This window comes from Protopterus annectens, chromosome 6.part0 (genome assembly GCF_019279795.1).
Source record: "Protopterus annectens isolate FY-2018-M chromosome 6.part0, PAN1.0, whole genome shotgun sequence".
In the NCBI taxonomy this organism is placed as follows: Eukaryota; Metazoa; Chordata; order Ceratodontiformes; family Protopteridae; genus Protopterus; species Protopterus annectens.
In genome coordinates this window covers 310,946,315-311,018,403 of record NC_056737.1, presented here as the reverse complement: position 1 = coordinate 311,018,403, position 72,089 = coordinate 310,946,315, and positions in this window count along the sequence as shown.

Genomic DNA, 72,089 nt, shown 5'->3' with positions numbered 1-72,089 from the left:
TCAGGATTTTAATTCACTCAATAATGACAGACATTTGAATTTCATACTTCATTTTCTTCAGAAGGTAGACGGTAACACAAAACCTTTTATTCTAGCAATTTTCTAAGTTTATAAGATCAATATTTGAAATGTATCCCTATTTTGGGGCTGTGTTCCCCCATTATTCGCTTTGTCCAGGTGTTTTGTGTTAAGAGGTTGAAAGCTATGGTGAGAATTGATTTCACTAAATGATATCCATTTAGGTTTCAGTCTTCCTGTCTTTGCAGAAATGGCTAATTTGTCATACTGATATGTTGCTCTGACTGTAGTGCACAGGATCCTAGGTTCAAGACTTGGCAGTGAAATGCATGGTGGTAACACAGCATTTTATTCTAGCAACTTTCTAAGATTATACAAGCAATGTTTAAAATGTGTCCCTGGTTTTTGGGCTTTTGTCCCCTGCCAACAATAAACTTTGGCTTTTTCCAGATTTCTTGTGCTGCAAAGTTGTGATACAATTGAGTGTCGAGTGGATTTTTCAAGGAGCTGAGAGCTTCAGGGGAAGAGAAGTTTAGTGCTGCTTATGCTGTGTCTGTTTGCTTTGTTAATAGCACAACAGGTAGTGTACTTGTTTTTGATGCAGAAGGCAATGGGTGCTACTCCCACAGTATGTAGATGCTTTGCTGATACTGTACTGTGTTGTACTTTTAAAGGGGGTGGACGCTGCAGTCCTGAAAATGTTGTCTTTGGCATATATACCCAGTAACTATGAACCTGTTATTAGTTTGCTATCCAGTCCTTATTGCAATATTACTAGCTTATCATATTTTTGGTGTAACATAGGCAATGTATTCATCAAGGGCAACAGGCACTTTATTTATAGATGAAACAATGAAATATAAAGTTGTTTGCTAGCAGCAACCTCTTCATTAGTTGCAGATCTCTTTAATGTGGAATTATTTAAATGACTGCTGGATTGTAGAAGTTTGAGTAGACTTTTATGATGGAAATGTTCTGAATTGGGCAGTTTTGTCATTGTTGGTGCATGCCTTTTGTTTCACTGTTTACTGGAAAAAATGTTCAAAACAATAAATTTAAAATGCCCTCTAACAACTGTACTGTATTATACAATATAATTTAATACAATCGGGAAGGTGTATCAAAGAATACATGTATGTTTTGTATGCAAGAGGCCTATGATTTGAAAACAGAACAAAGTTTATCTTTACCTGTCACTGGCCAGATGTATTTTCTTAGAATGTGGGTTTCAATGCTGTTTCAATGAATGTGAGTTTCAAGGGCAGAGAAGTTTTAATGTTGTCTATTTTCATTGTGAGACTGCATTGCTTTGGTTAGCAGATGTCTATCAGTGTTTGTGCTGTAAAATATAAACTAAAACTTTTAAATTAACCAAATCATTGTACAAGTAAAGCAATATGCACATTACAGTATTTATGGTAAATGGGGTGAAATAGGCAAGTAATGGGACACTGGAATGGCTGCAGGGGGGAGGCCCCATTCGACCATGATTTTGTGAGGGGGGAAGGGTGGTAAACTCAAAAACAGCCCCAGCTTAACTATACTTCTCAACTGTCCAGATTTTCACAGAATGAATAGATGTTTGCTTATGTTTGGTTTGTTCATCATAAAATTTGTGGTTTTCTGGAAAATCATTTAGGAATGAAGTCACTAAATAATGACAGGTATTGAGTTTCAGACCTCATACCCTTCAGAAAAATGATTGCTAAAGCAAGACCTGTTATTATATCAACTAAGTTTATACAAGAGCATTCTTTAGTACTGTTTGTATGTTCCCCCAATATATTTGGCCTTGTCCAGATTTCCTGCATTAAGAGGTTGAGAGGTACATGCAAATAAATTGCTTTATAGAATTAGGTATATCCAAACCTCTCAGCTGTCCCTGATTTGGGCTCAAAATGTAGCTCTCCCCCTACTGATCCCTCAGCAAAATGGCAATTTTGGAAGAAAACCTGGAGGGTTTACAACAATTAATAAATAATTGTAATGATAAGCATTATAGATTACTTTTATTTCAGAAATGCATGTAGATTCTCTTATTTTGTCAGCTGATCAACTTAGTACTAATATATTAAAAAAAGTCCCTTCTTTGACAGGTTCCCATCTGTATTGTGTGGCTGTTTTATATTTTTGCATCACATTTTTGGTCTGTTTTTCATAAAATTGTGGTTTTCTGGCAAATTAGTGGCAAATCATTAAAGACTGAAGTTAGAAAATAATGACAGTCATTTGAGTTTCAGATTTCATACCCTTCAAAAAATTCATACTAATGCATGACCTACTATTCTATTATCTTTCTCAGTTTATAAGAGCAATATTTAAAAACTGTTCTTATTTTGGGCTTCTGTACCACTTCTATTTATGGCTTTATCCAGATGTCTTGCTCTGAAGTTGAAAGGTATGACAAATGTGTCAGGGCCATTACTGTCAACCAGAGACATTTCAAATTGTGACATACCTGTTGCACCCCACTCCCCCATGTAGTGACTCTGGATGTGTCCAAGCAAGGCAAGGAGCAGTTATGCAGTGTAAGTGTGCAGAGTATCCCCCCATCCAAGGTAGATGCAAGTACTACAGTGGCTTTTCATCTGTCCTTGATTTTGCAGAGTGTTCTGGTTTTCTGTCATATTTTATACTGTTGATTTATGTTTCTTATTATACAGAAAATGCAAGTTGTTGCAGTGCCTGTTGCCCTGTGTTTAAGTAGCAATGCTTTAATGGACATTAGGTAAGATTGTCTGAGATTGTAAAATGCAAGTAAGCTTTAATAAGCATGCTGTTAAAGAATTACCAACACTGAAGCCTTTTTATTTTTGCCATGCAGAGAATATTTACATAAATAGATACAGTATAAGCCTTACGTATTGAAATGCATATGACAGTATTTGTAATAAAGGACAGGATTACAGTATTTTCAGAAGCTCATTACATTTGTTGGAGACTTGCAGTCATCTTTGCAAGCTTTACCCATAAACTAAACAGAATGCCAATCTATCATGCGTGGTCCATAACCTGTGCAATAATCCTTTAAGCAATGTATCTTGAGCTTGTTTCTTGTTTGCTATTCATTTTTTACTTTGATCATGTTTTCCCCATGAAACAAGTAGATAGTTGTCAGGCAGCAGGTCTTTTTGGGATAAGAAACATTTTTACAAGTGGGGATATCACAGAGATGGCTACTTTCAGAATGTTACTTGGTACTTTTATAAAGCCAAATATAAATTATAATTAGAACTGCAGTGCAAGGAGAAGTGGTTTGAGCTGAGTGCTGCTTGTTTTTACACTTGATTTTGACTGGCATTCCAATAATGTATTTAAAAAGTATTTTTTTTTTCATGCCTCACAACCTTTTTGTTACCATCTAGATATTAAGTAAGCTGTCATGTAGCCAATGCATTAAAATACTTTTTTCTTCTTCTACACTTCATGTTGTCTTGATTGGACTCTCATAATGACAGTTTTGCACCCAGGGCAGCATATTTAATTAAAGTTCCAGTTTTTGTGGTTTTGAGCATAGCTCCACCCTTTTCTAGTTGGTCACACCCCTTCCTCTTGGCCGCACCCATTCTGCTGTCTCCTGCAGCCCCCATTTGATTTGAAGTCACCAGCTGCCACTGGTCACTTGAAACATCACTGATAGTAGTTGCATATATATGTGTGTGTGTGTGTGTGTGTGTGTGTGTGTGTGTGTGTGTGTGTGTGTGTGTGTGTGTGTGTGTGTGTGTGTGTGTGTGTGTGTGTGTATATATATATATATATATATATATATATATATATATATATACACACATATATATAAAAGTAAAACGTAAATTGCTTACTGAAAGATATTAAAAAAATCCAAATCAGTGGGAAAATAACTATCTGATATTGCATGTTGCATGTTGCATGTTTAAAGTCTTATTTGTTTCAGGCTGCAGACTAGGAGATGTTCAGCATCATATTTTTATTTTCTTGTTAACCAGTTAAGTGAACTGGCCCTCCTCAAACCATTTTCAACCATGACCTGGGCCACAAGAGATAAATACAACATATGTATGGACAATTTATAGCAGTCAGTCAACTAGAATGTTTGTGGAAGCAGGGAGAGAACTGGAGTACCCAGAGAAAACCCACAAACATGGGGAGGACATACAAACACAAAACAGAAAGTGACAAGAAATCAAGACTGAACTCTGGACTGCCAGCTCCATGGCATACACAGATAAAGCCTAGACTATGTCGCAGGTTACTGGAGTTCAGATAGCAGCTCAGGAGTCTATAAAGGCTGGCGGTGAGGATGTGTATGAGCAGTTGTTGCCAGCTCACCCATCCTAGAGGTAGGGAGGCTTCTGTGGTTCCCAACATGGTTGACACCTAGCAGGAGCACTAGGTGTTTGAACCCTGGATTGTGAAGCTGCACATATGAATTCTGGTTCATGTGCTCATAGGTAAGACCTAGACTAATTGCCCTTGTTGGCCATTTGATTCCTAGCCAATTTCCCTTTCTTTGCTTGAATTAACCTACCCCTTTGGTTAGAGACTGGCCTTACCCATTCCATAGTTGATGATTATATATTAACCCTAATGAGAATAACTGGGATCATACCATAGGAAATTTGAGGGGACCCATACATGGGATAAAATATTTAGGAGCTGCCTCTGTCCATTAGCAGTACAGGGGCAGTCCTGGGGTATATTTTCGGTTTCCCATCCATAGATCCAAGTTGCGCTTGGATATGTACATGGATGAACTTTGTTTTATGTGGCTGGGGAGTCTGTTCCAGAGCAGAGGTGTCCTCTGTGAGATATACCTGTCCCTCTAAATTGTTCTGTTGATGTTGTAGAAGAGGTTTAGATCCCTAACCAAGTATTTCTGATGCTATTTGACTTGTTGATGTGCAGTAACTCTATCAATACTGGATCAGGGGATGGTTTTTATGTCAATCACATGTCATCTCTTAGCAGTCTGTAGGATACTGAGTATAGTGACAGGGTTTTAGTCAGTCCATGGACAGATATATGCCAAAGGTGGGATTATATTCAGTGTTTGGCCTAATGAGGGCTAAAAGGAGGAAAATGACATCCCTAGATGTAGATAAAATCCCTGTGTTTATAAGCAGTGCACTATAGAAGGACTTCCTTACAACAATGGACACATGTTGGTCAAAGGTTTTGGCTCTGTCCACATTAGTTCCCAAATACTGAACAACTGGGTCAACCCTTAGGGGCATATTTTTGATGTGGTAGTTCCCTGGGGTAGATGACTTCCCAAAGCAAACGGTTATGCATTTTTTTGGCATTTAGTTTCAGTCCATGATTTTGTCACAAGTTCTTTATTTGGAAAAAAAAACTTCCTGTAAGATGTCCAAGTCATTTGGGGATTCAATGACTGCTCCTAGCTTGCAGTCATCTGCAAACTGAGTCAGCCAGAGACCTTTGGTACTGATTTTCACTTCAGAAAAGTATATGCCAAATAGGAGAGCTCCCAGCACAGAACCCTAGGGGACTCCACTGGTGACTGGTCTCTTTGTAGAGGTAACTTCCCCTGCTTTGATTTCTTGTATCCTATCTGTGAGACAGTTAGCAATCCAAAGGGTAACACAGGGGCTTATCCCCAGTTTATTTAGCTTCTCTACTATGTCTGAAGTGTCAAAAGCTTTGGCCAGGTTGAGGTATGCATTGTGTAGCATTTTGCCTTCAACCATTGTTTTGGTGACCTTTTCAAAAAATCCAACAGGCTGAGTAAGCATGACCTGCACTTGGCGAATCCAAACTGAGACAAGTCCAGTGTTTGTGAGCTGCCTATGCCATGATTGATTGGTTCCATGATAAGTATTTCCATGGCTTTGCATATGAGGCTGGTCAAACTTATGGGTCTGTAATTGCCTGGGTTTGTGGAAGGTCTTTCATTATGCAGGAGAATAAACTGTATCTGTTCTCCATTCACTTGGTACAAAAAATATAACCATGGGGGGTTAAAGAGAGTGGCGAAGAAGATGATATGTTATAGTTGTTGATTTTTTTGGGTTATATGTTGCATTTAGCAGTTTGTGAAATACTTAATAAAAAAGTACAATAAAGTACAATTACCTAGCTTTAATGAAAAAATCTGAGTTTAATAACTGACTTAGGCAGTGGACTAGGAAGGTGGAGGTAGAACATTTAGGAGGATGGGAAGATGCTTGGCAAAAAGAACAGCTGTATGTCAGTGAAAGGATTTATATTAGTCCTGAAGGAATGACAGTATAAAAAGATGTTTTGGAAAATTATGTTTCTAGTCATGACAATGGATAGAATCATTAGATAGGAGCTACATCCATACAATAGAAATGAGAAAACAAACAAACTCAGACTTGTGATGACAAAATCGGCAGAGCAATCCAAGATAATTAGGAAAGCTACTGGTGGGTTAAAAGCAGCACTGTAGCTGGAAAATGTTGACACTACTGGTGGTAAAGAAACAAGGGTAAGTGCAACAGAATATGGAGCATGGAATGCCTGGTAGAGCATGGAATGCCTGGTATTATTTATTAAGAAATTACAACAGGTGGGAAAGCTACTGCGGTGTTGGTGCTGCGGTAGCATTGTCCCCTCACAGTAAGATGTCTCGTTCGATTCTCAGCTAGAGCATCTTCTGTGTGGAGACATGCGTGAATGGGCGTACCTTCATTGAAGGCTGTGCATCAGGGCCAGCAACTCGGCATGTAAAAATCTACTGCCAATCATTAGCGGACTGGAGTTCTGCTGTGGCGACCCCTAACCGGGAAAAGCCGAAAGATACAACAACAGGTGGGAAGGCTGCAAGAAGAGAAGTTGTCTACATATTAGAACATATTAAATGAAAGTTAAGAGAGGATGACTATCCGGAAATGAAAAAGGCTACAATTCTGAGTCCTATTATAAAGTAAGGGCTTCAGGAATTTATTGAAAAGGAGGAATAGAAATTACTGGCAGTGACGTGAACAGTATACAGGTTACCAAATACATCCATGATGGAAGATGTAAGGGAGAAGACAGACTACTGTGGTGAGAGAAAGGCTAGATGTATACATCTAGGGTATCCAAATCTTCCAGGAGCAAAAGGATAGCTTCCATGTACCAGAGCTGAAAGAGACAGAGAGAAGAAGAAGAGGGAGGGAGAGAGAGAGAGAGAGAGAGAGAGAGAGAGATAAAAAGAAAGAGTTGGGGGGGGTACTGAAAATGTAAGCAATCATTGGTTTAGTCAGTTGGTGCAGGGTTAGATTAGAAGTCATAGCACACTGCACTCTGCTCACTAGAAGTGGCCTTAACTAACACTGGCGGGGTCAGGGATGATAAGGTTAAAGCACTATTAATCAGCTTGTAATGATCATGTCATTTTGTGATTGAAAGTGTTAATAATTTAAGAAACAACTAACAAAGACTTCAGTGTGGGATTTTACAGGACTGCACTATATGGTCCAAGGGAGATAGAGTCACTACTGACTTAGGAGATTAGAAGCAAACTGAAGGAGTGGGTCTATATTACAACGTCGAACTCACAGGAGTCTGAACGTTGTAATATCAAACCCAAATGTCTGAAATACAAAAATAGTGAAGCAATGACACACCGATTTTTTTCCCCTGGGAAAAAAATCGGTGGGCCATTTTTGGGGCTTTGCTATTTCCTCCACTGTGGTGCGATCTCGGAGTTGTTATATTTAAGTAGGAGGGTGTGGGGAGCACAGCCCCCCACATTGGGGGGTGTGGGGGCAAAGCCCCACTTTAGTTTAAGGTTAAAGTGTAAGTGTTTTTTTTTTTGTAACAGAACAGCAATTTTTTTCCCTGGGGAAAAAAATCACTGTTCTGTGTTTTCGTATTTATTGGGTTTCGAACTTCATGGTTCGATATTACAACGTTCGAACTCCTGTGAGTTTGATATTGTAATATAGACCCGAAGGAGTGAACAAATTATGGTAATAGTATAAGGATGGAATGCTTTAAAGTACCAAACAAGGTGTTACAGAACAGGCAACAGGAGAAACAGGGAAACAGTGAATATGGCTTTACAAGAAATTATAACTGGCAATTGTGGCTAAATGATAAGCATAAAAGAGGCGGAAGGGAAGAGGTGGACAGACAGAAAGGCAATAGTACAAAAATCTTACAGAAAGTAAGTAAAGGAGGTGAGAGGAGCAAAGTTTGCATATTGAAAGGAAATTGACAGAGGTAGCCAAGAATGAGTAACATTTGTTAATATACTGCAGAAAAGAGGAAGAAAGGGATTTATTTCTTGTGAAGGAGATCAAGGAGTACAAAGAGCAAAGGGATAGCCAGCACCATGGTACAGAGGGATAAAGCCACCATATCCCAGGCAAGTTAGGTCAAATTAGCAGCTTAGACATCTCAGGTACTGGCAGGGAGAGAATAGGCTAGGATGATGAAGAGAACAGTTACATGTTTGTTCCAAATGTATGTTCCCTGGTGGAACCTGTAAATATAGAGGGGATTTTTGTTTTACAAGTGTTCACAAAACAGAAGGAGGATAGATTGCCTTATTCTGAGAGTTTACAGCTTGGTGGAAAAGCAGTGGATGGATATTAGGCTCCACATGGAAAAAGCAGAGAATTGTCTGCTTCCTCTCACAGACAATGAGGCACAGAGGTCACAGTACAGCATAGCCAGTGTGAGGCAAAGGGGAATAACCACCCTGGGTATAAATCATGATAAGCATACACTAATTGTTCTTCAGATTATGCTAGCAAAATGACAGTATTACATTTGTAGTCAAAATTGAAGACTGTAGCACTCCTTGTGTAGCATAGACTGTAGTTTGCTACAGTTTAAAATAAAGAAAAATATATTTTTTCTTCTTCTTGAAACTGCAGCATGTGTGCAGCATAAAATCTAGCAAGCAGCAGTTTGCTACAGTTTAAAGAGAGATAAGAGTTTTTTTCTCCTCAAATCCAAGGGGAGGAGATTTTTCAGGGGGGTTGTCACATTGTGGGACAGTCTCAGGTGCGAAAGTAACTACCTACACTTCTGACAGTGCTTCTAAAGAACTTGCCCGAAAGTGCTGTCAGAGAAAAAAAAGTATGGGAGGTGTGAAGAAAATGAAATGAAAACACTGTCATCTGTGTTAGCATGTCTGGCAGGAGATTTGTGTATATTCGCAGATTAACTTGTATTGTATGCCAGCATGTCTAATTGTGAATATGTAACTACATTTTAAAAGTTGAGTATTTCCTGTATAAACAGTAAACAGAATATTTAAAGAATCTTCCAGTGTTTGATACATTTCTAATTGCACATGTGTGTGAGGGACATTCTAAAGTACTGTGGAGAATCAGCTGAACAGTGAGTGATGTCATTAGAATGTTCCTGGTTACTAAGTGATTATTTAAACAGCTGACTGACAGAAAAATAACTTTTTCAAACAGTTAACTGTTATTTTTAAAATAAGACAGTTGAGACTGCAGGTTTGGCAAGTGTTGAGCAGTTGGTGAATTACAGTCAGTTACAGTGCTGTGCAGTCAGTGGACACCCATGAAAGAGAACTCACCAAAAACTGTAAGCCTGCCTTTTGCCTTGTTGTTATGTGTTAGATTAGATCAGGGACAGTATTCTTTAGTTATATAAAGAAAGCTTAGTTATTAAGGTAGAGTTTTTCTAGAATAATGGACTCCTACACTGCAGTTTAATTTTACATTTCCGGTGATTGAGTTCTGATGTTTATTGAAAGCTATTGATTTACATTCCTGTAATCATTTTACTTATTATTAAATGTTTTTGTTACTTTACTTTGTGGCTGGAAATCAGAGTTTCTCTTTAGACTTTAGAGAGTGCTTCTACCCGTTTGATACTCCCCAGGTCACCTCAAAGGCCTGGTTGCTTATGGTTATGGCTATCATTTATTTTGATATTTAATTTTCATAATTGGACACCCCTTTAGAAAGGCATTATGACACTCTGATTGGTGGTAGCATTACTGCATTATTTTGGGGAAGGGACACAGCTGGAAATCTGCATCAGGCTTTCCCAGAAGTATTTGAATGTGTGAGATTTAAATTTACTTTGGGTATGAGTGTATCAGAGGTCTTAAACTGGGACACATTGTTATGAAGTGTACAATAAGAAAATACATTTGGGGTGGACAGTGGTATATAGTCCAGTCCCAGGAAAATAGAGCATATTCCTGTTGTATTCTTAGGGGGAAATTGTGAAATATTACTTCTGTTTAAGTAACAGTCTCATATTGGAGTCAGTAATGAGGACTGAAGCTCCTTGGTTGCTAACTCAGGATAGTAAGTGATGTCATTTAATTGTTGTCAGTCTGATGAGATATAGCCGAACATCACAGGAGGTTTGAAGAGGAGTGGTAAAGTAAGAAAAGTCCAGGGAATTACAGATATGCATTTAATACTGGCATCAGGAATAGTTATGGAGAAACATCTTAAAAGAAAACAGTTTCTTCCTTATAAGACATTAATATCTAAGCAGACCCTTAACTAGGGAGGCAAGATTGGAATGGCTGCCCCTGGTGTAAGCTGTCAAGGGGGGGGGGGGTGCAATCAGTCAGCAAGTGCTGATGCATGATGGTGCTGGGGTCTAAGCAAGGTATTATGGAAAAGGCAACAGAAGAAACAGGTAAAAATGTGAATATGTCTGTAAAAGAATGCATGACTAGCAATTATGAATTTATTTAGGAATTCTGATACTGCATTTACAGCTTAGCTGAAGCACTGAAGAGTTTACTGAATGTGTGTGCCATAGTAAATGTAGCAAGATGCTTGTTACAGTTGCAGCAAGCATAGAAGAGCCTTTTTTCTTTTCCCTTTTGAACTTTGAGAAAAGCTTTTTCTTTTTGTTCTTCAAATTGGATTTGAGGGGGATGCCAGTTTGAGGATCTGCACAGGACACCAGATAAACCAACTATGCTTCAGAAGTTCTGACAATGAGTATGCATTTGTAGCAAAGAAGAGTTGCCAGTACTGGTGGTACAGAGGGACAAAATCCTGCCTACCTTCCATGTAACTTGAGTTTGACAACCTCCTTGAGTACTTTAAGGTTCAGGCAGGGAGGATTGGAGTGCCCAGCCTACTGAAAGGGAGGGGTGGAGCTAGTGACAGTACCTCTCAAAATCTCAGTGCAAGAAAAATAGACAAACCTAAAAATAATGGGAGGACAAAGGCCCAAAATAAGAACAATTTTTAAATTGCTCCTATAAACTTAGAAAGCTGATAGAATGACAGATTTTGCACCATTATATAGTTTCTGAAGGATAGAAAGTTGGAAACTCATGTGACTATCATTATTTACTATTATTTAGTGACTTCAGACCTCAATGATTTGCCAGAAACCAGACATTTTTATGAGGAACAGATCAAAATAAAAGGCAAAAATCTGGACGTTCTGTGAAAATCTGGACAGTTGAGAGGTACTGCCATCCCTTAGAAGAGAGGCAGCAATACTTAGGCTCACCCAGCCTCTAAGCTAGTGTAACCTTCAAAGCAAATATGCAGAAGTATGTACTTGCAGGAGATGGTCATTGTGAGCCACTGTAGTGATGTGATTCACTCATTACTCATTCAGGGGATAGGGTTAGATTGTTCAAAATGCTCTTATTACTAGAGTGCTGACAAGACCATAAAGCACCCTCATGGTTGCAAGAATGATGGTCACCTCCAGTCCCCACAAAAAACTCTTGTTTTGTCTAGGTTTTGAGTGAAATCACCAGAACAGAGGATCAAATAAGGACTGTCTGACTGAGTTGGGATTTGATGGTCAGCAGGCACAGAAGAAAAATAACAGAAGAAAAAAATAGGAGTTCCCAATTAAATATAATTCAGTTTTATGACTGTGGTACTAGGGCATTCAATAATGGTGTGCACGTGCTTATAGTCTGTTTTGGGTTGCAGTAAAGCCTTTGGTTTTGTACCACAGTGGAAATTAGAAACAATCTACAAGAATTAGCTGTGGGATTAAGGGACTGGACTGTAGTGTCACTGGAAGGTAAAATATACAGCATTATGATTAGAGGGATGCAGTCAACAATGAGAAATGTCATGTCTGGTATACCACAGAGCTCTGATGTAGGTTCAGTAATTTAAATGTGCACATCTCAAACATATCAGTCTGGCAGTAAGAGCAGAGGATAAAGGCTTTTAACTGTTAATGATCAACTTCCTGTAATAAAAAGGTAAAAGGTTTGATTCTTTACAACTCCATTGGCCTGCTGTATTTTTTCACTTACTATCAGACACTCTTCATATGCAGTTTCCTTCTGTTGCTGACATGAACAATTTTTATACAGTAGTTTCAAAAATATAGTTTTATTAGCAGTAAAAACATTCCTACATCTTGATGGAACAAAAATACAATCTATGATGTAAATAATCTTCAGTTATACAGTCTCTGTCTTTACGTTTATTTTTCACATTCCCCCAATCTCTTGTACATATTATCATATATTTTACTAAAATCTTGCAATACTTTATTTTCATCATGTATTGTATTATAATTCTTACTGCGGTGGTGGTGCTGCGGTAGCGTTGTCGCCTCATAGCAAGATGTTGTCCCGTTCGATTCTCAGCTAGAGCGTCTTCTGTGTGGAGGCATACGTGAATGGAGCGTGCCTTCGTTGAAGGTTGTGCATCAGGGCTGGTAACCCGGTACGTAAAAATCCACTACCAATCATTAGCAGACCGGAGTTCCGTTGTGGCGACCCCTAACCTGGAAAAGCTGAAAGACACAAATTGTATTATAATTCTTATAATTTGTGATCAGTGATAGTGATTCAGCTTTATGCATTTGCAATGTAAGATTTCTTCTGGATTTAAATAACTTTAAAGGGCAAACTTTTACTATGAAGTGAATAAGGCCCAACATAAGATTAGAATAACTGTTAAGTATGAAAAACTTGAAAATGCATTCTTCCCATCAGAAGAAAAGATTAGTTAACCATGCACAGTGGGAACTATCAGCTTCTTTAACATGTTTAAGTTCAGCAATTTTCTGAATTATTTCTAGGTGACTATAAAAGGCACCAGTATTATCAGAAATAAAGGAGCAGCACTATGTTTTGATGAGGGGGCCATACCCCTTTTAAAGGCAAGGGTGAAATCAAGTACCAAGCGATTCTGTAACACCACACTGCACACTGCAGTCAGTTCTTGAGTAATCAAATCAATAGACTTGGAGGTGGAATTACTCAAAATTTATAAAAGCTTGGGTAACTTTATAAGCTTCCATATCAACTTCACTACTCCATAAGTAGGTATAATTCCTGCTCCAGAAATGACCATATCACCAAGAAACATTTGAGCAAGCCCTTTAAAAGCAGTCTTTTAAACAGTATTATGATATACCCAGGGTTTGGATTGTATTTAGTGTCTCTCCAGTGATGGGCATTATGAATCTTTCCTTCAGGTAAAGCCACTATATGTCATATAGCTGGAATAACAACCTATATAACAACAATCATACCAGTTTGTAGGTAACCACGGAGAAGCTTGATTTTTGAAAATTTGGAGGGACTAGGCATTCATCCAGGTGATGCCATAAAAGGTCCAGAGACTGACTGCAGCAATCGCTTATCCACCTCATTCTTTCAGAGTCCTCTGTCTGATTCTGAAAGGATAAATGACTCCTATAAAGAAAAATTGTTGTTAGTTTCATTCAGTTCCTGCAAAAATATAGCCCGAACAGGATAAGACAATGCAACTTGTCTTGCCACCATATCTGCTGAAGTATTACCCTTAGTAACAAAGGAATTGCCTGTTTTATGTATGGTATACTTTAGCACTGCAAATTCCCTTGTTAATAATAAAGCATCTAACAAATCATGAAAAAAGCAGCATTTTTAATAACAGTACCTGGTGACGTTAAATAACCTTACTCTTTCCAAAGTGTCACTAAATCATGGTCTACTCCATAAACATAATGAGAATCTGTGAAAACTGCTACTGACTGATCTTTGCTACTCTTACAGGCTTCAGTAATAGCTACAAGCTTGGCTACTTGAGCAAACACATTTCAATGTAACTGCTCAATTAACAAAATTCTGTCATGTGTACAAACGGAAAAGGCTGTTTGAGTTCACTTTTGTCTCTTTAAACACAGGAGCCATCCACAAAAAGAACAGATATGGATTAGATATGGATTCTGCAAAGGAATGTCTTTTAAATCTACCCTAGGAAGAAGCATAGTACTAATAACAACTACACAATTATAAGGTTCACCTTCATCCATGTAGGAATTAAAGAAGCAGGGTTAAGTGGTGGACATTGAACAATGTGAAAAGAAGGGTTATTAATTAAAGGTAATTTATATTTAGACAACTGTGGGGCAGACATACCTCTCAACCTCTTAAAGCAAGAAATAAGGACAAAGCCATAAATAATGGTGGGACAAAGGCCCAAAAATAGGGATAATTTTTAAATACTGCCCTTACAAACTTAGAAAGTTGATAGAATAACTGGTTTTGAATTAACATGATTTTCTGAGGGGTATAAAGTCTGAAACTCAAATATCTGCCATTATTTTTTCACTTCAGCCATCAATGATTTGCCTGAAAACTGCAGTTTTAAGAGAAACAGACCAAAATATGAGACAAAAATCTGGACAGTTGAAAGGTATGGCTGCAGATAAGTATTACGTTTTAGTCTTCAATAACAATACATCTACAGAATATGGAGCTGACACATATGTCTTGTGTCTGAGAGTTAAAGCAGCCTACATTTCTACAACGTGTGCAGTCATGACCACAGACCTAAGGCAGAGATGGAGGGCTTCAGCAACAGGATCAAGACTCGCCCTAAAATAAGCAAAAGGTCTAAAACCATATGCTGTATTGATAATACCATTTATTCTTTATTTCTTTCACTACAAAACAAGAAAAATCTCTTAAAATAATCTGACAACCCAAGTGCAGGATGACTTAAAAGCAGTATTTTCAGTTGTACCAAAGCTTGTTTATGACAATCCTACCAGGGTAAAGCTTCAGGGGCATCTTTCTTTAACAATTCTAATTGAGATTTCACTATTTCTGCATAATTAAAAATTCCATTGTCGACAGTAACCTGTTAGTCCCAAGGAAGCTCACAGCTGTTTTAATGTAGTAGGGCTTGGTACAGTTTTTATCACAGCAAAATGCAAAGGCAAAATCTGCAGTTTGTTTCTATGAACTGAGTCAAATTCTGCTAAATGAGTAAAAAAAAAATAGCATCCTGATTACAGTCATTCAACGCTTTTTGACTCTAGAAGCAAATCATCTACATAATGATTTAGGGCAGACCACAAGGAGATTTATTCTTATCTAGCTGTCTTTTTTTTCATTTCCCCAGAGAAAAGGGTGGGAGATTCTAAATAGCTTTGTGGTAGTCTTGTCCAGGGTTACTGTTGCACCCTATATGTAAATGCAAACAGATATTAGCTATCTAGGTGTATAGAGATAGAAAAGAAAGCAGATAAAGTATCTATCAATGAGAAATTGTAGAATCAGACAGCATAGAACTCAGTACTGTTGCAGGATTTGGGAAGACTGGATATATTGGTACTACTGTTGTATTCACTGCACATAAATCTTGTTCAAAGCTATGGGACTGCAGGTTGGGACAATGATACCCCACTATAATAAGGCAGAAATAACAGGTTCAATTCCTTTATCCACTTCTACAAACAGAGGATGCTGAACTACCATAGGCAGGTGCTCACAACGTTTTAATAATTATATGCACAGGTTCTGCATCTCTTATGAGCCCTACTTCATTCTCATATGCACAGGTTCTGCATCTCTTATGAGCCCTACTTCATTCTCATATGCACATCTTCTGCATCTCTTATGAGCCCTCCTTCATTCTCATATGCACAGGTTCTGCATCTCTTATGAGCCCCACTTCATTCTCATATGCACAGGTTCTGCATCTCTTATGAGCCCTCCTTCATTCTCATATGCACAGGTTCTGCATCTCTTATGAGCCCTACTTCATTCTCATATGCACAGGTTCTGCATCTCTTATGAGCCCTACTTCATTCTCATATGCACAGGTTCTGCATCTCTTATGAGCCCTACTTCTTTCTCATATGCACAGGTTCTGCATCTCTTATGAGCCCTACTTCATTCTCATATGCACAGGTTCTGCATCTCTTATGAGCCCTACTTCATTCTCATATGCACAGGTTCTGCATCTCTTATGAGCCCTACTTCATTCTCATGGGTACTCCAGAGCTGAGGAGGGACTGTTTTTAATTCCCTCAAATCATCATTTTATACCAGTTGTTCTGATGTTAAAATAGCAAAAAGGGCATCTTCATCTGTACAAATGATATTTGAATATAATCTTAAGGGCACATTGGAAATGTTAAGAAATACACCATCTCTCGTTCAGTAAACAGTACATCTCCATTTACACAAAACATATCTATCTAACAGATTTAAAGAGAAGAATTTCATACAATTAAAGCATGCTGTTTTTTTAGCAGACAAATTTTATTAGGAAAAGGTTTTGTTTCTGTAAAGTCTAAATAAACTCCATTCATACCGACACTCCGAACTGTGTGTTCAGAAAGTGAAATGTGTTCAGTATTTGCTGAAGTAATCATAGATCTACTAGATCCTGTATCAACAAGGAATGGGATGGATGAATATTGCACTGTAATATTGACAAAAGGACCACCCTGGTCAATTTCTACCATGGGAAATAACTGTGGTTCCTGCTCATGGCTGTCCTAATGGTTTTGTTGCCATGCTGGTGGCTACCAAACGGTATTCCACACAAGAGGGCTTTTTTCAGTCTGGTGTGGTACTTGAACAATTGGAGAACTCAGTTGCTGTCCAGACAATGGGCATTCATTTCACCAGTGCCCAGTCTGACCACAATTAAAACAAGCATATCTAAGCTGTTGGCTGGCTAAGATTAACCTGCACTCAACTGGACATATAAGCTAAATTAAGTACACTTTTATCTGCACTTTTTTCATACAGTACTGCATTTTATTGATTTTCTTCACTGAATATTAATTGAATTGAATATTGTGGTCTCTCTGTGTCTGTACAGTTGGTTCCCTGCCCTCCCTGTTCTTGTTATGGTGTTATTCTTGGTGTCTTTGAAATTGCATGACCCTCTTGTAAATTTGTGTTTGGACACTCTTCTAGGCCCGTCTTATTTGCTCAGTCAACTGAATACAGTGAGATCATATTTTGATTTCAGACACTCCTACTAGTCCCATCTCTTCAGCTTTATCTACTGTGTACAGAGAGAGCATTTGGGAAGGACAACCCCTGTAGCCTCTTAATCCTGCTCTGTTCCCCCCTCGAAAAAGAAAATTATACTTTATTCAACTGTTCTTATTGTAACTGTCTTAGTTTGCTGTTCTGTGTGCTCTTATCTGTTCAGTTGCTCTTACTCTGCACTTATTACTGCTTGTTAGCAGCATCCTAATTTACTGCCTTATGCGCTTGTTTTTAGTCCCTTTTTAATTTAATTGCAAAAAAAAAAATTCTAAGCTTGTTTCCTGCCTTTCCTGTAACTAGTCTAGTCCAGATACAGATTTACTGTACCCAGGACTGTTTGTAAGCTTCTGAGCCCCCTAAGCCTGTGTTGGAGGGAAGCCTCCTAGCTTATCAGTGAGAGTGGTAAGCACTAGGTAGCCTATCTACCACAAGAGTGGTTTCTGGACCAGACATTGTAGTTTATTGGCCGTATGGGCAGTTTTTCCATCTTTTTCAACTTTCTGGTTTAAAAGCCTATGTTTGCACCTATTTCCCACCTTTCCTGTAACTAGTTTCATCCAGACACAGATTTGCTGTATCCAGGACTGTTTGTAAGCTTCTGAGCTCCCGAGGCCTTTCTGTGTTGGAGGGAAGCATTCTAGCTTATCAGTGGGAGTGGTAAGGATTAGATAGCCTATCTACATCAAGAAGAGTGGTTTCTGGCCCAGAAATTGTAGTTTATTGGCCGTTTGAGCAGTTTTCCATCTCTTTCAACTTTCTTGTTTAAAAGCCTGCATTTGCACTAATTTCCCACCTTTCGTGTAACTAGTATAGTCCAGATACATATCTGCTGTATCCAGGTCAGTTTGTAAGTTTCTGAGTGGTGCCAAAGTCTGCTCTTCAATTTTCTCCTTAGATCTGCTAGTTCTCTTCGTTCCTCTCCTGCACATTTACTAGCTTAGTAGTCTAGCACTTTACCAGACTTCTTGTAGCAATTATTGTAGCACACAAAAGTGCTGTCACAGCTAAACATTCTACAAGGAAACAGTTCCAGTACTTATTATTAATACCCACCCCTCCAGGCATGTCTAAATGTCAGTTCCCTGTGCTTTCTCCTATTAAACTGGCAAACTTGGGCATCCTGAGGCAATGTAGCAACTGCCTCATGTACACCGACAACTCTCTCCTCTTACCTCCCAACACTCAGACTTGTGAGAGATGCACTTATATATCCAAATTGGAAGCCACACACTCTCCAGCCAGGACCAGAACAGCTGGTCAAGAGGAGAAGGTCAACACTTGCACCATACCATATGGAACACATAGCCCTCTAGAACACACACCAGCACTGCCTTCACATAATAACACAAACCACACACCCACTTTCTTGGAGGCTCTCAATAAAAATCTACCCAAAGAGCAGAGAACTCCAAGGCAGAAATGCACTCAATCACCACAACACAACACTAACCACGAGACACATAACTCTGCTAAACAGTGTGCCACTCAACGAAAGCCCCTAAGGTAAAACAGCATACCCAACACACTAGTCATAGGTGACTCGATAGTGACGCACACTGATGTCCCAGTCACTAGGTTGAATAAGGAGAAAGTAACAGTCAGCTGCCTCTCAGGTGTCAGGATTGCCACACAATGCATGCACTCAGGTCCCTCAACAACAGGTACAAATATGACTCAGTCATTATACATGTGGGTGTGAATGACCTGAGACGTACCTCCCTGGACTACATGAAAAGAGACATGGAGGAGCTCTTGGATTATGTAGCCAGGCAGGTATGACCTTAGCCCTGAACAGCATCCTACCATTATCCAGAATGATACTACAGTACAAGCAGAAAATGACTTATTTTAACAATTGGCTAAGTTTCTGGAGTCACTCTAAGGGGGATCCAGTATCTGTCTGCCTGGGATGACATGATTGACAGACCTAGATGCTTTGCCAGAGATGGCCTGCATCTGTCACACCTGGGCTTCTGGATACTGGCCAAGGCTCTTGCCACCCCTATAGTGCCTTTTTTAGGCAGTTTTCCAAAGACAAAATCATCACCGCAACAGCTACAAACAAATGCAATCTGAGGGTTATGCTGCTCAATGCTAGAAGTCTAAATCTCAAAATGCACTTGCTCAAAGCACTTCTTAAAATGGAGAACATCAACATTTTCGCTGTAACAGAGACCTGGTTCAAGGCAGCAGAAAGCACCCCTACACTACCAGGCTATAACTCTTTCCACACCTTTCGGCCCCAGAACTTGGACCAAAGCTCCAAAGGTGGTGGTGTTTCTATATTCATAAAGGATGCACACACCTCCAGACTGGTAGCCCAACATAACGCATTAGAGATACTTCAGGTGCAGCTAACACTGGGTAAGACAGTGATTCAGGTTGTAGCCTGCTATTGGTCTCCAACCATGTTGCAAGACTCACACTCCACGTTCCTAAGCACCCTGGAGAATATCAGGGTCCAACCTAACAATCTCATACTAGGCAACTTCAACTACCCCTCCATTAACTGGGAAAACTTCTCATGCACCAATGCACTTGCCCAATGTTTCCTGGAGTTCATTAATTCTAATGCCCTGGACCAGCTTGTTCTTACCCCCACTAGAGGTAGCAACATCCTTGACCTGGTCATTACTAACATGGGCGACCATTGCTCTACACCAATAGTCAGCTCCTCCCTGGTGAGATCTGACCACAAACTAATCACCTTGGAAATCCACATCCCTCACCCCTCACCCCTGCAAAGGTAAACACCATGAAAACCTTTTCCAAAGCTAACCTTTGGGCTCCTAAAAACAGAGGTGGCTAACTTCACAGCATCCATGCAAATTGGGGAATATTTGCATGACTGCCGAGTCATACAGCAATGCACTATATGAACACATACACAAATGCATGGATCTCGCCATACCCAATAGAACCGACACTCTCCTCCAAAAAAAGGAAGCCAATCTGGTGGTCCCCTGCCATAAACAAACTCTACAACAGAAGGAGGAAACTGATGCGGAATAAGGTGAAGTCCCAAGACTGGAAAAACTCCCTTATCAGCCTCAACAAAAAGTTGAGACCCCCATCAAATCCTCTGAAGCTAGCTATGAAAAAATGCAGCAAACAGTAAAGACAACCACAAGGCCTTCTATAGTTATGTAAAGAATCTCCATGGCAATACCCAGATTTGGTCTGAGCTACCGCACAATGGTACCTCCTATACTGAGCCAACAGATATTGCCAATATACTGGCCAACAGGTTCAGTGCCAACTTTACCCCTCCCTCCCCCCCAAAGGACTGATCACAATACCAGTAGATTGCCAGGCACCCAGTATTACTGCTGCACAGGTTAAAACAGCATTGTCCAAGGCGAAGTATACAGCTTCTATGGGACCTGACAATATCCCTGGCTGTGTTCTACATGAACTACAGAGTGAACTGGCACCTCACCTATTTCCCTGTTCAATCACAGCCTCACCTCAGGCTTTGCCCCTACCAAATGGCGCAGTGCTACAGTCATCCCTCTGCACAAGGGAGGTGTGACTACAGACCCTGGGAACTATTGCCCCATTAGCCTGATGAGTGATATGCAAAGCTATGGAATGCATCATCATAGACCTAATAAACAAGGATATAAGGAATCTCCAAACTCTGGATCCCACACAGTTTGGTTTTCTGAAGGGTAGATCATGCCTGCTCAACTTGGTTGACTTCTTTGAGTCAGTCACCAGAGCTGTGGATGAAGGCAAGGTGGTTCATATAGCCTACCTTGATCTGGCCAAGGCCTTTGATACCATTCCTCACTCAGGAGTTATAGAAAAACTCATTAAGCTAGGCATCAACCCCTATATTACTAGGTGGGTTGCAAACTGTCTCACAGATAGAACCCACAGTGTGAAAGTATCTGACTCCAAGTCAGACTGCCGACTAGTCACGAGTGGCATCCCACAGGGTTCAGTCCCGGGTCCTCTCCTGTTTGGTATCTACTTCTCTAAAGTCCAGGCCAACATGAAGGGACTCTGGCTGACAAAGTTCGTAGATGATTGCAAGTTGGGAGCTATTATTAACTTCCCAAGTGATGTTGATATCCTACAGAATGGCCTCACTGAGACCAACGACTGGGGTCAGAACCATGGCCTTAACTCAATGCCAAAAAAATGTGTTATCCCCTTTGGAAAAACTCACTTCCCATGAATTATCACATTGATGCTAGTCCACTGAACGCAGAAGGCGTTATAAGAGATCTGGGAGCACAGGTTGACAGCAACCTCTCTTTTGATCGCCACATTGCCATTGTGGTCAGAAAGTATTACTATGTGGCACACCTCATTACTAAAGGTTTTGCATCCAGGAAGAAAGAGGTCATTGCCTCCCTCTACTCTTCCCTCATTAGGCCAGTCATTGAGTACAATGCCCCATTTGGCATGTACCTCACTAGACACCTGCAACAACTGGAGAGGCCACAAAAGTACCTCACAAAGAGGATCCTAGGCCTTAAACACTTGTCCTATATGGACAGACTAAAAAAACTCCAACTATTCTCTGTCTCATATCGCCTACTTAGAGGCGATCTCTGCTTGACTTACAAAACCATGTCTGACTCAGCTCTGTTAGAAATGCTACATCTAAAGAAATCCCAATCCCTCCACACCACACACTCCAGAGACCTCAACCTCATTACTACAATCAACAGAACATACTGGAGGGACAGGTTTATAACCCAGAGACTCCCATTGCCTTGGAATAGACTTCCCATACATGTCCAGCAGAGCACCTCACTGACCCTCTACAAAAGAAATATTGATGAGTGGATGGGAAATAGAAAATTTACCCCGGGGATAACTCCAGTGTCTCTATTCGACAGAGGCAATGGAAACTAAGGTCAAGTGGCACAATGCCAGGGTAATCCTATGGCTAGGCTTGTAAAGGCCCCAGGGCCATTAGCCTACTACACACCTATGAACCTATGAACGTATGATACATCTTGCGGTGACTGTGGTGAAGCAGGGGGATAATAATTTTGCTGATATTGTCCTAGGGTTTGCTGTTGCAAAAATTGGAATCTACATCTTCACTTGCAATTCTTCTTCCCCTTCTCTGCCCTCATGAGTCAGTACGGAATCATTTGAGGTGGATATCTACCAACTTTTTCTTTTGCTCCCTTTCTCCCTAAGTGTGTTGTCCTCTACATATTGCACTTCATTCACAATTTCATGAATACTCAAACTTGGTCAATTCAAGCAAACCTTTTTAATGTGTTCTTGTATGGGTGATAATAAGCCCTCTGCAAAAGCTGCTGATAACCCGCTGGTTGCTGCACCTTTTTTAGACCCCAGATGTCCAACGAAGCCTCAAACACAGCTTTCATGCTTTACAAATATGCATCAATAGATTGATTTTCATTCTCTACAATAGATTTAATTCTTGCCCAGTTAGGAGTTGAGAATCATGCTATAGTAATGGCTTTTAATAATTTATTTCTAGCAGTTAGATATACATCATCTGTGTGCTTTGGGATGTGATTACCTATGTTTGATTTTTTTTTCCATATCTTTCTAAAAATATCAGGGGGTGTGAAGGCTTTTAATACTGCTCTTAGATCTTCAATAAGTAGTGAGGTTTTACAGTTATACTTATCCTTCTATGACTTTTGCACATTTTGCTGGGTGTGTTCAAATGAAAGGGAGAGAATCTGCAATGGTTTTAAAACCCACAGCCGTCCTTGTGTGTAGGTTTAGCATCACTATCTCTAGCTGTTGCTAGATTTGGCACTTCTCTCAATGGGAGCATTTGTGTAGGAGGTATATCAAAATCAGTGGAAGAATCAGAATCTGTTCTTTCCTCTGCATATTGTTTGACAGGAGGTGTCCACTGATATTCCTCCCTATGTATAATAATCAGAAACCGGTTAATAATTTGCTTTATCTGTTTAACTTTTCCATCAGCTTAGCATTGGCTCTGTATTTGTGTTTATGATACATTTGTTTTCCTTTATTAGCATTAACATTTCATTTGATGGTCTTACAGTAGATGATCTGTGTCGCTGTGAACCCTAGTATTATAAACTGACCCAGAGCAATGTTAGAAGTGCTAGAAGGGAATTAGTCTATATCTAGGGAAGTGGTAGTTGTTTCTGAAGCATTAACCTCAACCTGCCTTCTCAAGGAGGGAGAACGGTGAGCCTCTTGACACATGGAAGGGTTATGAGGTGGATGGGGTGCAGAAGGTAACTCAGGACAGTCATCATCCAGTGATTCTAACTACGTGACTAATAACTTTCCTAATTCTCTTAATATATACATACCACAGGAATGGGATTTTTCATCCACACACTTTTGTAATGAAATTACTATACTATTAGTCACTTGTAGCTGTGACTTTAATCTAGCTGAATTATATTTTACATTTCTAACTACAAATTCCTTTCCCTTATTTTTGGCTTCTTGTCAGTCATTAAAAGCTGACTAACAAGAGGCTGGCATCTTATTGCCTTTCTGTTTCAGTTTATTTTTTAAGTTTTCTAAAATGTCTGAATTTAGGGTATATAACAATTGGTTGATTTGTGATTTAAATGTGAAGACTGATGTTATTACTTTAGTTCTGATCAAATCTTATTCTTAGGGATGAAAGTGCTTAATTAATTTTTTAAATATTTCATATAAACACTGATTGCGTTTTTTATGAGTTTTGGTTACCATATGTTTTTGGAACAGATTTTCTTTGTTGGTTATTATTTTTTAGTTTTTCTAAAAATTTTCTTATCAAACATACCTTTTCCTTGAAACTGTAAAGTGCTAACATTTTTAGTGAGCTCAGACCATTTTACCAAATAACTACAGCTGTCTCTTCCATATATATTAAACAGGTCTATTTTTTTCATTGAATCTCATTTCACCCAGTGGCAGCTCATGATATCGGACTCAAGACTGCAGCCCCCCCATCTGTGAACCATAATAATACAATCCGATAAATCCTCCTAACCTCACATGGAAAGTGAATCCGGACTTCTACCTGATTCAGGAAGAAGGCAGCAGACTGCTGATGCCCCAAAGGTCTATGCAGTGCTAACTACATAGACTGGAAGGGGATCAGACTGCAAGGTCAGCAATTTTGGAATGTTTGCAAACAGGAACCTACTCAGAATGGAACAGCTTTGGATTATTTTATCATCAGGATGGAACAGCTTTGGATTAATGCAGGTACAGAATGAAGCAAAGGGTGTGTGTGTGTAATGCCCCAGTTGATTTACACTGGTGGCTATAGAAAGAACTCAGGATACCTGCTGGTGGTGGTTAGAGAATACCTCAGGCTTGAACCCTGTACCCTCAGTGCAGGTAACAAGTGTCTGAATTCCCTATCCACCACAATTTGTGAAACCTTTGCAGATTTTTTGCCTCATATTTTGTTCTGTTCTGTTCCTCATAAAATCTGTGGTTTCTGAATTTTTAATTCCTTAAATAGTTGATGGTGCAGTGGTAGCTTTGTTTCTGTACAGCAAGAGGTTCTCTGGTTTGATTCTTGGCTGGGGTGCTTTTTGTGTGGAGTCTGCATCTCCTCCCTGTGTGTGTGTGTGTGTGGGGGTTTGCTCTGGTGTCCTCCCATGTTACAAAGACATATGTCTGCAGTATTTTTCCCTGGGCCTCTGCTGAAAATTGCCTTTTGTTCCAAGTCAGACTTTCCTGGTTAACAAATGTTAAATAAAATTGACAGGCATTTGAATTTCAGACTTCATACTCTTCAGGAAGTACATAGTAACACAAAATCTTTTAGGCTAGCAATTTTCTAAGTTTATAAGATGAATAGTCTAAATGTGTCCCTCTTTTTGGGACTGTATTCCCCCATTATTGGCTTCATCCAGGTTTTTTGTGCTAAGCTTGAGAACTATGGTGAGAACTGAATTCACTGAATATGTTTGAGGGCTGTATTCCCCCATTACTGTCTTTGTCCAGTTGTTTTGTGCTAAGAGATTGACAGCTATGGTGATAACTTAATTCACTAAATGGTAGCCATTTAAGTTTCAGCATTCCTCTCTTTCATAAAACAGCTGATTTGGCATAGTGGTATGTTGCTTTGACTGTTTTGCACAGAGTCCTGGGTTCAAGACTTGGCAGTGAAATGTATGGTGGTAACACAGCATTTTATATTATCCACTTTCCAAGATTATACAAGCAATGTTTAAAATGTGTCCCTGGTTTTTGGCTTTTGCCCCCCCCCAATAAATTTTGGCTTTTCCCAGATTTCGCGTGCTGTAAAGTTGAGAGATACAGTTGAGTGTCGAGTAGATTTTTACAAGAAATGAGAGCTGCAGAGGAAGAGAGGTTTAGTGCTGCTTATGTTGAGTCTACTTGCATTGTCAATAGCACAACAGGTAGTGTACTTGCTTTTGATGCAGAAGGCTGTGGGTTCTACTCCCACAGGAGGTGGATGCTGGCGTACTGAGAATGTCCTCTTTGGCGAAGATATATACAGTTGTTTGCTAGCAGCAACCTCTTCATTAGTTACAGGTCTCTTTAATGTGGAATTATTTAGATGACTTTTACTTCTGCAGAGATTGTGCATATTTACTGATACTGGTGGATTGTAGAAGTTTGAGTAGACTTTTATGATGGAAATGTTCTCAACTGGGCAGTTTTGTCATTATTGGTGCATGCATTTTGTTTCATTGTTTACTGGAAAAATGTTCAAAACAATAAATTTAAAAGGGTCTATTTTAAATGTTCGAACATCCAAAATGTCGAACATTACATGGTCGAGACCAAATGTTCGACATTTGGATGCTCGAACGTAAAAAAAAAAAAAAGAAAACACAGAAAAAAACACTTTAACAGTATAGGCAGGGGGGGCAAGCCCCACTGCACCCCCCCACACCCCCCTACTTAAATATACCAACTCCGAGACCGCACTTCAGTGCAGAAAAGGGAAATTCTCCCTATCTGCACCATACAGTGGTATTGAAAGTCTATCTTTGAGCACTCAAAATTTCGAACGTTTGGTCTCAACCATGTAACATTCGAAATTTTGAGTGTTGAAAAATGTTCAAAACAATAAATTTAAAAGGGTCTATTTTAAATGTTCGAACATCGAAAATGTCGAACATTACATGGTCGAGACCAAATGTTCGACATTTGGATGTTCGAATGTAAAAAAAAAAAGAAAACACAGAAAAAAACACTTTAACAGTATAGGCAGGGGGGCAAGCCCCACTGCACCCCCCCACACCTCCCCTACTTAAATATACCAACTCCGTGACCGCACTTCAGGAAATTCTCCCTATCTGCACCATACGGTGCTATTGAAAGTCTATCTTTGAGCACTCAAAATTTCGAACGTTTGGTCTCGACCATGTAACTTTCGAAATTTTGTGCGTTCAAAGATTTGACAGGTACCCATTTAAAACACCCTCTAACAACTGTACTGTATTAAACAAATAATATAATTTAATACAATCAGGAAGGTGTATCACACAATGCATGTATGTTTTGTGTGCAAGGGGCCTATCATTTGAAAACAGCCCAAAGTTAATCTTTATACTAGTCAAATGTATTTTCTTTGAATATGGATTTCAATGAATGTGAGTTTCAAGAACAGAAAAGTTTTAATGCTAAGTTTATTTTCATTGTAAGACTGCATTGCATTGTTTAGCAGATGTCTTAGTGTTTGTGCTGTAAAATGCAAAATAAAACTTTCAAATGAAATCCAAATCATCATAGAAGTAAAGCAGTATGCACATTACAGTATTTATGATAAATAGGGTGAAATAGCCAATTAATGGGACATTGGAATGGCTGCAGGGGGTACGCTCCATTCGACCATGATTTTGTGAGGAGGAAGGGTGGCAAACTCAAAGACAGCCCCTGAACTATACCTCTCAACTGTCCAGATTTCCACAGAATGAATAGATGTTTGCTTCTTGTTTTTGGTTTGTTTCTCATAAAATGTGTGGTTTTCTGGCAAATCATTTAGGAATTAAGTCACTAAATAATGACAGACATTGAGTTTCAGACTTCATAACCTTCAGAAAAAAGGAATGCTGAAGCAACTAAGTTTATACACGAGTAATTTTTAGTACTGTTTGTATGTTCTCCCAATATATTTGGCCTTGTCCAGATTTTCTGCATTAGCAGGTTGAGAGGTACATGCAGAGGAATTACTTTATAGAATTAGGCATATCCAAACCTCTCAACTGTCCCCGATTTTGGCTCAAAATGTTGCTCTCCCTCTAATAATCCCTCTGCAAAATGGCAATTTTGGAAGAAAACATGGAGGGTTTACAGTTAATAAATAACTGTAATAATCAGAGTTATAGATTACTTTTATTTCAGAAATGCATGTAAATTTATTTATTTTGTCAGCTGCTCAGGTTAACAGCACTAATATTAAAAAAGTGTCCTTTCTTTGACAGGTTCCCAGCTGTATTGTGTGGCTATTTTATATTCTTGCATCACATTTTTGGTCCATTTTTCATAAAATTGTGGTTTTCTGGCAAATTAGTGGGAAATCATTAAAGACTGAAGTTAGAAAATAATAACAGACATTTGAGTTTCAGATTTCATACCCTTCCGAAAATTCACACTAAAGCAAGACCTACTGTTGTATTAGAAAGTTTATAAGAGCAATATTTAAATATTGTCCTTATTTTTGGGCCTTTGTCCCACTTCCATGTATGGCTTTGTCCAGATTTCTTGCTCTGAGATTAAGAGGTATGACAAATGTGTCAGGGCCATCACAGTCAGCCAGACATACTTGTTGCACCCCCCCCAATGCAGTGATTCTAGATGTGTCCAAGCAAAGCAAGGAACAGTTATGCAGTGTAAGTGTGCAGAGTATCCCCACATCCAAGGTAAACACATGTACTACAGTGGCTTTTCATCTGTCCTTGCTTGATTTTGCAGAATGTTCTGGTTTTCTGTCATATTTTTATACTGTTGATTTATGCTCCTTATTATTCAGAAAGTGCCCGTTGCTCTCTGTTAAGTAGCAATGCTTTCATGACCATCAGGTAAGCTTGTCTGAGATTGTAAAATGCAAGTAAGCTTTAATAAGCATACTGTTAAATAATTACCAACATTGAAAGCCTTTTTTGTTGTTGCCATGCAGAGAATACTTACATAACTAGATAACGTATAAGCCTTGGATATTGAAATGCATATGACAGTATTTGTTATAAAGGACAGGATTACAGTATTTTAAGAAGCGTATTACCTTTGTTGGAGACTTGCAGTCATCTTTGCAGATTTTACCCGTAAACTAAACAAAATGCCAATCTATCATGTGTGGTCCATAACCTGTGCAGTAATCCTTTAAGCAATGTATCTTGAGCTTGTTTCTTGTTTGCTTTTCATTTTTTACTTTGATCATGTTTTCCCCATGAAACAAGTAGATTGTTGTTGTCAGGCAGCAAGTCTTTTTTGGATAAGAAACATTTTTACAAGTGGGGGTATCACAGAGATTGCTAATTTCAGCATGTTACCTGGTACTTTTATAAAGCTGAATATAAATTATAATTAGAACTGCAGTGCAAGGAGAAGTGGTTTGAGTTGAGTGCTGCTTGTTTTTCTTATACTTAACATTGACTGGCATCCCAGTAATGCATTTAAAAAGTAATTTATTTTTTCATGCCTCACAACATTTTTGTTTCCATCTAGATATTAAGTAAGCTGTCATGCAGCCAATGCATTTAAATATTTTTTTTCTTCTACACTTCATTTTGTCTTGATTGGACTCTCATAATGATGGTTTGGCACCCAGGGCAGCGTATTTAATTAAAGTTCCAGTTTTTGTGGTTTTGAGCATAGCTCCTCCACTTTCTAGTTGGCTGCACCCCTTCCCATTGGCCCCACCCATTCAGCTGTCTCCTGCAGCCCCCCCCCTTTGATTTGAAGTCACCAGCCGCCACTGATTTCACCCCAGCCACATTGCTGAAAACAAAAACAACTAAAAACTCATTTAATTGAATCTCATTTTACTGAACTGCAATTAATATATATGGCACTGTGTAGTATTCTGTAAGGCAAGTAAAAGGTATATGCCCTTTCCCCCACTGCAGTGTGTGATCCTGGAGTTAGTATATATAGTTAGGGGTGTATGGGCAGCACAGCCCCTGACACTGGGGGTGCAGCCCCCACTTATTTAGAGTACATATTGTCTTCTGGAGAGAGTTAGTCATTTGTGTTTTAACTATGCATGTCTATTGTTTAAAATGTATTGTTTTGAAGGTTTTGGTAAAATGCAATATAAAACAAGAAAGATGGGGGGACTACACCCCCCACGCCCCTTAATGTGGTGGGCTGTGCCCCCACACCCCCCTAAATATATATACTAACTCCAGGATCGCACTACATTGGGGAAAAGGATGTATACCTTTTACTTGCTTTACATTACTCTACACAGGTCTATATTAGATACTCGAAAGTTTGAAACTTCGACTGTCATATGGTCGACACCATATGATCGAACTTTCAAAAGTTTGAATATCTAATAATTTATTTATTTATTTTATTTATTTTGCAGTTGTTGGTTTAGGATGATCCCATTGAGGCCAAAAAAAAGTTTTCCTGCCTGGGGAGAAAAGCAAATAAACTACAGAAAACACCTACCTGAACGGTCTAAGCAGGGGGGAAAGCCCCCTGCACCCCACACACACACACCGCTCTTTAAATATACCAACTCCGAGATCACACTACAGTGCAGAAAAGGGAAATCTTCCCATTCTGTGCTGTATGGAGATCTCTGTTACAACGTTTGAACATTCAAAAGTCTGATCATATGGTGTCAACCATATGAGACTCAAAATTTTGAATGTTTGAACATTCAATATTGACCCTGCTACACAGTGCCATTTATACTAAGTTCAATTCAGTAAAATGAGATTCAGTGAAATGAGTTTTCAGTAATTTGAGTTTTCAGTGATGTGGTCAGGGTGAAATGAAATTCAGTGAAATAAGATTCAACGAAACAAAGTAGACCCATATTAAGCATATACCTGCCTGGAGTACCATACCTTGGCTCTTATAAAACACTTTTACTGGCACCCATTATAAAAACCCTCTCTCATACCAAAGAGATAGATATGCAGATATAAGTACAATTCACTCTCTTTCCCATTGAAGGAATCTTCTCTGTTCCTTTTTCTTTATTTTGATTAGAACCCGCTTCCACTCCTGAGAAGAATATTATGTCCTTTTGAAGAAGGATACTCTCCTTATGTGTATTAATTTGACCCCACTAGCACACAATGAAATGACTTAATGCTATTAATGTAATTGATCACACATACATCCAGTTTCCCAGAAGCATACAATTTACCTACTCACATGCAGCCAAAACTAGTGTGGAAATTATTAGCAAAGCTTAACTGTAGACACCATAAACTCTGCTGAGATGTAGAAAGAAATTGTGTATTGATACATCGGAAACTTGCCTGACAGAAAACCAGTCACATTTGGATCAAGTCACAATTTCTGATGCAGCAGTGTACAAACGGCTCAGAAATCTGAGTAGACAAGACACCAAACTGTTAGGGTACCCAAGAATTTTCAAACAAGACAGTTCAGCAAAGAATAACAATCTCCTTTATTGCAAAGAAAGTTGTGTACTTGGGAGACTAAGAATTGAGGGTCCTGTCTCCCAGAACAACAGAACCATAAATTATTTATACCTTTTCTGATTAACTGATACACTATTTTAACAAACTTAGAATGGCCGCTAACCAATTAAAAATAAATACTACAGTGCGGCACTTTCAAATAGCATGTCAGTGTCTGCAGACACTGCAATGAAATTAAAATGAGCATTTCAGTGTCCATGGACACTGAAATAGCTAGGGGAGCAAGAAACAATGCAGGGGATGTGTGATAGTTTCTGTCACACCCCCTCCTGCATTGTAAAAGTTCCATACAGCCATAGCCGTTAACTGTACAGATTTCTGCAGAGTGCCCAGATGCCTGACTTGCATACATCTCACCCTCCCAGATCAATAAAGCAGTAAAAAGCCATAAATAATGGGGGAACAAAGCCACAAAAATAGGGACATATTTTAAACATTGCACTGACAAACCTGAAAGCTGATAGAATAAAAGGTTAACATTAGCACGGACCTCCTGAAACACAAATGTCTGCCATCTGAAGGTGCCGTACGGCCATGCCCCTCAACTGTACAGGTGTCTGCAAAATGCCCAGATGTCTGCCTCACATACCTGTCAACCTCCTAGAGTAACAAAGCTGTACAAGGCCATAAATAATTAAAAATATTTTTTCCCTACTAAGGTATGTTTAAGCATAGTTGTGTGTATTATGGCCCTCTGCCCAGCATTGCTTAAACACCCCAGAGGAGATAAATACAAATATACAAATATACAGCTAAAGTCCTAATGCTGGGATAGTGCAGTGGTTAGCATCCTGGCTTTGTATGCAGGTGTTCATGGTTCGAGTACCAAGACAGGCACTTTATTTTCACATAGGAAAGCAGTGTTAAATATTTTTTTTGTAAATGATGCAGTAAGTGATATTTGTCAACCAAGGTAGTGTAGCTGGTCTAAAATGGAAGTGTGAGTCCATATAGCATGTGAAACCACCCATGTATACACAAGTGTCCCATACAGTATAGTCACAGCCCTTGGTAATATAAAGAAAGCACATAGAGGGACGTCATGTAAAGTAAATCATATACACTTACTAAATTATCTAAAAATTAAAAGTGAGCAATGATTAGCAGTGTTCAGCTATGCTTAGCCAGTTTAAGCAATGCTTTGATGTGAATGCTAAGCAACAGTCAACTCGGCTAAGTGGATTTGTGCACTGTTATGCAGTGCTCAACAATTTCCCCTTTAAGCATTGCTAAAATTGGCTTAGCAGGTTTGCACACCGCTAAGCTGTGCTCAACATTTTCAAAATCGATGAATGTCATCAAAGGGTGGGAATATGGCCTTATTTAAACCACACAGGTGGGAATACAGCCAGTACCTGTTATAGTTCAACCTGTGCAGGAACCATGGCTGGCATAGGTGAGGGTCCGCACTTTAGGGCACAGTGCTGGGGCATCGTGGAGTCCAGTGTCATGACTGGACTCCTCATAAGTAACCATAATGAGAGACTGCTGCAGGGCCAGTACCAGGGCTCACAATATAAAGTGGAGGCCTGGAACCATCTTGCCTGTGATCTCACCAGTGCTACTGGCATCCACTGAACTGGTTAGCAGGTCTGGCACCATTATGCTGACCTAAAGCGAAGGAAGGGGGCACTCTTGGACCTGTGGATCCAAGATGCCAGGGACAGCCATGCTCCAGCAGTTTGTAAGTATCACAGATATAGGTGTACTAAATTCTAGCCTGAGAATGTGATAAATAGTGTTTGTTTTTCTTCCCTGCAGTTGAAGCAGAGAGGGCTAGTAACATTGAACCCCATGCCAACAGACTGCTGAGGCTGCACTGACAGGCTGGTGAGTAAAAAGCTATTTTGCAATATATTGTGCAAATACCTAAGAAGGAGTACATTGTGTAGTGCTAGTAGGTATACTGTTACTGTGTTAACTGAATAAATAAAGTATGTCTGACTAATATTGATCTGAAATAAACATCTATAACAGAAACTGTTGTGTTTACTCTGGTATGTTGTTGTAGACTTAGCATGGAGCTGTAAAACAAGATCTAAATGCCCTGTGTTAACCTTTACTTTCTAGATTGTAATAATTCAACCAAAAGACTAATAGGCAAAAACCAGTGAAACAAGAAACAGCAGTTTCCCAGTAGCTCAGTGTGATGAGAAATAGCTTAGTTGTTATTTTGCACATCCAGACATAGTTCAAATCCAGGGAGTGGTACTAAGATGTGTGCATATCTACACACAAGGAATCAGGAATTTATGTAAAAACAGTCAGGTAGTGTTAACAGATATTTTCTCCACAGGTTTAACAGGTAAGGAAATGTTGGTAGTAGCTATATGAAGGGTATACTAATAAACGGTGTACAACTGTTCAACTGTCCCACCACATGCCTGCAAATCACAGCAGGATAGGTACATACAACATGCACACTTTCTGATACATGTCTCTCAAGTGTCATGCTGTCATGGCTAGTGGTCACTACTGCCAATAACTCTGGACACAGATAGGAAACTGGGTCTATATCATATGAGCGAATTGCACAAATTACAAATGCTCATAATATTGAAAGTACCGGACCTTGAAGTGCGTTTTCCTGAGATCGTGGTACAGTGAAGAATGGGATAATTGCCCTTTCCTCACTGTAGTGTGATGTCAGAGCTGGAATATATATTTAACAGCGGCATGGGGGGCTGCACCCCCCACAATAGAAAGTTTGAGGTCCAGTAAGTTCGATATTATGAGCGTTCTCAACTTGTGTGATTTGCTCATATGATATAGACCCTAGTAAACCAGTTGTAGTATGCCAGTAGCACAGTCACATAACAGCCCTTCAGGGTACCATCCTGTGCCAGATATGTAACCCTGACATGTAATGAGTCCCCTCTAGTCATTTACCCAGAGTTGTCGTAGTTTGTCCCATACCATTCCAGGCTGACAGTTTAATATGTATGTTTGTGCTACAGAAGCTATGGGCCATAGGTAGATGTAAAGTGAGGGCAGACCCATAACGTATTGAGCAGTACTGTTGCAGAAAATAGAAGCATAAACAGTTGTTAATGGACTTTTGTCTCTCCCCCCCCCCAGCCCTCATCTGCATCAATAATTATTATTCATATACTATGGGTATGTTGTTTTCCAAACCTAATGTTAGAACTTGTGTTTTATTATTGTTCATATATTTGATTGGTTGCATGTTAACATACCTTGTTCAAATAAAATTGTTGGTGGTCTGTTGCCATCAATGTTACTGGCATTCTGTTGCGATGCATACTGTTGTTCCATTTATGCATGTGTTCTGTTTGCTATGTAACTGTTTCAAATCTCTTTTATGGGTTAATTGGAACACCCATGTATGCTGCTATAACTAATCTTGAAATGTGTTGTTCATGACTATCCAAAATATTTTGTAAAACCTCAACATCATAGCACATTTGGGAAGGCAGATCTCGACAGATCCACCTGTCCCACCATATCTGGCTATGACACCGGGCCCCAGCATGTTTGGGACCCAACCCAGGGCTTCCTCATCCGTTGGTCCTGCACCACCTTTGGGTAGAACTGCCTCAGGAGACGGGGCCCACCCCCCCCCCAGGAGTGAGCATGGACAGGAGCCTATCACCCGCAGTCAGTTCCTGGGTTTAGTGCGCAGTGCAATTCAAGCAGAGTTGGGTGGGCAGCTGCACCAGATTGAGAGCCACCTGGTGCACCTCAAGGGGCAGGCTGCACCTCCTGTCCAGCCTCCATCACAGCCACCTTCGGGGCCAAGAAGGTGCAGTGGTGACTGCCCATGGGTGGGGACCTCAGTCCCATTGTATCCATTTGGGGGCTCATGGGCTTTGAATTCCCAACCACCCTCCCTGTCAAAGGTGTTTACCTCCCTCATGTGTCATATACTGCATCTGTCTGTTGTCTTGTCTGTTTGCAAATGCAACCTATCCTACCAACCTACCTCCACAAACATACCTACAGCCCTTCCCCAACATCCCACTCTCACCTTAAAAAAAAAAGGACATCTGTCCCGCAAAAAAAAAATTGCCCCATATATAACTCTACATTTCTCCCCAATGTACAGTGAAACTAATCAATCAACGCACTGATTATTCTGCAAATCCCTGTCACCAACATCCCTCCATGTGGGGTGTAAGGTTGTAAATTCCAAATTCTACACATTATTCACAGCTTTTGCTGCAAAAGAAATGTAGAGCTATGGTCCTTTCCTACACCAGTACTGCACATCCCTAGCTGCTTTTCCTAATATTTTACCACCTGCTTGCCCCCATTTCACCACTTTCCTATCACCCTTTTTTCTTTTTTCTAATGAAAATTAGTGCGGGTGTAAGCGGGAGTAAGTGGTGCTAAGCAAAGCCATCTGTTAGCATCACTTAGCTCCACGCAAAGCCATGCAAACCTGCTTACAACTGCTTAAAAGTGCCTTAATCACTTGTCTCCATCAACCCTTGTTCTGCCCGGCAACAAAATAATCAGCCCTGCTAAGTTTTGAATCCAGGATACTGTGCACTACAATCACAGCAACGTACCACTACACCATCTGAGCTATGGGAATCTGTAATACTTTTACAAACATATTATGCATTCCGGTCATTTAACATTAATGAAAAAAAGCCGTCACTTCAAATTCTGGAACTCAGGACCCAGTCCCCTACAATACAGCTACACCATCTGAGCTGTAGGAATTTGTAATGTTTTTACAAACATATCATGCACAGCAGTCATTTAACATAAGGGGAAATTATATATTCGTAGTACTCTTATATACATATATATGTATATATAGATACCAATATATATATATATATATATATATATATATATATATATATATATATATATATACAGATAACCAACCTCTTACTGCAAGGCATCTGCAAAAGCCAGACAAAGTGGGGAGATAAAGGGCAAACAATAGTGACATCTTTGAAATATGGCTGTCATACACGTAGAAGTTTGCTACAGTGGCATGGTTTGCTTTAATATACAATTCCAGATATATTGCAGGTTTGAAACACAAATGAATGTCATTATTTACTGATGTCAATGCTCACATCATCCCACTGATTTCTCAGAAACCCACAACTGTTATAGGCAACAGACCAAACATATGAACCAAGCATCTGCACAGTGTCTAGAAATCTGGACAGTGGACAGGTATGACCGGAGTCAAATAACAGAATGGAAAAACCCATGACAACTGCCAACCATGTCACCCAGCAGCTTCTGAACCACAGTAAGACCAACATAACACTACCCCAAATCAGATCTGGGCAATTACCCATGTATATCCAAATATATCATGCACTACAGGGATGGAACTATAGGGAAAAGCAGATAGTGGTGCAAAAATGTCCACACACAACCATTTGCACCAGAGACACTGGCTCACAGCAACATATCAGTACCCCAAATGAATTCTAGAGTAGAACAACTGTTTAGATAAACATATCCTGATTGCCAGTCACACAGTACACTGACATATACTGGCCCAATTCACAGCGTACTGGGAATCCTGAGGTGTTACAGGATATTTCTCAGTATGCCCCTACAAACATACACACCTGATTGACAACCAGCAACTGTAACAGCATGCACAGTCAGATAGAAAAAGGATCTATGACATTCACATCTGCTACTCTCCCTACTCAGCCCAACAAACATCTACACACAACACTGCTACACAATCTTGGAAGTCTGTTCACAATGGCTAGACATACATAACTCTCATATGTACAGATTTCCACAGAATCTCCAGGGGGTGAGACCATATTCATGGCTACTGCTGCATACCACTTCCAAGAGTCTGCTAAGTCAATGAGATGATACCTGGAGTGCAGTCACTAATTAATGATATAACATACCTCTGAACCTCTTACTGCAAGACATCTGGACAAAGCATGACAGGGGGCCGGAAAGAGGGACATATCTCACATAATGGTGTTACAAATTGAAACAGTTGCTGGTGTCACAGGCTTTGTTGTAAAATAACATCCATGAAGGATATATCTGAAACACCAATGGATGTCAACAGTTACCGACTACAATCCTCACATTATCCTACTGATTCCACAAAACAGACGTTGTCTGAGGAACAGACCAAACATAACAGGCAAACCTCTGGGCAATCTGTGGACATCAGGACAGTTGAGAGATATGTCAGAGACATATTACTGTCATACGTCAAGTCATGCAGAAAATGCATGTCCAGATGAATCCTGGTAATCTAGCAACCCTCTATGTGTATAGCAGCACTACTGACTTACAGTCTGTTCCCAATTCTGAAGCTTTGTTCCCCATGTTGTTGGGCTGTCTCCACATGTCCTATCCTGAGAGGTATTCCCACTTAATGTCTGTGAAGCTGTAGCCCCCACACCTCCATAATGTCCTCCACACAGGAAAGGAAAAGGGGTAAGGCCCACATGAAGGATGTAATTATACCACTGTGTTGCTATGGCATTGGCAAATGGAAAGACAACACTGCTGCTCTGGATGCAAGTATTAAGTGGGAGACACCGAATGGTGCACAGGCCATCACCTGCTCATGACAAGTACCTACAAAAGGCAAGCTGCTGCCTATGCAACACTGGTCTCAACCCATCTACACAAAGACAGACTGTGACTACACAAACCATTTGCATTGTTGTGAGGAAACTTTTCAGCACTATAACAGGTATGTCAATCATGTAAACTTGGAATCGAATGCAGAAGGGGGGTGCAATGATGTCAAATGGGACATTAAACACTAGGCTGCAACAAGACCTTTCGGACTCACATACTGCTTTCCACCACCTATGGCCATTCCTGCTTGCCCTGTCTGCATTGACATGGAGCACATCCCGACCCCTGAGTCACCCCAGCAAAAGTCAGCTCATGTATGACTACTACTGGAGTGTCTGTTGTCCAATACTGAGTGTTTCACTGCTAGGCCAGCTACCTGGGATGTTGTAATTATTCATATGTCACCTGTGAATGCTACCCTGATACATATGCTTGTCTTACAAATGCAAGAGACGTATATAGGGTATGTGCATACTACACAATAGGCGCAGAAGTGTGTGTTGAACTGTATGTTATATACTGAGCCCATACCTGACAACTGTCCAGAGTTTTGCAGACTGACCACATGTATGCCTCATATTTCTAGTCAATGCCTCAGACAGTTGTGTATTGTCTGGCACATCACTGGCAACCCATTAAAGACTGAAGTCATAACATATTAGCATACATTTGATTGTCAGATGTCATATCTTGCAGAGTAGACCTGTGAATGCGACACCGTCTTTGCTGGCAACTAAGTATGTTTCAGCTAGATTCATAAAGTGAAACTATTTACTTGCCTTTGCCCACCACTGATGCATACCTTTGTGCAGATGTCTTGCTCTAACAGGAGCTAGGTATCTTATTATGAAACCCATGTCAATGCAAGCGTACCTTATCCTGTAGGATGTTGACATTTGTGCAGTCACTGACATCTGCTTTGTAGCTGTGGAGAGCACAGCAACCTTGCCAGGTCACTCATCCCATCATACGTTTAGACCCCAAATGGAGGCCTGCAATGCCACAGGAGGTGGAGTGTTGAACATTAGCATACACATACACACCTTCAAGCTGGCCAAACAGTATAACACACGGGTGACATCCCGAGTGCAGTTAGTTGACAAAACACCTATCGAAATCATAGCTAGCTACAGGCCTCCAACCATGACTATGGACGCCCACCACACCTATTGAGACCTGCTGTAATCTCCAAGAAAATAGGCAAACAAAACAAATTTCTCAAAAGTCCAAAAACCAAAGAATGGCAAACAAAAGGCAGAGGACAAAGTAAATTCACTCTGTAAGCTTTTACTAAAAAAATACACGATAAACATGAAGTGCTTTTCATCTTGTTGAATACAAATGCTTCTTCAGATGCAAGTAAAGCCTATCTTAAAACATTTTAAATAGATGAACACATTGTCATGTGATCCCAACCCACCCAGTGAAATCCAATTAAGGATCTATGCATGTTTTACACTTAAAGACATCAGTCCTATTTTACACTTTAGTGCCATTGCTTCTTTCAACAATAAAGAAAACATCCTACCCACCCCACTTATTGTACCATACAATGACTAGTACATTCCCTTTGAGCAACAATTACTATCAAGGACATAAAAGAAGTAGAAAAAATAAAAACTATACAAGGAAAATAAAATAACATTCTCATTCTAAGTGGAAAACAAGTAGTCTATGTTACAATAAGGAATCATGCTGTTTACAATAAAACAACCAATAACAACTTTAACTTGAAGTATGCGCCAGTTAAGTGATGACCTTATCACTCCCAACACTTGGTCACAACTCATATGTGGTTAATACTCCAGTCATCTGTGCAAAGTTTTAAGTTTTAAAATACTAGAAATCATACATGTTTCATTCAATCCTGGGAAATTGTATGCGTTCATCAAAATCTGCCAATATAACTCTCTTTCTTCTAATAGTAATGTACAAGGACCCCCTCTTGGGTCCTGGGGTATTTGGTCGATGACCATGTATCCAAAACTATGTGTGTTGTGTTCGTTTACATGTTTGGCTAGTGCGTTGTCCAGTTTACTTTTGCCTGTGGCATACTGATGTTCATACATGCGTTTCTTGAACTTACATTCAGTTTTGCCAATATAGTAAACTGGACAAACTTTGCATGTAGCCAAATAAAAGATCATCCGAGAATTACAATCAAACTTGTAGTTGACTTTGTATCTGATGTTTCTTACAGTAAAATTGTTTGTTGTATCCACCACTTTACACTGTAAGCACATGTCATACCTAAACATACCTACATTTCTCGACCCTTCTCTCATTTTGTTTTCCAGAAAGCTTTTCAAATTTGATCCTTTATGGAAAACAACTCTAGTCTTGGGCCTAAAATTTCACCAAGTGATGGATTGTTGTTTATTAACTCCCAGATCTTCTTTACTATACTCAAAAAACTGTGTGTTTCACATGAAAATGTGGTGACCAGGCTCAAATGAAAGTTAGTTTTATTTGTTGTAGTAGGTGCAGCTGGTTCCCTAACCTCCATGTCATTCTGTACCTCAGAAGAATTATCTGGTAACTGTAATAACGGTTGGTATAATCCTATGTCTCTTTTATGGGTGACTTCATGTATGAGGTCATCGACTAAGTTGTTTGGATATCCCCTACTTGTGAACATACTTTTCAGACGTTGACATTTGACCCTAAAATCGGAAATCTCTGTGACCATCTTGGCTGCCCTTACCAGCTGACCTTTGACCACTGCACATTTTTGGTGAAAGAGGTGACTACTGGAAAAATGCAGAAAGGAGTTAGAGTATGTCTCCTTTCTAAATAAGGTGGCTGTATAACCTTTTTTCTGTCTATCCTTTCTGAGCAGTACATCCAGGTATGATATTGCATTATTGTCATATTGATGTGTGAATTTCAAAAACTCAGTTGTACTGTTGAAATATGAGACAAGGCTGTGGGCTGCAACATGGTCACCTCTGACTATGATGAAGATATCATCCAAAAATCTACAATAAAAGTGAATGTGTTGTTTGATGTCCACATTTGTTTGGATGTAGTCATTTTCCCATTTCGCCATAACCAAGTTGGTGAAACTGCTGCCATGGGGTCCCCCTGTGGCGGCAGTTTCGCCAACTTGGTTATGGCGAAATGGGAAAATGACTACATCCAAACAAATGTGTCATATTTCAACAGTACAACCGAGTTTTTGAAATTCACACATCAATATGACAATAATGTAATATCGTACCTGGATGTACTGCTCAGAAAGGATAGACAGAAAAAAGGTTATACAGCCACCTTATTTAGAAAGGAGACGTATTTTAACTCCTTTCTGCATTTTTCCAGTAGTCAGCCCTTTCACCAAAAATGTGCGGTGGTCAAAGGTCAGCTGGTAAGGGCAGCCAAGATGGTCACAGAGATTTCTGATTTTAGGGTCGAATGTCAACTTCTGAAAAGTATGTTCACAAGTAGGGGATATCCAAACAACTTAGTCGATGACCTCATACATGAAGTCACCCATAAAAGAGACATAGGATTATACCAACCGTTATTACAGTTACCAGATAATTCTTCTGAGGTACAGAACGACATGGAGGTTAGGGAACCAGCTGCACCTACTACAGCAAATAAAACTAACTTTCATTTGAGAATGGTCACAACATTTTCATGTGAAACACATTTTTTTTAGTAGAGTAAAGAAGAACTGGGAGTTAATAAACAACAATCCATCACTTGGTGAAATTTTAGGCCCGCACCCTAGAGTTGTTTTCCGTAAAGAATCAAATTTGAAAAGCTTACTGGAAAACAAAATGAGAGAAGGGTTGAAAAATGTAGGTATGTTTAGGCGTGCCATGTGTTCACAGTGTAAAGTGGTGGATACAACAAACAATTTTTCTGTAAGGAACATCAGATACAAAGTCAACTACAGGTTTGATTGTAATTCTCGGATGATCATTTATTTGGCTAGATGCAAGATTTGTCCAGTTTACTATATTGGCAAAACTGAACATAAGTTCAAGGAATGCATTTATGAACATCAGTATGCCATAGGCAAAAGTAAACTGGGCAACGCACTAGCCAAACATGTAAACGAACACAACACACATAATTTTGGATACATGGTCATCGACCAAATACCCCAGGACCCAAGAGGGGGTCCTTGTACATTACTATTAGAAGCAAGAGAGTTATATTGTCAGATTTTGACGAACACATACAATTTCCCAGGATTGAATGAAACATGTATGATTTCTAGTATTTTAAAACTTAAAACTTTGCACAGATGACTGGAGTATTAACCACATATGAGTTGTGACCAAGTGCTAGGAGTGATAAGGTCATCACTTAACTGGTGCATACTTCAAGTTAAAGTTGTTCTTTGTTGTTTTATTGTAAACAGCACGATTCCTTATTGTAACATAGACTACTTGTTTTCCACTTAGAATGAGAATGTTATTTTATTTTCCTTGTATTGTTTTTATTTTTTCTACTTCTTTTGTGTCCTTAATAGTAATTGTTGCTCAAAGGAAATGTACTAGTCATTGTATGGTACAATAAGTGGGGTGGGTAGGATGTATTCCTTATTGTTGAAAGAAGCAATGGCACTAAAGTGTAAAATAGGACTGATGTCTTTAAGTGTAAAAACATGCATAGATCATTAATTGGATTTCACTGGGTGGGTTGGGATCACATGACAATGTATTTATCTATTTAAAATGTTTTAAGATAGGTTTTACTTGCATCTGAAGAAGTCTTTGTATTCAACAAGACGAAAAGCGCTTCATGTTTATCGTGTATTTTTTTAGTAAAAGCTTACAGAGTGAATTTACTTTATCCTCTGCCTTTTGTTTTCCATTCTTTGGTTTTTGGACCTGCTGTAATCTGTCAGGATTCAATTATCTACCCTGCTCTTGGGTGACTTCAAATACCCAACCATAGTGTGCATGACCTGTGCCACCTGAACATCAACACACATAGATTCCTCGGTTTGTCAATGGCAATGCAATAGATCAGTCGGGAAACACTCCTATGACAGGTGGAAATATCCTGTACCAGGTCCTAACCAACATGAGTAGCCACTGTAGCACTCCTACAGTGCCATCTTCCTTGGTAATATCTGACCACATAGCCATCACTGTTTAGGTCACCATCTCCCCTGTCCCCCCTTAACAGTGTCAAACAGAATAAACTGTACACAAATTATTATAATTTCTCTCAGATGAAGTAGATGTAGCTGTACAGCCAATGTTCCATTTGTTGGAACTAGCAGCTGTGCCCAGGCCCGCACCACAATACTATGTGGGCACCTACATAGCTGTATGGACTCAGCAATACCTGACAGGATAACATCATCTCCCTCAAGGTAGAGTAAACACCTGTGGTGGACAGCAGCAATACACAAATACCATAATAGGTGGAAACAATTGCTGGATGGGCCAAGAAGGAACAGGTGCCTCGTTGGAATCAATGCTACCTTGGTCAGCACAAGCAAATAAGGTCACAGGTGATATACCCTATGACTGTCTTTGAGTGCACATTGGACACATCCACCAAGGCCAATCACTAGGCCTTCCACACATGTGTCTGCAATTCCAGTGGTAACACACAAATCTGTTCTGCAGTGGTGGTCAATAACCCCACATACACATATGGCATAGATATAGGCAACCAGCTGCAGACATGTGAAGTGCAAACATCACCCCCCGTCACCCATTGGTACACATATGCATGTACAGTACCTGCTCCCCTCCCCTCATCATCAGGAAGCAGGTCCATAATGCCCTCAAAAAGGCAACACACAGAGGTCTCCATAGGCCTGATACCATCCCTAGCTGCATCCTACATGAACACAGGCATGGGCTCTCAGATCCATTCTGCACTGTAGTCAACCACAGCCTGAGCACCAGTGTCATCCCATCTGCACAGAGGACATCCACTGTCATCCCTATACACAAAGGCGGAGCAATCTGCCTACCCAGTCAATATTATGCACATCAGCCTAACTAGCCTGCTCTGCAAGGCCATGGAAGCCAATATCAAGGACATTATGAGCAGGGACTTCGGCAACATTGGGACCACACAACATGGTATTGTGAAAGGGAGATCAGGTCTGTTAAACATTGTTGACCTCTCTGAAGTAGTCAACAAACACAGGGACAAGGGGAAGATGGTGAACAATGCCTACCTTCACCTAGCCCAATCCTCTCACACTAATCCCCAGGCAGACAGGATACATACACCTACACAGCTAGGCACCAACCTATAGGTTACCAGATGAGTAGTTAACTGGCCCAATGATAACACTCACTCAGTCAAAGAAGTAGAACCCACCTCTAGTAGTAGATTCTTCCACAATGGTGTACCCCAAGGATCAGTCTGGGGGCCTCTACTGTTTGAGATATATTTATCTGAGGTACAGGACAAAAGTAGTGGTCTGTGGTTGACCAGGTGTACAGATGCTTGCAAGCTGGCCACTGTCTTACATTCCCCTACTGATGTAAGCATCCCCCAAGAGGCACTCACCCAATTACTGACTGGTGCAAGAAACATTACCACAAACTGAATGCCAGGAGAGGCATCATCCCCCCTGCTGTGGCAGATGTCATCCACACTAAGTATGACCATAATAATGTACTGAGCATGCAATCAGATGTAAGGTGACTTGTGCACTGAGGTTGGTAGCAACCTGACAGTTTCCCACCATGTGGGCACCATTGTACGGAAGGCCATCTACATGACCCACCTCACAAGTATGGGTATGTCATCCAGGAACCAGAAGGCCACAACATTCCTGTACTCCACCCTTACCAGATGCACTACCAAGTACAATGGCTCCTTTGGAAAGTACCTTGCCAAGCGAATGCAGCAGTTGCAGAGACCACAGATGTTCCTGACCAGGCAATTCCAGGGTCTGCAACACTTACCCTATACAGGTAGACTGAAAGCCCTGTCCTTGTACTCAGTCTCGTACAGACTGATCATAGGTGACCTGTGTCTGGCATACAAGGCCATGTCCAAACCTGCATTGATGGCATTTCTGTATATCTGTAAGACATATTACACTCATGCATCATGCACGCAAGGTCCTCACTTGGTCTGTGACATGTATAGTACTTGGTGGGATAGTGTGGTGTCCCACAAAATACACTGTCTGTAAAATACACTCCTTCCCCATGTCTAGCAGAGTACGTGTATAGCCTTCTGGAAGAGGAAGCTGGACGACTGCATGGGAAATAGATGAGACATCCCTGGGATCCTCCATGTGTCCCAGATGGACAGGGGAAACAGGTACTGGCTTGGAAGGGGCATGGGTGAAAGTCTGGGCCATGCTTATGAGGGGATCAGGGTCAATAGCCTGGCATCATCTTATGAGGCTATGCACCTAGTGGTTTATATGTGACCTGTATATATAGAAGACTATCCTGTAATGTTGTGTGAAATGAATCCCTGTGAGTCTGAACTGTGTAAGTACGTACATATGCACTTGGTGATACTGTATAGCTCACTCCAATAGCCTTGGTCTTCCCACAATAACCATTCTGCTACTAGGCCCATCTCACAGTGGGATTTGTCAGACTTTGTTGTAGGCTGGACAGTAGCAATGATAGAGATGGTTTGTGGCAGGCAGAACTACCATAAGATCTGCCCTGAAGGGCCCATAGGTGTCTCAGCTGTGCCAGACTGTCCCAAGAGCGTGTGTGTGTGTGTGTGTGTGTGTGTGTGTGTGTGTGTGTGTGTGTGTGTGTGTGTGTGTGTGTGTGTGTGTGTGTGTGTGTGTGTGTGTGTGTGTGTGTGTGTGTGTGTGTGTGTGTGTATACCAGCCAACCTTATACTGCAGGTATTAATTTACATATGTTGTCTTCCCCTCATAGATGGTGATGGGTTTTGTGGTCCCTCCTGCATGGAACCTGATGTCAGTGTCTCTGTGGACTCTTACAATGATGATAGTCATAGTGAGGCACTGGTGGGGTTGTCAGGGCAGAATCTGTGCCATTGGTTGGCATCCCACTGTTGTCCACAACATCCCCACACACAGTCATGATGCTCACATATTCCCCATTCCCAGTAGCCACAGATAATGGACAGTTGGTGGTTGATGGTATGGAACAGGCTAGTGTGGTGACAATGGCAAGTGTGAGTGTAGACACTTGCTATAGCCAGAGTGCAGGTGAGGTCCCACACAGGTGAATGGACAGGGGTCCTCACAGGAGGACTGCTGCCCATCCAGCCCCTGTCACAAGTGCCACAGCAGGTGTCACCAGACAGAAATTTTTGGCCATCATGGAGGCACAGGCATGTACTGACTGCAACACCAGACAAATGGTGACAAATACTCAGGGTCTTGGATGCACATATTTCTGGTGTCCATGGTGACCTACATGACCTTGTTATGGCCAGACGTGAGAATGCTGAGGTCATGAATAGATGGTAGGGTGAGACCGGGGCACTACTTGACCATGCAATGTCTGTGCTGGAGTGTGTGGTGGAAGATGGGCAGCAGCCAGACGCACGTAGGTCAGCACCATGATCAGTTGATGGTCTATGGGGCCATGCACTTTCACATTCCAGTCCTGGCAGTGCCAACAGCATTACCAAAGGGGGGTTGCTGTCCACACCACAATGCAGCAGGCCATGGTCACATAGTCCTGGCCAGTCCCGTCAGGGACAAGGATCCAGCAGACAGCAGTCATAAACTCAAACCTTGCTCAAATGCTCCTGATAACATCCCTTCCTACTTCCTAAAGATAGCTTCTGACTCCATTGCTATACCCATCAGCATCCTAATAAACAGGTCTCTGTATGAATCCTATGTACCCAAACTCTGGCGTTCTGCTTTCATTCTTCCACTACACAAAGGTGGCAAGAACTGTAATATCTCTAATTTCCATCCCATTGCCATCCTCTCCTCTATTTCCAAAATCCTAGAAAAGTGTATACACCTGCAACTCTTGCCTTTCCTTACTGAACACCAATTGCTCTCCCCCACCCAACATGGCTTCCGCCCTTGACACAGTACCACCACTGCCCTTCTCTCTTTCCTTCATTCTGTGAACTCTGCCCGTGACTCTGGTAATTTAGTTTCATCTGTTCTACTAGATCTATCTAAAGCCTTTGACACCATCTCCCACTCCCTCCTTCTAAACCATCTCTCTAATCTCAACCTTAGCCAAAATGCTCTTTCCTGGTTCACTAGCTACCTCTCAAACAAGCTATGAAATGGGGCCATGCTACTTCTACCTTCCTTCCTACACCTACCGGAGTACCACAAGGTTCCATTCTTGGCCCATTACTATTCAACATCTTTATTAATGACTTCCATAAAGCCATCCCCAACACCACAATTGTTCAATATGCTGACGATTCCACTCTTATCTGCCATGCCCCTAACCAAACAGAACTCCAAGCTCTAACCCAGACTGCATTTTCTACCACTGAAAACTGGATGTTCCAAAATCACCTCTCCCTTAATGCCAACAAAACTAAAATCCTCCTCTTTCCACCCTCCAAATCCTCACCACTAGACAAACACTCCTTTCGTATTACCAGCCTTTCCAACTCCACTATTGAAATAGTAACCTCCACCAAACTTCTCGGTGTCATAATTGATGACCAGCTGAAATTCAATAACCATATCCAGCTAAACATCAAAAAAACATACATAAAACTTGGCTTATTGTACAGAAATAACCACTTTCTGTCTCCTTCCACTAGGCTAACCATTGCCTCTACTTACCTCCTTCCCTCTCTACTTTATGGCGCTCCTCTGCTCACTAATATTTCATCCAGTCTCACATCCAAACTGGAACAATGCTACAATAAAATATCCAAATTTGCTACCAATGCCAAGTCTATCACTCATCACTGCTCCCCCCTCCACTCTCTAAATTGGCTTGAACTCCCTAATCAACTTAAATTTCTCCAACTCTCCATTGCCTATAAACTACTGTTCCATCCAACCAACTGTCCTGCTCTGTCAAATATTCTTCTACCCTATAACCCCCCTAGACCCCTTAGATCTTCTCACCAAAACCTGATCACTGTACAAAAACCTAAGTGCCCAGCTGGCCAAATGCTTTTATCCTTCACATTTGCTAAAATATTGAATGCCCTACCCACCTCTCTAAGATCCTGCAACAACCTAGATAACTTCAAAGGCCTACTTCATTCTCACCTCTAGCTTAATAAAATTTGCAACTGCACTCTTCAACCTACACCTATCAAATCATCCTCCTCCTTCTCTCCTGGCTAACCCCCATTCTCAATTAAACTCTCTTTCACCTCTCCTAAAATACTAGCTGTATAAGCTACTCATATATTATCTTTACTAGATGAATTAGTTACTAAGTAACCCTAGGCTGATCATCTTTTTCTCCTCTTCTTTTCTATATTCCTAATTGCATGTGCAACTAAAGTTATCATCTCCTGCTTTCTTCATCCCAGAATATTTTACTTCACTTTTCTTTTGTGCTGAAACCTAACTAAATCTGTTAATAGTCTGCTATGTCTTGCCATTCGGACATTACTATTGTAGACTGTTCGTAAAATCCTGTTAATCATTGTAAATGATTGTACTACTGTAGACTGTTCTTAAAATCCTGTTTAATCTTTGTAAATTATTTTTTTGTCTTAACTCTTTTGTAATAAATACTGTTGTTTTTGTGGAGCTTTTCTCCCCGGGCCTCCACTGAAAACGGGCCCCAAAGCCCAGTGGACCTCCCCGGTAATCAAACTGAAATAAATAAATAAATAAATAAATCAGGGAGTTGTACTTCATCTGGCCTTGGCCTGGTGGTGCCAGTGAGACCCCCGGCAGGACCAGTTCATGTGTCTGTGGCTGGAGATGATGAACTGTACACCCTGCAATGTATGGTCCACAGCTGTGCAGCATACCCCCGTGTAAGGCAGCCACATGGCGTGACTGTGTGCATACAAACACACACACATCACCATCACAGCCAGGTCACCTCCGAGGCATGCACACACACACACACACACACACACACACACACACACACACACACACACACACACACACACACACACACACACACACACACACACCCTGCACAGCCCATTCACAGAACATCCATCCAAACACACACACATGATGTCAACCATATGACCCAGCTTAGGCCTCTGGCAAACCCACACAACACCCTGTGCATATGATGATACCTGTGCCACATCCCTGCCATCCATACCACTGATGTAGAGACATGCTAATATGCATCTAATATACAGGGTGAATTAAGTACAGTTTAGCTATGTAATGCTGTGTAAGGTGCTGTCAGCTGGTATTTGCAATGGGTACACTGCAGTGTGTGTGTACCTTTTCAGCCATGATGCATAATTGGTGTTAATAACGCTGACTGAATGTAGTCTCACATGCTGTATTCTGTTTGTGTTCTAGGTGTCTGTGTGTCAGCAGGATGTGGCCCTGTAGACATTGCCAATAATGGGTATGGCAGAGTGGTAACACATAGTCAAGGTACAGCAGTATATGTACACATTTACCAGGTCTGTGTAACAGTTATTGCATGTGCCACAGAGCTTATAGGGCTGAGGGGTGTATACAGGTAAGTCTATGGTGGTTGACATCAGCAGCTCTTGTAAAGTGGACAATGGTAAGTGTAGTGGGTGGAACACACCTCAGATTGGTAAAACCCATACCCTCAGTGGATATTGCATTGAACAAACACACAGAAAATACTGTTCCCACATGCACAGTCACACACACACACACACACACACACACACACACACACACACACACAGGATCACAGTTGCCAGTGTTGGGTTTGGAACCCCTACCCATCTAGTTTGTGGTAGTACAGTGCTATGCAGTTATCACAGGTAGCATGGAACTGATAGTGTGATGAGCGTTCCAAAGTACCTGTAAAGTGAATAACATCATGTGCCCTTGTGAGGTATGGCAATGGGGGTGTACTGGGTTGGAAAGGACTCATAATACTGTCACCTATGAGTCTACACACTCACAAATGCTGCTATACACACCAATGCACACACACAATTTGTCAGTACTGACATTAGCAGCCCTGCCTATCATGTTATTCATTCCATACTGTTACATAGCTGTTGCATGCAGCACAGGTCTTATAGGACTGAAGAGTGTCCACAGATACCTCTACAGTAGATGTGAACAGTGGGTTTCATAAAGTGGACCTTGGAACATGTGCTGGGAGTACCATGGCCTAAAATTGTAAACCACAGCCACACAATGGCTATAGTTTTCACTCAAACACACACAAGATACTGTTCTCACACACATACATACACACACTTGCCAGGAGTGAGATTAGAACCCCTACCTATCTAGTTATTGCTACTACAGTGTTATGCATTTATCACATGTGCCACAAAACGTACAGTGTGAAGAGTGTCTCAAGATAATTCTAAGGTGAACAACATCACCACACCTTGTAAAGATGGCACAGGGAGATGTACTGGGTGAGAATGTACTCAAAATATTTTAACCTAGCATTATACACACTTACAAACACTAATACACTCATACACACATTTGCCAGGACCGAGATTAGCAGCCCTGCCTATCTTGTTAGTCATTCTATACTGTAAAATAGTTCCTGCATGCAGTACGGGGCTTATTGGGCTGAAGAATGTCAACAGATACCTCTACAGTTGATGAAGACAGCGAGCCTTGTAAAGTGGATCTTGGGGCAGTACTAGCAGTACCACGGCCTAAAAATGTAAAACTCACCCCCCCAATGGATATAGTTCTCACTCAAACACATAAACAGGATACAGTTCTCACACACACACACACACACACACACACACACACACACACACACACACACACACACGTACACTTGTCAGGACTGAGATTAGAACCCCTATCTAGCTAGTTATTGCTATTATAGTGTTATGCATTTATTGCACATGCCACAGAGCTTATAGGGTGAAGAGTATCCCATGGTTCTTCTAAGGTGAACAACATCACCAGCCCTTGTAAAGTATGGCAATGGGCAGTGTACTGGTAGAGTGAGGTCTCAAAATGCTGTATCCTAAAAACATACACACTTATAAACACTGACACACACACACACACACACATACTCACATTTGCCCTACCCTACCTATCTAGTTATTGGTACTATAGTGTTATGCAGGTACCACACACACCATGGGGCTTGTAGGGTGAAGAGTGTCCCAAGGTACCTGTAAAGTGAATAACATCACCAGCCCTTGTAATGTATGACAATGGGAGGTGTACTGAGTGAGAAGGGCCTCAGACTACTTTCAACTACATGTTTACACACTCAAAAATACTTTTATATACACTAATACACACACACACACACACACACACACACACACACACACACACACACACACACACAGACACACACACACACATGCCAGTACTGAGATCCACAGGTTCATAGGTTAATAGGTGTGTACTAGGCAAATGGCCATGGACCCTTTACAAGTCTAGCCCATAGGATTACCCAGGCATCATGCCACCTGACATTACTCCCTGGTGTGTCTATCAAGTATAGCCACTGGAGTGATCCCCAGGGTGAGATTTCAATTCCCCATCCACTCATCCAGATTTCTTTTGCAGAGGGCCAGTGAGGTGCTCTGCTTGACATGTATGTGAAGTCTATTCCATAGCATGGCCCAGTATCTGGGTAATGAAACTATCCCTCCAGCATGTTTTGTTGATTGTGGCTATGGGGTTGAGGTCTCTGGGGCATGTGGTGTGGACAGATTGGGTTTCTTTAGATGCAGCATGCCTAGCAGAGCTGGGTCAGACATGGCTTTGTAAGTCAAGCAGAGATCGCCTCTAATTAGCCACTATGAGACAGAGAATAGTTGGAGTCATCTATCCATATAGGACAAGTGTTTAAGGTCAAGGATCCTCTTTGTGAGGTGCTTTTGCAGCCTCTCCAGGTGTTGCAGGTATCTAGTGAGGTACATGCCAAATGGACAAGAAAAATTCAAAAACTGATAAAATCCAAAAAACAAAGACAAACCACACTGGCAACTGCTTTGTAAATTAGCGCTTTCGTTTACTGGCAAATTGTAAACTTCTTCAGATAAAACAGCCATCTTAGTACATTGCTTAAATAGTACAATATATTCTGATGTCATAAATTGCATAATTAATTAATTGCTTAATTAAACAGCAAGTTTTAAAGAGAAAATGCCCATATAAGACCACAATTCTAAATATTTACTACATTATATTAGCAAATGTTATTAATAAAGAAGATATAAATCAATGTATACATATATAAGTAATATAAAAACATCATAGTGGTAACTACCTACACAATGCTTTTAATTTCAACAAACTTTTTATTGAAATCATTTCATTCAGCCCTGGTGGTGAATTTGCATCAAGCTTGAGCTGCCATAGGATTTCTTTCTCTTCCAATTTAAGGCTAGATGGACCCCCCCCCCTGCCCAGTGTCATAGACACAATCAATGATGACAAATTGAAAATTATTACTGGGATTTTGTATAACATGTCTAGCCAAAGCATTACAAGAGTTCTACTTATTAATGGCATAAATATGTTCATGCACCCGGTATTTGAAACATCTATCAGTTTTGCCCACGTAAAATGATGTACATAGGGCACATATTCCTAAATAAATAACTCCTTTAGAGTTACAGTTGAATTTGTTATTAATGTAAATCCTATGTTTCCGTATTAAAATGGAACTAACAGTCTTGATATATTTGCACCAGGAACAGCATTCACACTTATACATTCCACAATGTGGTTTATAAATGTATGTGCTTCCTTGTTCTAAAATCTCCTTCAAATTCAAACCCCGTCTATAGGTGAATTTTGGTTCCGTTGCAATAATTTTATTAATGTCAACATCATTAAGTAAAAAAGACCAGTTTTTCTTAAGAATATGTTTCAGACTTCCCACATCCTGAAAGAAGGTGGTGATAAAATTAGAAAGTAAACTTTCAGGCTCAGTTCTTTTCTCTTCCTCATGGGTTACACTTAAAATACTCAAATCAAACCCTGCATATTGATTTATATTAGATTCTACACTGGGATTTGGTTTATTAATAAATAAAAGGGGGGAAAAATCACCATTATATCTTTTCCTGGTGACTTCTTGTATCAACCCATTCAATAAATTCTCTGGGTAATTTCTTTTACTAAACATCCCCTTCAAAATTTCACATTCTTCATGAAATTCAGAATCCAAACTGGTCATTCTGGATGCCCGTACGAGTTGCCCCTTCACTATACCCCTCTTTTGATGGTAAGGGTGGCAACTCGAAAAATGAAGGAAGGAATTTGAATATGTTGATTTCCTAAATATTCTAGTGAACATCAAGTTTGTAAAGATTCATGGGCTTTTTTGAAAGCCATTAATAGGATACCTTTTGATAGTAGCAATAACTTCCTATCCATTGATGTCTGTGACCTGTATACATCTATACCTCATGACATTGGATGTGATTGGGTTAGAGACTTCTTAATTCATAAACAAATGGACCATCAGGAAATAGAAAACATCATATACTTGTTGGATGTGGTGTTGAAAAATAATTATTTCCTTTTTAACAATAAGATTTACTTGCAGAAATCTGGTGTTGCGATGGGTTCACCATGTGGGGCTACTTTTGCCAATGTGGTAATGGCCTTTTGGGAGAACCAATTTTTATTTACTGACCCTGTTTTCATTCAAAATGCAGTCTGGTATACCAGATATTTGGATGATATTTTCATTCTATGGAGGGGTGATAGAACTTCAGCCGAGTCTCTAATTAAATCTGTTGGAAGTAAGACCAACTTCCTAAGATTCACTTGGGAATTCAGATATGAGAATATTTCTTTTCTGGATGTCTCTTTGAGGAAGGATTTGTGTTCTAAATATATAAAATTTAGAATCCACGAGGAAGAGAAAAGAACTGAGCCTGAAAGTTTACTTTCTAATTTTATCATCACCTTCTTTCAGGATGTGGGAAGTCTGAAACATATTCTTAAGAAAAACTGGTCTTTTTTACTTAATGATGTTGACATTAATAAAATTATTGCACCGGAACCAAAATTCACCTATAGACGGGGTTTGAATTTGAAGGAGATTTTAGAACAAGGAAGCACATACATTTATAAACCACATTGTGGAATGTATAAGTGTGAATTCTGTTCCTGGTGCAAATATATCAAGACTGTTAGTTCCATTTTAATACGGAAACATAGGATTTACATTAATAACAAATTCAACTGTAACTCTAAAGGAGTTATTTATTAAGGAATATGTGCCCTATGTACATCATTTTACGTGGGCAAAACTGATAGATGTTTCAAATACCGGGTGCATGAACATATTTATGCCATTAATAAGCAGAACTCTTGTAATGCTTTGGCTAAACATGTTATACAAAATCCCGGTCATAATTTTCAAATTGTCATCATTGATTGTGTCTATGACACTGGGCGGGGGGGTCCATCTAGCCTTAAATTGGAAGAGAAAGAAATCCTATGGCAGCTCAAGCTTGATGCAAATTCACCACCAGGGCTGAATGAAATGATTTCAATAAAAAGTTTGTTGAAATTAAAAGCATTGTGTAGGTAGTTACCACTACGATGTTTTTATATTACTTATATATGTATACATTGATTTATATCTTCTTTATTAATAACATTTGCTAATATAATGTAGTAAATATTTAGAATTGTGGTCTTATATGGGCATTTTCTCTTTAAAACTTGCTGTTTAATTAAGTAATTAATTAATTATGCAATTTATGACATCAGAATATATTGTACTATTTAAGCAATGTACTAAGATGGCTGTTTTATCTGAAGAAGTTTACAATTTGCCAGTAAACGAAAGCGCTAATTTACAAAGCAGTTGCCAGTGTGGTTTGTCTTTGTTTTTTGGATTTTACATGCCAAATGGGCCATTGTACTCAATGATTGGCCTAACGAGGGAAGAGTAGAGGGAGACTATGACCTCTTTCTTCCTGGATGCAACACTCTTAATAATGAGATGTGCCACATAGAAGGACTTTCTGACCACAGTGGCATTGTGGTGGTCAACTGAGAGGTCGCTGTCAACCTGTGTTCCCAGTTGTCATATAATGACTTCTGTGTTCAGTGGACTACCATCGATGTGGTGATTCATGGGAATGGCAACACAATTTCTGGCACTAAGCTTAAGTCCAAGGTTCTGACAACAGTCATAGGTCTCAGTGAGGCCTTTCTGCAGGATGTCAACATCACTTGGGGAGGAAATAATAGCACCCACCTTGCAGTCACCTGCAAACATTGTCAGCCAGAGTCCCTTCGTGTTGGGCTGGACTTCAGAGGTGTAGATACCGAACACGAGGGGAGCCAGGACCAGACCCTGTGGTACTCCACTTGTAACAGGTCGGCAGTCTGATATGGAGTCCGCTGCTTTTGCACTATGGGTTCGATCTGTGAGTCAGTTTGCATCCCACCTAGTGATACAGGGGGTTGATACCTAACTGATTGTGTTTGTCTATGATCCCTGAGTGGGGAATGGTATCAAAGGATTAGAAACCCCACCTATCTTATTTATTCCATACTGTTATATAGTTATTTCACATGGCACAGAGCTTATAGGGCTGCAGAGTGTCTACAGCTACCTCTACACTTGATGACAACAGTGAGCCTTGTAAAGTGGACATTGGAACGTGTACTGGGTGGACCAGAACAAACAATTGCAAAACCTGCCCCCAATGGATATGGTTCACACACACACATGCACACACACACACACACACACACACACACACACACACACACACACACACACACACACACACACACACACACATGATACTGTTCTCGCATTCACACACACATTTGCTAGGATTGAGATTAGAACCCCCTACCTATCTAGTTATTGCTACTACAATGTTATGCATTTATCACATGTGCCATGGAGTGTATAGGGTATAGGGTGTCCCAAGGTACTTCTAGGGTGAGGAACATCACCATCCCTTGTAAACTATGGCAATGGGAAATGTACTGGGTGAGAAAGGCCACAAAATACTTTAACCTACAGATATACATACTTACAAACACACACACACATTTGCTAGAACTAGGATTAAACCCCTACCTAACTAGTTATTTGTACTATAGTATTATTCAGTTATCACACGCCACAGAGCTTATAGAGCTGAGGGCTGCGCTAAGGTACTTCTAAGGTAACTGACATCAACAGGACTGCTAAAGTAGGGCAATGGGAAGTGTACTGGGTGTGAAAGGGCTCAAAAGCTTTAACCTACACACACACACACACACACACACACACACACACACACACACACACACACACACACACACATTTTACATTTGCCAGGACTGTGATTAGAACCCCTACCCAACTAGTTATTTGTACTATAGTGTTATGCAGTTATCACATGCACCACAGAACTTATAGGGCTGAGGCCAGTCGAAGGGTGCTTCTACGGTGAATGACATCAGCAGATCTTGTGAAACAGGGCAACAGGAAGTGTAGTGGGTGGCAAAGGACTAAAACATGTATTCCTACACCCCCCTACACACATACACACACACACACACACACACACACACACACACACACACACACACAAAACCACACTTACATATGCTAGGACTGTGATTAGATCCCCTACCTATCTAGTTATTTGTATTATAGTGTTACACAGTTATCACATGCACTATAGAGCTTACAGGTCTGAAGCCAGTCCAAAGGTACTTCTAAGGTGAATGACATCAGCAGATCTTGTAAAGTAGGGCAATGGGAAGTGTATTGGGTGGGTAAGGCATCATAATAGTGAGACCTACAGACACAGACACACACACACACACACACACACACACACACACACACACACACACACACACGCATGCATGTGCGCACGCACACATATGCACACACACACACACACACACACACACAAAGGAGGTGATGTGATATTACAACCCTCACCTCAGTACCATCAGACAATAAATCTCATCTTCATGCTGACACATGCCAGTGGTTACAACTGGTATCCAACTCTCTGCAGCAGGACATCACTCTTTGCCATTCAGGGCATCCCTGTGTATGACTCACTCTGAGTGTGTGTCTCCCTGTGTGTCTCATGTTGCCCATATATATATATATATATATATATATATATATATATATATATATATGTGTGTGTGTGTGTGTGTGTATCACACACAACAGATGCAGAAATACCACATACGGGCCACCTACAGCTGGCTGTGGGTAATCCTGTCTGATGGGTGTGTGTGGAGACAGTTAGGTGTACATAGCTGTGTGTATGCAAAGACATCTGCACAATACAGATATATATAGTCCATTGCGGTTTCAGATATGGGCCTTGTTTCTCTAAGTGTAGGAGCATGCCCAGTATGACCTTCCGTAGTAAGTGTGGGAATCCATTCCAGGAATAGTTGTAACTCCAGTCCGAGGTGTTGAGTGCTACAGCCATACCTTGCAACCTGTTTGTGCAGGATATCTGGAGATAGGCTGCCAATATGGGGAAACAATGGCCCAGACATAGGGGGATACTGTCACTATTGCTCTTATTAATATATGAGTGGCTTGAGTTACAGGGTTTGTTTTAGCAAACATTTTCTGACTTATGTAATGTTTGACACTGTAATGTATTGTGTCATTACCTACTGACAGATATCATCAGATCATCACAGTTATTTACCAGAGAAATTCAAGATAGATGATGCGCAGACCAATATTATGAGGCAAAGACTTGACATTCTTGCACAATCTGGCCAGTTGGAAGGTGTGGTTACAGCCAACTGACTGCCGAAGATGTGTAAAAGGTCCAGCACCTTGGTGATAGACTGGCTAGGGATCTCCTAGGTGTGTAGTATTCTTCTTACCTGAAAGGTCATATCCTGGTGTGGCCATACCTCTCATCTGTATAGATTTTCACAGATTATCCAGATTCATGCCTCATACATATGGCCAGTTTCCATTAACATTGTGGTTTTCTAGCAAGTTTGTTGCAAATCACTCAGGGTTGCAGTCAGGGAATAATGACCGCACATTAGAGTGTCAAACTTCACACCCTTCATGACATCCATGCTACTACATACACCCTCTGTTATTCTATCACCTTTCTAACATTATGAGAGCATTATTTCAAAAGTGTCCCTATATTTGGGCCTTTATCCCACAATTATGTATGGCTTTGTCCTGATTTCTTGCTCTACAAGGTTGAGAGGTATGCTACTAGCATGACCTTTCATTTGCATGTTGTTGACTGTTATGTTGGTAGTATGGATCCATGACATTCCCTACAACGGCACTATGGGTGAGGCATGGGCCTTTGCCAGAGGCCTGTAGGCCATGTGAGACTGATGCAGGCCATCTGTAGCAAGGCAGTGCGTTTGGTCACTCATATGTTCCCAGGCTGCCAGGGAGTGAATCCCCCTGGGGTGACAATGGTAAGTGAGTCAGATGTTGCTGACAATCACTTTCTGTTCATATTGATCCATCACTCTGAGTGACAGCAGGATGCTGCTTATGGCTAAGGACATACCTGCATGGGACACATATTCAACACATTGCATCATGTCTGTCTTTCTATAGTCCGTGAGGTACATCTGACATCATTCACACCACAATGGACCAGGCTAGTGTGATACCTGTACCTGTTGTGGCGTGACTTAAGTGCATGTGTGAAATGGTAGTTTATGGCATCTGCCAAACAAGTAATCGTGACTTTCTCCTTATCCTGCCTGGTGTGTGGCACATGTGTGAGTCTCACAGTGGAGTCTTCTATGAGTAATATGTTGTGTATGGTAAAGCCTTAGTGTTTGCAGGACCCTGGTGTGTGGTGTATGCGTGGTCTGTGGTGTGTAGGTTTGTGATTTCTCATGTTCTTTTTGCCTCTGAGCTGTCCTTTACGTGGGGTTTGATTTGTTGTGGACCTCCACTTATGTGGGTGTGTGCTGTGTATTTGCAGGTGATGCTTACTGACTCTATATACTGCAGAGCACCTATGTTACTGCAAAATGTGCTCTGGTGTGCACATTTTCCATTTGTCTGGCCAGTGGTTTCCCCTCCCCCTTCTGTGTGTCTCTTTATCCTTCTGTAGTCTGATTACAGGCTTTGCCCACAGTGGCTGCTGTTATGTATTTGTAATTCTGTTGTAAGCATGGTAAATGCCATAACATTACACACAAGGTTATAGACTACACACTTCTGAGCATACCTATTTGGCAGGTTGTCCATCATTGCACCACTACATATGACTTTCGTGGTTTGCCAATGATTTGCCACATGACCACTATTTCATGATAGAGACACCACAAATATGATGCAAACCTCTGTACATTCTGCAAAAGGTCTGTACAGTTGGAAGGTATGGTAGGCACTGTGTAGGTTACTCTGACCTGTGTACTGTTCTTATGTGTGGCCCCCTGTCCATGACCTGTCCAGTTTACCAGCAGTAATGGATATTGACATCTGGACAGTGTGTACAACTCCCACCATAGGTGTAGCTGATATGCAAAATAGTTGGCACTGTGATTCTTGGAACATGGCCCTGTGTACCACAGTACTGTACCTAGGCCACTAAGCCACAACAGCCGGGAGTAAGTTCTGGCCACATCCTGACAGTATTTCCCATGCATATACATAGATCATTGATCCCTGCATATTGTGGACATGCAACAAGTTATCATGTTGATTGCGACAGCCCTGGCAATGTGTGCTCTGCTGCTATTACCCTACAAACCTACATGTTACTGCATTTCTATCCCCACTCTGTCTCCCTATCCTTCTCTCTTTTACCTGCATATAAGCCCAGTACTAAGGATTATACTAACTAGCCTAAAAGTGTTCCCACCTCTGTACCACTAAACAGCAGCTTCCTTCTCCACTGCCCAGACAATTCTCTTTGATTTCTCCAGAATCTTTCTCCAAACAGCCTTCCCCTCTTTCTCTGTCACTCAACTTCCCCTCTCTGCTCTCACCTAAATCTTATATGCTCACATGCTAACTAACACTGTAAATATATTTCTAATCAGTAATGTACAAATGCTATGAACTACATGCAAATGGCTCTCTATCTATGTATATATGATATGAACTGTGCTCAGGTTGTCTAACTATGTACGTATGTTATGAACGGTGCTCAAGCTTTTCTTACTAAAATACTTTTGCCTCTAATCAATAATGTACAAATGCTATGAACTACATGCAAATGGCTACCTATGTATATATGTGTGAACTGTGCTCAGGTTTTCTAACCATGTACATATGTTATGAACGGTGCTCAAGCTTTCATACTAAAATACTTTTTCCTGACTATCCTGACACTTTTGTCTCATCCCTGCACTGTAATTACCTTTCTAAATCTACAATGTATGCATGCTATGAACTACAAGCAAATCGCTCTCCATCTATGTGTGTATGTTATGAACTGTGCTCTAGTCATCTAACTTTGTACATATGTTTTGAACCGTGCTCAAGTTATTCTTGTTAATCCTCTCCTTTGCTCCTTTTCAGTTGTTAGATCTCAATATATAATTTTACATTTGTTTTCCAAAATGTATAACTCCATGCATAATTGTTGTTGTTGTTTGTCTTTCGGCTTTTTCCGGCTAGGGGTCACCACAGCAGAACTCCGGTCTGCTAATGATTGGCAGTTAGTTTTTATGGTGTTGAGTTGCCAGCCCGATGCCCAGCCTTCAACGAAGGCACGCCCATTCAACACATGTCTTTCGAATGCCCACTCGACCGCGGGGAGGACATGCAGACTCCACACAGAAGGCACTCCCAACCCAAGCCGAGAATCGAATGGGAGAACCTCTTTCTGTGAGGCAACAACACTACCGCTGCACCACCGTGGAAGTGCAACTCCATGCATAATTGTATAGTGTAAAATTCTATGCTAGTTTTAATTGTGTGCAACATGGAGCTTTTCTCCCTGGGCCTGCACTGAAAACAGGCCCCTTGGGCCCAGTGGACCTCTCCGGTTATGAAACTGGAAATAAATAAATAAATAAATAAATTCTATGGGAATATGGGTGTGGGGGGGGGGCACACCTGTCAATGGTACATATTTGCACATACTGCGCTGATATTGGCTTTACATTTTGATTCCATTAAGCATAGTATTGTGCCCTGTCTTGGAGAATTGAGGCATATCACTAGAGGCAACAGGTTAGATTGTAATGGCATACATTTGAGTTTCAAACTTCTTACCCTTCAGAGCCTTACTGCAACTGGAAGGCCTGCTGTGATATCATTGCGTAAGTCTGTGGAGCGGGGGGGTATTCCATCATTGTCACCATTTGTGGGCCTTTGCCAGACATTCCTTTATGGTTTTCTATGTCTGACTTGCTGGGTGAGTCTGAGGGGTGAGTATGGGATCCTTAAATTGACATCCATGCATGTGACCTATGACCCCCCCTTTAGTTCACCCCCCACATATACTGCAGTGGGATTTTATCACCTTGGATAATACTGCATAGTGTAGGGAAGCCGGTATTGAGCAGACATTTCCTGGTGTCTCACATAGTTGTCAGTTGTCTGCTGCTACCTCAGTAGGCCACCCCATTCTCCTTGCACGCATGCAGCAATACCATATATATACTACCAGAACATACTACTCCATGGTGCAAGGATTGTGGGAAAACCAGACTGAAAGGTGTTTGCACAGTTTCTACTGTTGTGCTGCAGATGCTGTCTGTATGATTGGCTGGCTATGATACATTCCACCTGCTTGCTATTTTATTAGTACTTGATTGCTTTTATTCTGCTATTTGCCTTTTTTTTCTTTTTTCCCCTTCCCTTTTCTTCCACTTTTAAGCCCTGAGGCACGTCACGTAAACCCGGTGCCCAAATGTAAACAGTCCTGCTATTTCAGTTTTTTTTTTGTTTTGTTTGTTTATTTTAGAACTGGTGCACACCGTGCAAACCTGTTTAGCTAAAGTAAACACTTTGAAGCAGAAATGTCCCTCCCCTGGACAAAAACATGCGCTTCATTTCATGGGATAGGTCAATACAGCCTGAAACACCCCCTCCCTCGCTTAGCTGTGCTTAACTAAGCTCAACTGGGAGCTGTGGAGCTCCAGTGTGCTTACACCAAGCATGACACAGCCCTTTTTCATGTCAGCTGCTTCTCTGTTTACACTACTGCCTTATAGCTCCTACACAGTTAGGTGCAGCCAGAGAATGGTCCCTCCTTTAGTTGTTGTTTGCCTTTCGGCTTTTCCCGGTAAGGGGTCGCCACAGCGGAACTCTGGTCCGCTAATGATTGGCAGTAGATTTTTTTACGAAACGCCGAGGTGCCAGCTCAACGCTCAACCTTCAACGAAGGCACACCCATTTATGCACGTATGTCTTTTGAACGCTACCCAACTGCGGGGAGGACATGCAGACTCCACACAGAAGGCACTCCCAAGCCCAGCCAAGAATCGGATTGGAGAACCTCTTGCTGTGAGGTAACAATTCTACTACTGTTTAGTGATTCTGTAAAATTTGATCATTTGCATATTCCACTGCCTTAGTCCCTGGTTACACCACTACACCACAGCTTTCCTCCTTAGCAACCAGTGTTACCTGTTATTATTTTGATTCTGCATGCCATAGACTATAGTGGCAAAATGCAGATTTCACTTAAAATTGCCTTTTCACATTTTTTTTTTTCGGCACAATCCCGTTTGAGCATCGCTGCCGTATGCTTAAACGGCTGCGATCGGTCAAAAAAAAAACTTTTATTTTTATAACTTTGCAACACATTTCCATGCCAAAAGCCATATATTTGGCCATTGGCATGCCTAAGGGGTATAATACATGCTTTACTTTGAGCTGTCATCCCTCTGTTTTGATTTTTGCAGAAATGTATTCGGCTACTAGCCAAATACATTTCTGCACCTCACACTATTCCCGCACGGATACCTGCCTGCTTACTGAATTGCTAATTCACCTCATTTTCATGGTTTTCACCAGCAAATGAGGTTATTAGCATTATTCAGTGGTGTTCATGCAGGAATAGTGCTGCCAGGCTCATGCACATCCCAGGCAGGCTTGTTTACTGGATCGCTCAGCGGCCATATAACATGTGGGAACGGCTGCACTATTCTTACACTCCATGTAAGCTTTATTAAATCCTGGGGAGGGTCTTGGCAAAACTGCTGGAGTGACCTAACTTAAAAGTAGCTTAAATGCAATATAACAGCCCAAAGTAATGTATCTGGGTGGCAAATACATGTGAAATAAATGCACAGCTAGAGGGGAAGCAGCAGCAATTACAAGAGTAGAAACACACCTAGGAATAACAGTATAAATAATCTGAAGGAAGTAAGCATTTTTTTGCTCCCCATGCTTCATACTTTACAGCATACCTCAGTGCCCCCATCCATCATCATGTCTATTGGCCTCTCCTCCCTCTCCTGAACAATCTCTGATCTGGGTCAGGGTCTGCTGAGGATTCTAAGAGCATCCAAAGGGGTCATGCAGTCAACAACTTCAGTCAGGGTTTTTTTTCCCCTGTATGAACTATTCCTGTTGTCCCCCTCTCCTGTGATCTGCAGTATGTACGGGGAGCGAGCATGCAATGTAAAATGTAAAGAAGTATCAACCACCCCTGCTGCAGCAGCAGCTTAGCTAAAATCCACCCCTTTCCCCTCTTTAGACCACACCCACCACTTATGTCATGGGCCTCTACCAAGGATCACATGTGGATAACACCATGTGACCTCCCATACCAATAGAATGGTCACACCCATCCAACCCTCCCTGCTGCTCCATCAGTTGCCCAAGCAACCTTGGTTGGCTGGGCTGCAGTCAGGGCTTTATCCCTGAATGTCACCAGAGTGGTGAAGGTAGGTAAGCAGTTTAACTAAGTAACAATGAAGGCAAGTGGAATATTGGTATGTATAGAAAAAGGCATCAACTGTAGAAGAGAAGAAGTCATATCCCTCTATAGGGACAGGTGGTATGACCTTCTCTGACATACTGTGTGCAGTTCTGGGGACCTAATATTTGCCAGGATATAGGCTATACAGAAGAAGCTAACAAAAATAGTGAATGATCTGTGCTAGAAAGCAGAATAAAGAAATGGCAGACAAAATGGATATTTACAGTTTTGAAGAAATTAGGCAGAGGGAAATGTGCTAAAAATTTTTAAGCACCTTTCAGAATCCACAAAATCCAAATGGTTCCAATTTTTTTTTTTCAAAGAAGATATGCATGAAAACAAGAGGGTACAATTTGAAAATACAAAATGGAAAAATCAAGAGAGATTCAAGGATATTTTTTTTTCATTCAAAAGTTTTTGTATGTTTTTAACAGCCTTCCTGTACATACCTTTCAACTGTCCAAATTTTCGCAGAATGGCCAGATTTTTCTCTCATATTTTTGGTCCATTCCTCATAAAATTTGTGGTATTCTGGAAAATCACTGAAGACTGAAGTCATTAAGTAATGACACACATTTGAGTTTCTGGCTTCATGTTGTGTCTTGTTGTGTCTTTCGGCTTATCCCGGTTAGGGGTCGCCACAGCGGAACTCCGGTCCGTTAATGTTTGGTAGTGGATTTCTACGTGCCGAGTTACCAGCCCTGATGCACAACCTTCAATGAAGGCACGCCCATTCACGCATGCCTCCACACAGAAGACGCTCTAGCTGAGAGTTGAATGCGACAACGTCTTGCTGTAAGGCGACAACATTACCGCAGCACCACTACCGTGGCCCATATCCTGTTATTCTACTTGATTTCTAATTTTATAAGACAACATTTAAAATATATCTCTACTTTTGGGTCTTTGTCACCCATTATTTTAGGCTTTGTCCAAATTTCTTGCACTAAGGGGTTGAGAGTTATGTTCCTGAAGGGTTTGCAATATCAAAAACAGTAACAGAATTTTAAAAAAGTTTTGACCAGAAATAAAAGCAATTCTTATATGGAATATAAGAAACACAATTAAGTTGTCACATAAACAGTTAAACAGAATCATCAGCTTATCCTGTAGGAAGAGAAAAGAGAATGCTAAATAAACACAGGGGCTCTTATCTGCTACCAAAATATATTATTCTGGCAGTATTTTAAGGAATGCAGGTCTTTTTTCTAGTTATAATAGGTCATTTCTGTGTCAAAATCACAAACTGGAGAATTTTAGATTCTATTCATATTTGAAAAGGTGGATTTGATATGAAGTTCAAATCCTATATTCAAGTGGAGGAAAAGTTGCCCATACCTCCAATGCAAGGGGCTTCAATCTTGTACCCTCATAGTTAATAATCAGCTCCACTATCACTGCATACATTGAAAAAGGGAATTTCATTTACAGCAGTCTCATAAGAAAGAGTGTTTTTCACATTCAGCAGTGGTCACAAAAGTGTCCATCATACTCAACGTAATCTTCTTGGTGTGCTTATCAACTGGTCCTTAGTCTAACTCACAGATATAGTACACATGGTATAAAACTGTCATGCTAAAAGACTGTGGGCTGTCACTATGCAATATAAGATCAGGTGGTTGGCTGACTGGCATAAGACTACGTACTGTATATTGAAGAGGAATGTGGTGAAAGTATATATGTAAATTACCCTGTCGCAGTACACAAAATCAAGAACTGATGCATATCCAGCAGGGCACTGAAAGTGTGCTACAATTCCTCACACTAATCAGAGTGCATGCTGTGTGCTGCAGGCAAACTATCTTAGACACAGGAGCAGTGTGTGAACAGCATACACAGACACCCAGATGTAAATCCTAAAGATTACCACTAGAGATTCCAGGGCAAAGATACAATCAGTGTACCGTGTGTGTGTATATGTCTGTTGGTCTGTCTGTCTATTTATCTTTTCATCACAGTCTGTTTATCACACTTTGAGATGAATGAATGGACACTTAGTTGTTCACAGATTTATGAAATGCAAATATGAGCCAGGAAATACACAAAGGTAAAGAGGTAACTGCCAAAAGGAATGTTTCTGATTAGCATTCCTCATCAATGGGCACCCACCAGGCTCAACTTCCTCTATCATACCAGCAGCTAAGACAACATGCATGGCCAACAGCATGGAAAGAAATGAATATGTTTGCATGGGAGCAATACTGTTAATCACTGGCTATTCTGCTGGAATATTCATTTAAATACTGTAATATCATGTTCTCATGCTGCAGTGTGATGTTTATGTTGCAGGACTCAGTGAAAAGTGCTAACGTTTCTTTCATTTATTCATTTATTTATATATTTTTCATCTTCTTCAAGTTTATGCAACCTCTGAGGAAGTATATTTAGAGGTCTATATTATGAGAACGAAAGACGAAAACAGCGAATGCATGTTGAGTGACACCAAATTAATGAAAACCGGAAATATTGAATCTGGAAAAAACAAAACTACAAAACCAAATGTCTAACTAACTGTTTTATGCAGGGGGGCAAGCACCCCTGCACCCCCACATGTGGAGGGCTGTGCCCCCCCACATCCCCCCTACTTAAATATTCCAACTCTGAGATCGCACTACACTGAAGTGAAGGGAAGAATTTCCCTATGGCAATTTCTGTTTACGAGCGCAACATTTTCCATTTTTGACCATTTGGTGTCGCCCAAATGGTGTTCATGGTTTCCGTGTTTCGATCGGATAATATAGACCCTATATTTAGAGTTCAATGATCAAAGAGAGTTTTGTTGGTTTGCTGTTTTAAGGTGCTTTTTGAGATTTAGGTTTTTCATTTATTGTGTTTTGTATCTCATCTACCATAGACATCATATGTCATTACAGACCCATGAATAAGTACACATTCACAAAAGGGTGTGTGTGTGTGTGTGTGTGCACTCATCCTCATATCTGCATATCACCATCACATGCTGATGCTGATGCTGACTGTGCCCTGCAAAGTGTTCCACCTACAGAGTATATGAGTATATGATACTGCATCTTTAACACTAATGTGTCAAGCTACATATGCAGCCATGGCAAGCAGCCTTACCCCTTGCCTTTCCCTACCCCTGCACTGGTACTCACTGCATTATACACCTTGTAGAGGCACAATATGCCATGTCATGATGTGCACCTGTACACCATGAAGTACCCCTGGTCCAAAGTACAGGGCATCATAAATCTCATTGGTATACAGACTGCTATGCAGTCATTTTGTCTTAACATGAGTTGTCCCAAGGTTTACATCACATGGGATCACCCAATACCAACAGTCCAAAAGATAGATGCTCGAAAACCGGAAATAGTGGTCCAAGAAAAGAAGACAAAAGTAGCATTGATCATTGAAATCGCCACACCTAGTGACTACAGTGTCTTGCGTACAGAGAGACACAAAGTTATAAAATACCTTGATCTGCAGGCAGAAACGAGAGCCATGTGGAAGAAAGATACCCCAGAACAGTGTTTCTGAGTCTCTGATATTTTGCACGCCACTCATTTAATATATTTCAGTGCGTAGTTCCCTGAAAGTGTATTGTATGACTTTATTAAAGCAATGAAAAATAATATTTTAAAAGGTATGATAGGAGGGCATTTAGAGGAGAAAGAAATCATCCATTACCTCTAAACCCATGCTTTGTTGCATCAAATCAGCATAGTTTTCGAGCTACCCAATCATTCTTCTCATAAGTAATCTCGCTAAACTAAGTATCAGGCATTTAACTTGTCAGATCACTATGGATACACAGAAGAAAAGAACAGGTGAATGTTACTGGACTTGGGTCAGGTATCTAACATCTGCATCTACTTCTACTCTCTTCATTTTCATACTCTGCAAATTATCCATCCATCAAAATAAAGCTAGCTGATGTCGCAAACTCTTTGCCTTTCCTTGTAAATGGCATTTTAGCAATGTTAAAATCATTGAACCATTAAAGAATCAATAGCAAGTACTTAAGAAAAACGTTATATATAATAAGACTATTAGGCAGAAACTGAAGTTAATTAGAATCAAATCTTACTCCAAAGACATTTTGGACATTTGAAGATACACAGATGAGCCGGTGCTGTAGGTCTTTCACAGAACATCTGTATTTTTTGTTCCGTTATCTCTTGCTGGATAACTTCATCTTATAATTATTATCACTAAGTAATATTTTCAGGCATCTTATCAAAACAGAAATTTAGACAATGGTTTGTTTCTTAAATGCCCTATGATGCTAATGCTGACAAGATTTAAATACTTCTAAAAGTATGTTGTCATGATATTTAAAATTAACTTAAATAGCTGTGGTGTGTCCAAAGCTAATCCAGTAATGAACCAAATGCAGGACTCCCTGAAGCCAGTGCTATATGAATATCAGTTTCTAGTAAAGATTTATTTGCCATGCTGTCAGTGGTTCAGAGTGTCTAGTACAACCTGATACTAGCTTGTGCTGCTGAAACCAGAAAGGAGAGTCTGAAAATGAGTAAAACAAATAGTGCATGAATCTGGGTCTATATCACTTAATCAAAATGACTAACGATTGAATCTCTATTCATCAAACTCTTTTTGTCGAAACCATCGAACGGACTTTTAAATAAAAATTTCCCCACAGTAAAACAACGGTAGGCCAACCTAGCAAACGTCAAAAAAAAATCATAACATTTAAAACCTACTCAGGTGGGGGGGGGTATGCCCCCACATCCCCCTAACTAAATATACCAACTCTGAGATAGCACTACAGTGGGGGAAAGGGCAAATTCCAGATGGTGGCCAACTGTTGCTTTGCCCTAGGAATATTTTTGTTTAAAAGTCCGTTCAGTGGTTTGTGGTTTCAACAAAAAGGGTTTGATGAATAGGGATTCAATCATTAGTAGTTTTGATTAAGTGATATAGACTCCATGAATCTTATTATGCATTGTGTAGCCAGAGGTCAGAATGTGTTCCCATGTTCTTTAATGGAATGCAGACCTGTATGTTAGAAATAAAGTTATGCATCTCTCTAAATAAGCTGAACTTCACTATTTTTAAATTGGCTAGCCTCTGCTTCTGATTTTATACCAAAAAATATGTATTTAAAGTGGTGACTGTACCATTTGCAGTAGCTGTTCATTTTAATGGTGTTATGTCTCTGGGGTTATTGAATATCTCATCTTACAAACGTGTTAGTGATTTTGGTGATGTAAAGCATCCCATACATGACAACAAAGAAACTGCTGATGAAATCCTGTGACAAGAAAAATAGCCAAATATCCTATAGAGGTATTAGAGACATTTGGGGAATTTTATGAACATTTGTATAAATCAGGCAAATGTGAAAACCAGGAAAGACAACAAATGGAAATATTTATTAAATACTTAATTATGCCAAGGTTAGAGGCTCAACAACTGAAAGGATAGGAGGAAATGAGATAAAAATGGCGATGCATAATCAATCTGGGGGGGGGGAGTTTTCAGGAACAGAGGGTATTTCAGTGCAAGTCTAGACTTTAGGAAGGAAGAAAGTAATAAAGATATAGGATTTATTTCATAATATTTTAAAAGAGGAAGTATCAGCATCTTGGAAGAACCAGACCCAACTTCATATAGACCTATTTCAAATTTAAGCCACGACTATAAAGTGTTTATTTCTATACTAGGTAAAAGAATAGCAAATGTGTTTCCAACATTGATAGATGTGGATCAGTGCGGTTTTGTGGAGGAGAAGCAAGCACCTGACAGCATTAATAGAACACATGATCCAGAGGAAAAAGCAAGAAAATACTGCTGTTGTTTATGGGTCCTGATGCAGAGAAAGCATTCAGAAGAGTAAGCTGGGATTTTATGAGTAGGACAATGGATACATTTGTATTCCCTTATACAATAATACGGTTAATTAGAAGGTCATGTGAAGGCAAGAAATAAAGTAAAAGGGTTTCTCTCTGATAAGCTGTGTCTGAACTGAGGAAACAAGCAGGGATGTCCTCTTTCCCCTTTGTTATTTGCTTTATATTTAAAGCCATTAGCATAAATAAGGGAATCAGAAAGTTAAGGCTATAATTGGTATGGTAATTATGAAAATATGTCTTTATTTGCAGATGAAATTATTTTGTATTTGATAAATTCAGAAAAAGGACACCTTGGTATTGTGGAACATGTTGAGACAGTGTTGTGTCTTTTTGGGATATAAAATTAATGAAGATAAGTTAAAGGCTATAGCAAAAATTGGTTCAGCAATATCCATACTTATGAAGACACGGTAAGGCTAAGCCGTGGTGGTGCAGCAGTAGCGTTGCTGCCTCACAGCAAGAGGTTCTCCTGTTCGATTCTCGGCTGGGGTGCCTTCTGCGTGGAGTCTGCATGTCCTCCCCGCGGTCGAGTGGCTTTCGAAAGACATGCATGAATGGGCGTGCCTTTGCTGAAGGTTGGTCATTGGGCTGGCAACTTGGCACCATAAAAATCTACTGCCAATCATTAGCGAACCGGAGTTCCGCTGTGGCGACCCCTAACCGGGAAAAGCCAAAAAGACAACCATGAAGACACAGTAAGATGAAGTATTTAGGAGTATGAATTAAAAAGGCTTTTGTTATGGCAGCTAAAGCATATGTGGAAAGAGGCTAAAAAGAGGATAAAATAAAAGCTGAGAAACTGGAAGCTCTTGTTTATGGATATGGATAGTAAGATACAAGTAGTGAAAATGCTTTTAGTCCTTTTAGTTTTATATGCAGGTCAAGCATATTTTTATCAACCAGAGAAGTTGTGGACAATAATTAATATAGAGTTGAAGGACTTTTTTCCTGGGAAGGGGAAGAGGGCAAGAGTTAAGTCAATAAGTTGATTCCCCCAATAGGATTACTTAATAGAGTTACACAGTTAAGGCTCATATACATACATAACACAATCAAAAGGTTTAATTAAAAGTGGCAAGGAGTGATGGTGAAGTGTGGGGGAGGGGGCAAGAAATAAGGAAAGAGTTGGATTTTGGTTGCAAATCCTTAAGGAAAATAGTAACAACCATGTAGAATATTTATTTATAAAGTTACAGAAAGTATTCTAAGAACTAAGCCAACACAGAAATGGAGAAAGGAGATTTTGCCAACAGGGATGACTGCAAGTAGGGGTGCAGAAAATATCCAAGAGAGGTCTGTAATTTACTGAAGAAAACTGTCAAAGGAACCAAGGTATTTTTGATCAAACAACTAGAGAGACAGCAAGAGAGAGAGAGAGAGAGAGAGGTACTAAACTGGAATGAGGTCAAGAAGATGTTTGGCCAGCAGGTTAGAGATTGCCTTCCCTATCAGGGATTGATATCAGAGTATATACAAAGAGAAAGGTATATTCCTAAGTGAGAGACCTGATCTAGTAAAGTTTTTAATTGAATCCAGAAAAAAAAACTGCTGTTAAAAAGGGGATAATTAATAGGATATAGAAAATATTGCATGATAAGTATAAGAATCGATCAGAGAGGGGGATAAAAAGATTGGGAAGTGACACTAGAAAAGCTATCTACAAGGGAAAAATGGGAGGACATATGTGCTGCTCCCAAGAATGCAACAAAGTCCAGAAGGTTTAGGACTTTTGCTCGGAAGTGTTTGCTTATGTATTTTTATATCCCAAGCAGACTTCAAATATGTTTTCCTCAAGTAAAGAGCAAATGTTAGGGGTGTCATGGGGAAGAAAAAGATAACTAGAAAAACGTTTTTGGAAGTATAATGAGATAGCAGAATATAAATATTCCCTACAGAGTACTCAATTAGAAATATTGGGGCAGCAAATAGCGGTAACTAAGGAAATGATTCTTTTTGACCTGGGACACAGGATCTGAATTGTCCAGATATAGTAAGGCCTTTTTACGTTTATATCTATTGTCTGCTAAAACAAGCAATTACTACGAAATGGAAATCAAAATATAAACCAACCATATTTGAAGTACTAAACACTGTAAATAGGATAAAAGGACTGGAAGGTACATAGAAATAAATGAAATTTGTAGGAACAGCACATGCAGTATAATGTTTAGATGGAGGAGTGAGGTTTGAGGAAAGGCTGGAAATGAGCAATTTATGTAATGTTGGATGTAATAACAGTTGTTATAAAGAAAGAAAATGTGTATGTAATGGATAATGTATGTATAGAAAAAAATGTTTATATGGTTTGTTTTCTTTTTATATTAATGCATGTGTGCCCAAGTCTTAAGTGATAATTTGATAAAAGTGTTAAAAACTAAAGAATTGCTGATGAGTGTAAGTGCTTTATTTAGTAATAGAATGTTAAAGAAACACTATGCATTTTATTGTTTTAAAATTCAAAAGAATGTGTTTTCTTCAAAACATAAAGGTATATGAATTATAGTGATGAGATACAATGCAGATGTTCTGTCCCCCCCTTTTTACCTTAAGAAACTCAACAATCTGTAATGTCCTACAAAAGGCAGTCAGCAAAATATTCCACTTCATTAATCTGTTATATAATAGAACGGATCTACTTCATATGGTCAACATTTCAAAATGTCGACATTCATATGGCCGAGACTATATGGTCGATATTTGAAATGTCGACCATAGAAGAAAAAATAAAAAACACAAAAAAACCTTATCTTCACTCTGTGCACCCCCTCTGGGGGTGTCTCCACCCCCACACCCCCCAGAACTTAAATATACCAACTCCGAGATCGTACTACAGTGTAGAAGATTGAAATCTTTCCATTCCGCAGTGTACGGAGATGCCGGTTTCGCATGGTCGACATTTTGAATGTCAATCATATGGTCTCGGCCATATGAATGCCGACACTCTGAAATGTCGATCATGTGAAGGGAACCCAATAGAACTTATCATTATAACTTACTCCTCACCATCAATACTCATGTTAATCCACCACGACCTACAAGCTG